Source organism: Dermacentor andersoni, chromosome 3 (assembly GCF_023375885.2).
Source record: "Dermacentor andersoni chromosome 3, qqDerAnde1_hic_scaffold, whole genome shotgun sequence".
In the NCBI taxonomy this organism is placed as follows: domain Eukaryota; kingdom Metazoa; phylum Arthropoda; class Arachnida; order Ixodida; family Ixodidae; genus Dermacentor; species Dermacentor andersoni.
Window position 1 is genome coordinate 73,964,756 of NC_092816.1, and position 72,089 is coordinate 74,036,844.

A 72,089-nucleotide genomic window follows, 5' to 3' on the forward strand; every position below is an offset into this window, starting at 1 on the left:
CCTGTCTAGGTGAGCCAGAAATAAGTCGCTCAAGAAGCGAGCGTTAGAGAACCCTATACATATCCCGGTTTTTTTGAAGGAAGAACTTTCCGTTCCATTGGGCGAACGACGAGGAACGGTAAAGCTGAAGCAATCTTATTAAATCTGAAAAAGAAACACCACACTTATTTTGGAACGCAGTAGGACTAAAATTAAATGTAGTTTTGTTTTCAATAACAAGCAAGAGTGCCTGATGCGAAGTAGAATAATATGTCTTTTATATCTATGAATATGTAGTTAAATGAAACGTCAGAATGTTCAGAAAGATAGTGTATAAGTATGTGCATCGTGTGTGTTAGGTAGTGTATAAGTGTAGTGTTAGCTGGGGGGGACTTAGAGGACAGGCCCTTGACAGTGGAGAAGATCTTGGGTCCATTGCCACGTGCATCTGACATCTGCAAGGCAACAAAGGCACTGGTGTGTTTCTTAAAATGCACCAATCTGCATGACCACCTATGAGTGTCTCAGCGATGAACGCTTGCGTGTGTAGCAGCGCAAACTGTGAGCTTGTTTCTTCCATCTCCTTTTTCAATCCTCTTTCTCTCTTCTCCAGTGCAGAGTAGCCGGCCGGGCTCAGCCTGGTCTCCCTGCCTTTCTCTTATGACTTCTCTCGTTCTCTCTTTGTCATTAAAGAGCGACATGTACCTAGTGACACTTACCCAGTGACCCAAGTTGGCGCCAGAGAGGCTCATCGAAGAGCTAGACAATGCTAATTACCCGATGGTAAACACCCTGTGACCCTGACGGCGCCCAGAGGTTCATTGAGGCGCGGCGCCTACACAAGGACACAAGTTGCTCCGACGGCTGGTTTCGAACCGGGTTCCCTTAGAACAGCAGCCTAATGCCCTATATTTTAGACAACGGACCAACAATAACCAAAGTTGACGGGAAAATGGTTGGAGATGCAGAGGGAATGTAAAGAGGCAGAACGACAGACAGCTAGATGGACGGTTACCGGGAAATGCTAGAAATATCCCAACACTAATCGCGTTAAAAAACCAAGCCGCAGCACGCCGTGGATAGTTATTTACGGCGTGCTTAGACAGGTTTACTCATTTTTCCTTTCAACGCCCCTTTAATTATTATTGTGCTACATTGTGAACCATTCCCAAGAGCAGGGACCATACAACAAAAGCGGCGCGTCGTTGACATTAATGTGCTTCAGAAATTCTCACCCAAAAAGAGATCTTTAACCGGCGCCATCCACAACCTACAGCTGGACTGTCTGTCGGGGACCACAAGGGAACAGAACCTACGGAAGTACACAGGTATAGCCACCATTTCTCTTGCATCAGTGCATTCGCTTCGTGAGAAACGCCCTGCTTGAACTACGCAGGAAGTAGGAAGCAGACGTACGAAGTAGGCCTCTTCGCGTGGTGGGCGCCTCTGTCTCGTCTGGGCTGGCCTGCTGTATGCGCGGTGATCATTTTACAGCTTTCCAGAGTTTTAAAGGTCGCCGTTTGCGGATAACCTAATTCTAGTCCTTGAGCTGGATTATTCAGAAAGCCGGACATTTACTTGCAGCAGACATTGAAATAAATATTCAAATACCAAAGTAAATTGGCTAATAACCTTTTTAATGATTTACTTCACGGCACATATTGCAATTTATGAACAGTAGCTGATGAGCGTGCAAGACGTATCGAGTTGGAACGAATTTCCAGGATGAGACCAGTTTGGAGATAAGCACCGTCAAAATCGCCGTAAGAATGCACTGTTGCTCCTCTTACTTTTCAAACAAAACGCTATTTTATGATTTTAAGCGCAAAAGTGACTGGAACGCCTGCGTTTTTTGTCCCACACTTTGGGAATTAATATCTCAAAATAGGTGTCCTCCTGGAGATTCATTTCAAGTGGTTGAGTCTTGCAAACTCACAGGCTACAATTCGTAAATTGTAATATGTGTTGCAAGGTAATTAATTAGGAGGTTAGTTAATGAATACCTGTTAATTAGCTGAGTATACGTTTCGGTTTCTCGCGCTAGCATTGTCGACCTCTTTGAATAATCCAGCTCAAAGCAAGAATTTGGTGCCTGCCAAAGGCGATGTCTAAAATTAGACAAAGACTCAAAAAGGATGACTTCGCATATGGAAGAGAGGGAAACACTCTTGGACAGCGGAGCTTGTATCTATAGCTGAGTGGAAGAATCGGTCTTATGGGCCAATGCAGCAACCCAACGACAATGACCTCCTTGTACAACTACACGAAAGTATACTCGCATATCCACAATCTCGGGCGATTCATGCGCTTATTATTCTCGGTGTTGGAGGTACCATGTTATGCACGCATTGCCTGCCGTATAGCACAATATATTCCGTCAACGGAGGTGTATGTCAGTGTGCATTCGTGCCGACTGTCTCGGCGCTTTCATTTTGCTGTGGACGCATGAGGAAGACAATAAAATGTGATTGCCAATTTTAGCCAGAATGTTCAGCCTAGCAAAAAAGTTGGGTTTATACAGTGTGTCCACATCTAGCGTTAGCCAACCTGCTAAAAAACCGGAAAGAAACAGATGCAAGGTGCGATTATTGCACCTAGCTACGGTGCTCACTCGTGAGTGCTCTTCCGCCACAAGAATAAGTTTTTGCGTACCAGTTAGCTGAGTAACACAACTAATTAACATTTTTACTTTTGAATTCTTTGCGAGACATTCAATGGTAAGGTTGTTATTGTGTTTGTACTGACTTTCTCCATCAAGACTCCTTGACTTGTTGGAGTCCTGTACAAGCCGACGTATTCTCCGAGCTAATCGCCGTTCTAACTACTCCACCAAGCCACGCCCGTTTCGACCCCGTTGCTCCTATACAGAAGTGTTTACGGACGCCATTGGCCATAGTTTCGGCGCAGTCCTGGCCCAACAGGAACGAGGAATGGACCACGTTAATGCGTATACGTTAGTCATCTGTTGCCAAAATCGGTATGCAACAAGTCTATTGCATAGCGGGAGTGCCTTTATCTCACCTGGGTGGTCGCAAAATTGCATCCCTACTGGTACGGCCGGCCTTTCCGTGTGGTTGCTGACCACCATACCCTATGTTGGTTTCGTTCACTGAGAGATCATTCACAGATACTGTCTTGCTAAGGCTGCGCGTGCACTTAGGCTGTTCTTAGCCAAAACGTCTAGAGTTCAATGATTAGGTTGGGAGTACAGAAGCGAATTACTGCTGAGTCGGCGTCCTTGATGTGTATTTTCCCGTTCTTGTATTCCTGTCTGCCCAACGCTGCCTTGGAAAGAAGGCTGGAGCCCCATCCCTACCAATTACTCTTTTATTGTTCAAGTATGTTCGACGAAGACAACTAGTACTTTCTCTTGCATATAATCCTCTCTCTGAGTCGTACACGTCATGCTATAGTGAATACAAGCCTTCGTCATTCTTCTGGAACTCTTAGCATTGCGTGAGCTTTGTACGCAATAATTGTGGCAATTACGTGATTTCTGTACGTACGGAGCACTTTGTGGAGCGCATCGGACACACAGATGTCCTGAAGTTTTTTATTTGTACCAAAGGCTTCCATGAATCGCCAAGCTTTTTTGACTTTTACTCTTCTTTTACGTAGATCTTGTTCATTCGTCCTGATGACTCTATTTCATATAGATTCATAAACATAGGCATGAACAAGCTGGGTTTGTTGGCAGGCCAACTCTATGAATCAAATAGTTCCTCATCGCACTAGCTAAGTAGCTACAGGATACGATTTCTGAAGAGCAAGCTCCGGTTAAGCTACGCAGAAATGTCCGAAGTAATGAACGCCACGGTAACTTATCTCAGCTTCTCTGCTATCAGGCTTTTTCTACAAGTGAACTGCAACCAAAAACAACCAAATGCGCTGAAACCGAGATCGTTCGATAAATACAAATTATAACAAAACGCACAGAGCAGATGGTAGAAGCCAGCAGAGTCTGTCCGGTTGTCGTTCGAAGCATCAATAGAACCATGGTGCCATACCGAGTTTTTCCAATCCAACATGTCCTCTGCGCAGGCAGATTTTTGCCACGTTCCCGCAGGCTGATTTCACCCTGGCTTACCATCATAATCAATCAGTAGCCATTACCCTCTTGTAAATTGGCCTTAGCCACTCCTCATTACGTGCCCAAACCATCGCAGCCTTCGCATTTTAATCTCCAACCTGTACTATATTTGCATTAGCAGGCCAAACACGTAACTATAAGATAACCTCTTCAATTAAGCAAAACCTTTCTCGTTTCAGTGTTACTTCTTGAATGATTTCGGTAATGTTCATGACAAATACTGTTGCCCGGACGCAGCTGGTAGGAGCTTCTATTCCTTACCATTTCAAAACCTCCATCTCAACATTTAGCGTTCAGCCACCTGTGTCTTCTGAACTGTAGAATGTTTATCGGGGCTGTTTTGTCGATCCAAACTAAGAGCGAGCAAACGAATAAAATAAAATAAGTAGTGCCATGGTCATGACAATATTTCAAAGCTCTGAGGAGCAAGAATTCGCTTCGAGAACGCGACAGATGCACACCCAAAAGTGGCTCCGCTCGTTTTTCTTTTCTTTTTTTCTCGTTTTTTTGTTTGTCTCTCTCAGCATCTGCTCTTCCGCGCTCTCAGCGGCGGCTTTGCGCATTTAGCAGTCCGTGCCGACCGGTCGCCTCTCACGTACACACCCTCTCCTCTCTCCGCCAAGGCTGCGTTTCGCAATCACGTGGCTTCGTCTGCCGCCGTACGGGGTGCGGAGTTTGAGAGGCCCCCTCCCCCGGATGCTGCAGCTGGCTTCGAGACGCAACACACTCCAACGCCGCCTTTAGTGCTCCGTAGCAGACCGAAAATCTCGGCTGAGACACTCCCAATACTTTAGTTGCGGCGTAGTCTCAGCGTTCGCGATACCTTTCCGCGAGTGAGTGAGTTTGTAACCTCGGTGACGACGAAGTGTGCTCATCTTCTTCGGCTTGCCACGAAGCTTTATTGTAGGGGCAATACAGTGTTGTCTGTTTCTTATTCCCGACGAACGCGGCTTCACCAGGGAGTGACGATGCTGCACGCATTCGTCACACTTCTTGTATTCTTGGCATCCCTCCTGTTTTGGTGAGTGTATTCTGCTTTTCATATTCAGCATTACTGCTTATTTTCCTTCATCCATTCGTACCGTCTATACGGCATCAAGCTCATGTTTTTGGTCAGTTCTTTGTATCCGGTATGTCAATAACAGGTGCCATTCCTCCAACAGTTTCGTCTCATGTCAGTTTTTTTTTTTTATAACGAAGTCGCGATTAGCAGAGGGCGCAGTGGTTTTAGTGACGCTACCAAGATTTGTAGTTGGTAATTTACAACTCCGTTTCTCTAAAGGCCTCTTCTCTTTCTTCGTTTCTCGTCCATTTCTAAGTTTTTACCTGTCGTGAGAAGAGGATGCGGAAGATTGGCGTGATCGGCGGCCTCCCAGCTCGTTAAATTTATGCCACATTTCCGGGCTCTAGCGATGGCGCCACTGCCAATGTGCAGGCCCTACGACTGATGAATCATACATACATGTGCCGGTAACATACAAGCCTTCATACATGTGCCGGTAAATAACTACGCCCTTTATTTAAAGACCTTAGCTCTCCTTCGCTTGCATATTTTCTTGCCGGTGTACAGTTCTGGCGCACCGCTTTGCAAAACGCGCTGACAGGCGTTTATGCTAGGGTAGACAGACTGTCCAATGCGGTGTATAGAGAGGCAACGTAGGCGTGAGAGAAAAAGGATGTATGTAGGGAGAGGGGAAGCGCGTGGGCTGAACTCTAACTAAAGGTGACGCATCAGGTTTAAGCGTCGATGCTGAGCAAACACCGACGTGGAATGCTCTCTTGCGAACAGTTCTAGCATAACAACTTCTTTTTTTCAAATAGTGGCCACGTTCTTTTTGTACGAAGCACGCACTTATCAAGGCGTTCACGAGTATCGTAGAAATAGTGACTTTACAACACACGTCGATGGATAAGGTGACGCTATGCAGGGCAGCAAACGGCAGCTGTCAATCTTGGTATTTTCTCCCGGCACGCGACCCGCCCACGTTACGGCGTCGTCTCATGAGAACGCCACGCCCGCGTGCTAGAAACGACGCCGCATGCAGATCTTTTCTGGATTTTTTTTTTATTTTCCGTAACCAGCATCTCCCTTTCCTGCAAACCGAACCGAGGTAAGAGCTGCATATATCAGGCGGGGGCGCGCAAGGTCGCGCGGCTTGAGAATGACTCAACCCGGGTATCGTCGGAGGCAGAAACGGAGCGTTGAAATTTCGCGCTATTTCCGTCGTACGGCTCTTCTTGTATTGCGGAATGGGGGCGTTGAGAGGCCATTGGTCGCGTATATTCGCCTACGTCACGCCCTGGTTGATCTTATAGCGGCCGAAGGAGATGCAGCTTCGTGCCTCACACCCAACAGCAGGGGAATGAAGGCCACGAGACCACTCGCGAGATTTGCGGAAAACTGAATCCGCCGGTCGTTAGAATAAAAACAACATAAGAGTGGTAGGCGTGATACCACACGTGAAACGCTGAAACTTTGGGCGGCCTCGTAAACGGTGTAGACAGGTGTGCATAAAACTTTGCGCTGGCTGGCCCTAATTTTGCTGCAATTCTGCAATGCAATCCATGACCCCCTAACCCGCGTCTTTTTGGCAGTGGGTGAGGAAAGGCGAAACAGGAGCTGTTTTTCACAGGTGGGGCCCTATTACGTAAATATATTCCAATATGTTTTTATTCCGATCTCCTGACGTCAAATTTGCGTAACCGCCGACGCAAGCATCGGGCGGTCACCCGCAAGAGACCAATCAACCGCGTCTCCTCGTTCATAGGAGGTCACTTTTGTTTGCTTGAAAAATGAATAACATTGCCTACACTGAGCGGCTTGTCTTATCTAATTGGCTCATAAGAGGCGAGGAGCACGCTCAAGTGGAGAGGGCTTCGATGAGGCCGAGCCACTGCACTGAAAATTGATAATCGGATGGAGAGGGTGGTGCCGGCGTCTGCGATTGGTCCGCTTTCCCTACATAGCTTGCGGTGGCTCGTCGACAGTCGTGGCTGCATGCAACGGAAGCTTAAGAATCACGCTAAAACGGACTCTCAGCAAAGAAGAGTTGACAGAACGAGGTCGTAAACGTGCCGAAAGTGCTCGAAAACGTTACACGGCCACGCAAAAAGATTTATTACACTCAAATAAACCGATGCTCTCCGGCAGGTCCGAGTAGCCAGTGCCTGGGCTATCGGCGGAAGCCATATTTTATTCCTTTCGGAACGGGGGCGCCTGCGCCTTTTCAGAAAAAAAAATTCAGTTTTGTTCGGCACATTAATGCATCTTTAACGCGTTATTGACGTGGTGAGCTTTTGCGGTTTTGTGACGTTGCGTGACAAGCAGGTGAAGTGGGTGCAGCCCGAAAACTATTGACCAATAGTCGAGGGCTAAAGGCGAAAAGGCATCGAATCAGAAATAAAAATGTTTCTTTTGTTCGGACAATTCATGCATAATCAGTGTTTACACGTCATATCAGATGGGGAGCTATCGTGGTTTTCGTGACGTCGCGTGACAGACAGGTGAAGTGGGCATGGTCCAAAAAAGTGGTTGACCAATCGCGGAGGGCTGATGGGAGAATTGAAATATAAAAGTTTCGAACAGTTGTACTTATAGCGCCCGTGATTTAGGAAAAAATAAAGGCTAGTCTAAAACATCCAGAAAATCGCGCTTTATGTATTTTTTTTTGTCGGAGACATTGTAGGTATTCATAGTGATGGTCAACGGCTAAGGACCTTCAAAGCAGAGCCCGTATTCACAAAAAGCATTCGCGCTAAAACTGTTCGAAAGAGAAAATTGCAGCCTATCCTGATGCTTGGCATATTACAGCGAAGGCGGCCAGATAATGGCAAAGTGCACTTACGATTGCGATGTTCTGTGAATCCGACCCCAGATAGATCATGGGGCCAAATATATACGCAGCATGGCTCGCCATATTTTTAGAATTTAGACCTAACAAATTTCTCGAAAATAGTGAGACTCGATGAGAGCTTCGATCAGGCCGTGCTTGGCGCCGTTTGTCAGAATCGCATTCTACGGCACCTATTAATGAAGGATAGTGAAAATAAGATTTTCTGCGATTTCTACATAAGTCTATATGAGACAAGACGCCCCAACAAATTTTACATAATCATCATCATCATCATCATCATCATCATCTTTTATGTCCACTGCCAGGACGAAGGCCTTTCGCCGCGATCTCCAATCATCCGTGTCTTGCTCTAGCTGATTCCAACTTGCGCTGCAAATTCCTTAATTTCTTTGCCCCACCTAATTCTCCCTCGTTTGCGCTTCCCTTCCCTTGAAACCTATCCTTTAACTCTAATGACTGACATGCTATCTGCCCTACCCATTACGTGTCCTGCCCAGCACCATATTCAACGCGACTCGGTTAAGGTGCCCGTCTCGCAAAAAAATCTGATGGCAGTGTCGGACGTCACTTAGTGAAAAATCATTCCGAGCCACAACCCCGAGAGCCATCTGAGTGGTGCAGAGGCATTAGTGAACTAATTGAATTCCTCAAGGTAACATGCGTCAGAAAAGTCGTAAAGTACAATCTAAGCACAATCTAACGGACTATGCGAGAAAACTTAATTCTATTACGCGAAAACTCAAAACACAAATCACCTTTCTGCCATTTCTACCATTCATATGGCGACCATGGCCTCATACATTTGCGCGATCCAGTCGGCGCGAGCACGCACGCCACTCTCGGAGGCCATGAGCGGCGCGCCAGTTTTCTTGCGACACCTCTAGATAGTGCTGGCCTCCACCGCAACGCCGCTTGCTGCGGCAAAGCTAGGGAAACGATGGAGTATGTTTTATAAGAATGTGAAGATACCTGCCCAGCCGTCAATTTAGGAATGACTGGCCTCCTTGAAGGCGTTGGCTTCAGCGAGAACGGGGGGAAAATAAAGATATCCGCAGTAGGGATTAGTAAGAGGCGATTGCAATATTGGTAGAAGAAAAGTAGGGAAACGACAAACAATGGAGGCGTACACAAAGTTCACTATAGGGGATCAGAAACTTTGGTTATGGGAATTCATGGTGTTTTTTTTTTTTCTTTTTTTCTTTTATAACATAGGTAGGACGTTAAGTAATGAAATAACATGAGCTTGGTGGCGCAACCCACCGCTCCGTTCCAAAAGGGACGCTCATAACATCCATCCATCCATCGCGTTCACTTTCTACCAGAAAGATCGCCTTCGTGCTAAGTATTTGGCGCCAGCGTTTCCCGCTAAATATTACGGTTACATAAGCAGCAGTTGCCGGGAAGTGTGAGGAGCAGACACGAATGTTTGAATGCTATCACATTCCACTCTTAAACGCGAAGCTCAAGCGTTCTCGCAATTTTTTGTTCATCTTAATGCCAACTAGAATATCGGTTATCTACATTTGCTCTCTGATCTATACCGCTCTTGTACTGCCTCTTTAAAACCGCTACGCCTAAGTTTTTCATTTCATTACCCTTTGCTTTCTCCTTACCTTTTTCCCGAGCTTTTTTGTTAACCTCCAAGTTTCGACCCCATATTTTAGCACCGGCAGAATGCAGTGATTGCACACATATCTTTTCGACGAAAGAAGTAAGCTCCTAGTCAGGAACTGGCAATGGCTACCGTATGCTCTCGAACGCGTATTTATTCTCCTGCAAACTTCCTTCTTGCGATCAGGGTCCCCAGAGAGTAATTGACCTAAATACACGTACTCATTCACATACTCTAGATGGCTGACTAGCGATCACGAATTCTTGTTTCTTTTCCAGGCTATTTTATATGTCGTTGTAACCTAGCTACCCGTCAAAAATAGCCGCCCAAACCCGTACGGAAACCACAAACATGGCTAAGCAAATAAAGAAAACTACCTTTTATGCCGCCACATATATTCTGAATAATTTCGTGTTCACTCCGAGACGCGTCAACTTCGTGATGATTTGATTCATTCAAGCCTAGAAGTTGCGATTCTGTTTCATCCTGGGCAATCAAATAGTTTCAATTCCTGAAGGCATACATAGCTGAGTCACAGAATATTTGGATCTGCTGTTTACAGAAATGTATACATAGCATTACATGTTTGCCTTTATTTTCAGGTGGGTCCGAAGGAAGTACACCTTCTGGAACGACAAAGGTGTTGCACACCTTACATTCTGGCAATATCTGCGGTTTTGCATCGATCTCTACACTAAGGTAGGTCGATAGGGCCACGATGCGTAGGAAAAATCTGGAAAAAAACAAAACAAGTTTAGTCTCGCAGTGCACTGAAAATGTGGATGCTTTCTTCTTGTCCCTAAGTACGCTTCTTATTCTGATCAAGTTCGTCCAAACGGCAGTCGTTGAAACCATGCAGCAGCTGTTTGAGTTGATGGCTACTGCACGTGCTCTAATGAACATGTCTACGTTGAACGGAAGGTTCATGTTGCGATAAGACGATGAGCAAAAAGTCTCTCTGAATGCTTTCTGAAAGCCTAGATTCGAGACATCAAAGAGCGATACGGAAGTTGGAGATACAAGAAAAAGAAAAAAAAAGAAACACGCCTATTTCTTCAATATTCTTGTGATATGTATTTCGGAGCTGGCAATTGTTCTAGAATATGAAAAAAAAAAAAAACATGAAGCAGCTCTCGATGGGCGTCGCCATTCAGTTTTGCAGAAATGTTACAACAATGTGTTACCTATATAGGGTATACCAGCTGACATTGGCCAGGCTGTGCAACGAAAAAAAAATATTTAAAAAATGGACCCACAATGTTCGGTCGTTAGAAGCGTGACAGCCCAAAAGTGTGGGTGTTATAATTTTATCGCACAGCGAGTATTCTTAACATTTTCTTTTTTTGGGGGGGGGGGGGTTGGAAAGCTTGGCTAACGTTAGCTGGGACACTCGGTATGCTACCAGTCGCGCTGTGTCATGCTAAGCAAGAGTTGGCTTTTCGAACTAGTTTACCTTTGTTTTCAGCCCATGAGCAGCGTGATAATTAGCAGCTACAAGCGGTATGGTCGACTCTATGGGTAAGTACTGATTTCTCCCATTTTCTGGTACAAGTTACCTTCTAAAAACACTCAGTAGTCCAATGAAACGTTCGGTTTTCAAGTATCCTCACGCGTATATAGGTAGAAACGATTGCTTTCACTTTCACTTTATAACATCAATAAAGCCTGTATAACAAGTGCCGCTCCCACACACTTTAAATTATCTCTGTCTTTTGTCAATCAATATTGCCATATGCGTTCAAATATATCGCTCTTATCACTTAATCTCAGCTTTAGTCACTACCAAGTCGACGTTTTTTATTCTATCACTAAATGAAGCAGCAGCTATGTGCCTTAAACAATGGACGACTTTGCCATTCCGATGTACCTTCATTAGTCACCGCTACGACATCGTATACGTGAGTTCAATCCGTAATAAAGGTGAGATTGTATTCCTTTTTTAAGAGTCAATATAAGTTAGCTCACAGCCAACAAACTTCTGTCTTTAACAAAACCGCACATGCATGCGCGCTCTAGAAGCAAGGAAATGAAACAATATCGCAAACGCACACGCAAATAGATGTTACGATGTAACTAAACTGAAGGGATGCACATGTGTGCAAAACATTTTCCGCAGTTCTTACCAGGGCGCTACGCCAACACTTGTCGTCGCCGAACCTGAGATTCTGCGCGAGATCTTGGTGTCCAAGTTCAAGAACTTTTCGGACAGATCGGTAAGCTGGCGCAAGTGCGATTAACCCTTCGAGTGCCGTTTTTTTTTCCTCTCAGTTATCATACAACGAGCACAGCGATTTATTTTTGAATGCGGAGAAATGAAAAAAAAAGAAACAAAAGAAAATGCCGCGGATAATGACAAGTGCTCTTTTGGTGTGGTCCTCACATTTCTATCTGACAAAAGCAATGCGAAAAGGAACATGGCAGGAAAGAAACGCGGAAGCGTAGTGGTACTTCAGTGACACTGAACGGGTTAAATATGCGAGCAAGTTCATTGGCGGGTTTTGTAATCCACTTAATGAAAGTGAAACATTAAAAAAATGCATTAAATCAGAATACAATACATTCAAGGGAGAAAATACGGTCGCAGCGGTGTGTGTTTAAGTTATGAAGTTATTTTGCCTCGCTTCCTTGTAACGCGGTCGAAACGTCACGGAACCTTACGTCACATGACAAAAGAGTACATATGCAGACAATATAAAACGACATGGCAAGTATTATAAAAACAATTCTTTCAAAATTGTGGGCACATCGTCATTCAGTATTAGATCGTGCGCGAGCGCTATTGCATCGAGCTACGTTAACCTGGATGTTGACTTTTCAAGTAGCTGCACTCCGCACTTATTAGTAATGCGAATAGAATTCTTGGCGTTGACAGACCAGATGTATCTCCGGTTATTTAACAATTTTCGTGGGCCGATTCCCTAAGGTAGTGCAATCTAAAATGTGCGTCTAACCCCGCTTCACGTCGCTGTTGAAAGAATGCAAAAAGGAGACGCTTTAAAACTTATCTAGTGCTGGGCAGAGTCGAACCCACGTTCCGCGACTTGACACGCTCACTCCGCTCTACAGGCGCTCGTGGAGTGACGTCAGGTTCTCCCGAAAACGGCTCGCTCTGGTAAACACATCTGGGAATAGAGCTGCACCGTCGGCGCGACTAGTTGACGTCACTCGCTCTATAAAACAGAGCAGCCTTCTGGACCGCCAAAGTCTGCCCTGGTTCCTGCGCGATTCCATGCCTCTCTAGGGTGCTTCTTCCCGCCAGAAGTTGCCGCCAATGCCGCGGCGAATAAATTGCTTTTTTATCTGAAAAGGTTGCTATTCGCTTACTTGGATAGCAAATGTGCATGTGTTCCGCCCCTAATTATTATTGTTATTATTATTATTATTACCTTCTTCGAAAAAAATTGTTTACATCTCTCTGTCTCTTATCACCTGAACATGCCACAGCGTTGTGCAATGACACAAGCAATTCGAACAGCTATCCTAATTTAGAGCGTGCAGAAAAAGTTCATGATTATGTAAAAACATGGTTTTGTGACCTCACGCACCAACAGCATTTCGAGTCTGAGTAATCATCCCACGCTACTTCCGTCACTTAGCTGCAGACGTGGTCATGCCAACGGTCTCATTTTTATACGAAATTGTTTATGTAATTATTACATATTGGTATCTACTAGGGTGCTGCACTGCGGTTTCCGCAGAAGTCTGCTAGGCGACTTAGGCCCATCCACGTTCCTGCCTCTTTCAGCAGGCACTCGTTTCTCCACAGGATGCAAAGTCATTACGACTGTCATTTACTTCCTTTCTGATAGCCTTCACAACGTGTTGTCTTCTTTCTGCTTCGAACTTCGCACTTGCTCTCGAGCCTTCTTTTCATAGCTGCGTTTCTCTGTTTTCCAGTTTCACTCTCCTTCCTTGTATATGTACACTGTGTCTCAATCTTGTGGATGGTTGCTCATTATGTGCCTGTTAATACTGTTATTTTTGCTTTTCATTCTATTTATATGTCATAACGTGTAGTTGCAGTTATGTTTTTTTAAGGAAGAGGTGGGGCGGAGGGAATTTAGTGATATAGAAAGGGAGAAATCTGTGTAGGAACACGGAAATCAGTACACAAGAAATTGAGGCGCCGCACGCCCCTTTCTCAGTCAATTTCTCAGGCCTCTACGCTAGAAGTGACGTAGCATTCTAGCTGCCTTTAGCACATACGTAAATCCGTTGTTGCCACTGTCCGATCGTTTGTTCTGATAGTGCCATTTGTACAGCATCTCTAGCGCAGCACACATAACTTGTCTGTCGGCACGATAGAGTGTGAAAGTCAACAGAATATGCGCAATTGTTTCATCACACCCACAAGCGTGGAAGTTAGAACTTCGGTTCATTACAAGAGACGAACATGCCTTGGTAAACGCGTCCTGAGCTTCGGGCGGCACTCGAATTTATTCAGAACGCTCTTCATCCCTGCACCTTTTTTTGCGACAGGAATGCAACGCGCCGAAGCATTCAAAGCTCAATGTTATGAACAACTTGGTATTGACGGGCACACACAGGAAATAATAAAATGTCCATTGAGAGGTGTGGGCACGAGACATGTGTTACCGGTCAGATTGCATAAATCTGTGCAGGAATCACAACGCGTCAGCAGCGAGGTATGGCGCAAGTCCATCATGAACTTGTCCGGTGAGGAGTGGAAGAAGGCCCGGAACCTCTTCACACCGGCACTGACCACTGCACGGCTCAAGACGGTAAGCAATACGTCTGCTTTCAGCTGTTGTTTTCTGTTATGTCTTAGGAGATTGCTGTGGGGAAACTGACGCTATAGTTATCTCCGACGCTCAGTTATTAAGGTGAAAGCATTATGTGACCCATTACGCGAAAATCAGTCGGCGTAGTCGGGGTGACCGAAATATGACACTAAAAGAAGGTGGCGCCACGTCACGAGTGTATAAGATTCGTGTATAAAATAAAAAGTGTCAGTCACTTTAGCTTAGTCCATAGAGAGTGAAGGCGAAAGCCTGCGCGCTCAAGAGACATTCACTAAATTACTTGACATTCTCATTGGAATGCGTTGTTACTTCTTATTACTTATTTCTCCCGCCAAAGGTCTTGCGTTAGAGTGACTTAATCAACTCTATAATAATCAAATGTGCCCTAAATAACTTCGCCTGAACACCAAAGGGTGTGGGTTCGGCTTCCTCATGAGATCGAGGGTTCGACTTCCACCGAAGGTCATGGGTTCGTGTGGCTGAATTATCTCTGTCTTAATTTGCCCCCCCCCCCCCGCTCCCCCCCCTTTTTTTTGGCATGGCGAACGGCATTGGAGCCAGCTGTAGAGGAAGACAACGACAAACGTGAGAGCAGTGGCACGAGCGCGCGTCTGCGCGAGGAGGGCTCACATGACTTTATGTACCCCACGCTGCGCTTTGCAGATCATCGGGTGTATGAGTAAGGCGTTCGCCTTAAAAAGCGTTAATGTCCAGTTTAACGGCGCTCAGTGGTCCTTCGGGTTATGATGAACTCCTCATGGGCAAGCGAACGCGTTGAGATGCTTGGCGCGTTTGAAGTTGACCTTACCGAAACGCAGTTTGAATGCAGACGAGAGCTCGCGCGGACAGGAACGCGCGAAAAAAAAAAAGCTTGTTTCCCGTCCCTCAATTTCAGAAAGCTATCATAAACATCGCGCCCACGACGGCCACGTGCGAGCCTTTCTGGCGGCGCCAACGCTGTACATCCTTCGCATGCAGCATCCCTCAGACAGACTACGAGCTCGGCGTGAGCCATTAGCGCACGCTTTCGGTTTTGATTTCTCCGGCATCGTTACACACTCCCCGTCAGAAATTTCAGAAGCAACGCCGCAGTAACTACAGCGATTTAGAGCTGTACTTGTAAATATTTTCTTTATTTGATTTCCTTCCTTTGTATAAGGCCTCCCACCGGCAGCTAGGACGTCAATTGGTGTAAGCCAATGACGGTGGTAAAAGAGAGAAAAAAGAAAATACAAAAGCGAAAACAATTTCTACGAAAGGCGGTCGATATGTGAGGCTATATGTCCTGTGGAATCAGCTCAATGATATAAAAAGCTCTACCTACACGGCAGTGTTCCAGATTGGAGTACGGGCCAAGGTGAGTTCTCTTGAGGGTGTGGCTGTATAACAACAAACAACGACCATTATTTCCCAAAATGAAGTAGAAAATTCCATGGCGTGCACTAGGATTGTAAACAAATCCACGCGCCCACATTAACAAAATAAAGAAAGAATGAACTGAACAGCTTTTATTTTGTTAGAACTGTTTGCCGTTAACCAACCGTCCTGAATAATGTTATCTTCGCTATCATGATTGGATGACGCCTTTTCATGCGAATCGCTCAAGCGCACGAATAACTTTGTTAAAGTAAGCCCACGTAATAACTAACAGTGGCTGCACTACAATTAGGCGCCACAGTTTTATACCCCAATTAAATGGGCTCATTGAAAGATCATTCAAAACAAACACCATTGAAATCCGTGTGCCCCATATTCGCTCCTTTTAGTGAGCGTGAGGAAGGGTCTTCATGGCTGGTGAATTCTAATGGTTTTGGTTTCAAGAATCTTTCAAAGTGTGCCTCTGATAAAAGTAGGTTAACCCGCCGTGGTTGCTTAGGGGCTACTGTGTATGGCTGCTACGCACCAGGTCGCGGGATCGAATCCCGGCCACGGCAGCCGCATTTCGATGGGCACGAAAAGCGAAAACACCCGTGTACTAAGGATTCGGTGCACGTCAAAGAACTCCAGGTGGTCCAAATTTCGGGAGCCCTCTACTACGGCGTGCCTCATAATCAGATCGTGGTTTTGGGAGGTAAAACGCCATAATTTAGGTTTTAATTTTAGCAAGGGTACAGCGAGCTTTTTATTCCAGAGTGCTCAAGTAGCAGCGTGGGAAAGGGAAAGGCTCGTCGAGTGGGAAAGGTGACAAAGATAGAAAAAAAAATGTGGTTACACAAAAACAGTCTGTAGGGGCGCTATAACGTAAAACTATTCCAAACTTTTCTATTCCAATTCTGCTATCAGCCCTCCACGATTGGTCAAAAACTTTTTTCGACCACCCCCACTTCACCTGTCTGTCACGCGACGTCACGAAAACCGCGGTAACTCTCCATCTGATATGATGTGAACACACTGATTATGCATGATTTGACAGAGAAAAGAAAAAGTTATTTCTGATTCGACCCCTTTTCACCATTAGCCCACGGCTATTGGTAAAAAGTTTTCGGGCTGCACCCACTTCACCTGCCTGTCACGTGACGCCACAGAACCGCCATTACTGACCGCGTCAAAGTGACGTGTACGCGATAAAGATACATTAATATGCCGAACAAAACTGAATTTTCTTCGGAATAGCCGCAGGCTGCCCCGTTTCGAAAGGAATAGAAGATGGCTGCCGCCGATCGCTCAGACGCTGGCTCCTCGCACCTGCCGGAGAGCATGAGTGTATTTGCGTATAATAAAACTTCTTTCGTGGCCGTGTAACGTTTTCGAGCACTTTCGGCACGTTTACCCCCTCATTCTGCCAGCTCTTCTTTGCTGAGGGTCCGTTTTAGCGTCATTCTTGAGCTTCCGTTGCATGCCGCCGCGATTTTCGACCAGCCACCTCAAGTTAAGTAAGGAAAAGCCGACCAATCGTAGACGCCGGCACCACCCTCTTCATCCGGTAATCGACTTTCAGTGCAGTGGCTCGGCCCCATCGAATCCCTCTCCACTTGAGCGTTCTCCTCGCCTCTTGTCAGCCAATTATATACGGCAAGCCGCTCAGTGTAGGCAATGTTATTCGTTTTCGAAGCAAACGAAAGTGACCTCCTATGAACGAGGAGAGCGTGTAAGATTTGGCAGACGTAGCTGTGGAGATGAACTTGGGACAACAGGGCTAGGCGCGCAGGATTTAATTGCAGGATTTACATTTAAAACAGGACATACATTGGCAGCCTAGCGCGACTCCCATATGGAGCCCGCAAGACTAACATACAGCGAACAGCTTACGAGCACACAGCTCACTAGTACATTTCTAGTATGACAGAGCACTCAGCTCCCGACAACGAGCACGACACGAGCACACACTAGCAGCCGGCAAACGCTGCTTATAAGCCCTTGCTCGACGTCATAGTTCGACGTCATCGTTCGGCGTGGACGGAGCAGGAATGGTCGGGAAGGTTCGTCCAATCATTGTAAACTTGCCGCCGCCCCGCACTGTGGCTCACACACACAAAGGCACACACGTTCCAAGGTCTGGAGCCGACGACAGAGGGGCGCCGTTCCGCAGTATCGTTTACGCCCACACACACAAAGGCTCCGGAGTCAACGACCGAGGGCTTCGTAGAACTGTGCTCCGTCTCGGGTGGCGCGGCGGAGTACCACATTCCTGAGCTGACCGCGCGCCACGTGGCTGCCGGTCATCCATAGTTCTCGGAAGGGCTCCCTGTCTGGTGGGCTTGGAACACGTGCAGCGGGCTGAAAGCTGGCACGTTGCCACCCCGTACGGCCATTCCTAACAAGCGTTTGATTGGTCTGTTAAGACAACCCTGCGGGTGCCCGCCTGGTGCTTGCGTTGGTGGTTACGCAAATTTGACGTCAGGAGATTGGAATAGAAACATATTGGAATAGTTTTACGTTATAGGGCCCCAGGTTACAAGATGTGCAGTAAGAGTCGGTTGTAGTACTTGGGTTAAACATGCTGGAGGTCATAACTACAGCTGCTATCACTACCATTCGGCCCGAAGGGTTCCTGCCCCATTTATGCTTATAGAACCTTTAAGCTATTTAGCAGGACCTGTTGCATGCAGCTCTATAAAACGAGGGAAAAAATATTTCTTGAGTTTTAGCGCATCTCAGATATTTAATGTTTTTATTTAACCACTCCTACGAAACGCGATGCCCACAGCTTTGAGATTAATTTTGCCTGAAGCACGATTTGCATAGCAGGTAAGTTGAAGAAGAACAAATAGTGAGCGGATGATCAATTCGATATCACCTCTTTTTTTTCAGATTGCATTGAAAATCAAATCCATAGCTGAAAGAACAGCGTCTCGGGTTTCGGAGGCGGCTGCAGAGGACAAACCTGTCAACATCTCTAAGTAAGTTTTCAAGATATATCAAAGGAAAATAATAAGTCAAGCTAGGACGATGGCTTATTCGTCTAGACGTCTACCATAGTGTTCTGTGTGTCAATGTATCCTTTTCTTGGGTAAAAAATTGCCGCCGAAGGTCACGCTGTTGCTTCTCTATGTGAACCGTCCGCGCCGAAACGGATGAGGTAACGTAATCGGCACGTGACATCCCTCTATACCGTTATTTGAGAAACAGCCATTGCCTACGTCACATGAGAGTTACCACAGTCCACAATAAGTGGAACCACTTCGATTTTCCATGTAGGCCATTTTCTGACTTACAAGATCTCCGTTATGACTACAAATAATGAATTCTTATTGGAAGCATAATCTTTAAATGTAAGTCGATTTAATATATTCCTTTAGCGTCACTTTAGAGACATAACAAGCACAGATAAAGGTGAGTGAGTAGCTTGATGCTATTATCTGGTAAAGGGAAAATATGGTCTGTTTTAGGAAAGTCGTATACAGTTCCTTTTTACGCTACGCTACTGCTGTGGCAGAATTCTCAACTGTGATTTCTCACAAACCAAAGTCGTTTGTATCTGTGGAGGACGAGTTTTAAATCTGCGCTTCTGAAAAACAAGAGACAAGTCGTTGCTCACAATAAAAATAATTTGAATAGGCTACATTTGGCCAGTTGAACGAAAACACACGTCTAATAACAATGAAATGATTTTCGCGACTATAGGTGCATAGTTGCGTAGTTGCATTTCGAGCTCTCAAACGGTTGGTGTTCAAAATTATGGGTTGCATCGGTTGGATTAAGTGTTTACTGCGCCGCCTTTGGTGTCACTGTTTCAATTGCTTTAAGATATCAATGATCTTGAGCTTAGTTTTCTTTATGAGTCCAATATCGGCATTTTACCGATTTCAGTGAGCTCCTCAGACCAAGTTTTAAGAGAACTTCATACAGGATTTCTATGATAGGATGCAGGGGCAGAACAAAGATGGCCACAATGTTTGTTTAGCGCGTATGCATATTTCTTCTATCTACCTGCTCTTCGCTGTCAGGAGCTACATTAGGTTGGCAAAATGTTATGGGGCTACTGTTATCTCGACAGTCGAATGGGCAGCGATGTATGTATGTAATGCATGAAGCAATTTTGCTTCATGCACTACATGGTCACCTACAGAGCCACTTACATAGCCACATTAGAAAGCCAAGAACACGGGATCAGTTCCGAAGTTGCACCTTGCGTGTGCGCGTCAAATTGCAACCACGTGGGACGAACTGCAACTGCGATGTTCTCAGGTCTAGTTTTTTGCCACATGATGCGCGCTGCGCGATTTGGGCTGCTTTCCGTGCCACGAAGTTTCAAGCTAAAGCGGTGATTTCATGGCGCGCACTTTAGCTCTAGATTGCACCATGGACATCGAGCAGCGGGAAGTGGACGCTCTGATGCCACGCCAGAAGTGCAGTGCAAAGGGACTGCATATGGTTGCGCTATAGATAGACATACCCCGAAATAAAAAAATAAAGGAAACGCAATTTGTTTTACGCAGGCTCATTGAGCACGCATCGCTGGACACCACGGCTGCTCTAAACTACAGCGTCGATCTTGACAGCGAGAACAACAAGGACCATCCGTTGATGAAGTGCCTGGGAGCTTTATTTAGCACCGTCGCCGGTTGGAAAATTGTGATGATGTGTAAGTGACTCATAGGACCTCTAATAATGCAAAGCAGATGACTTCTGAGGGCGAGCAACAAGTGAGAAACGTGAATGAAACTATCAGTGTCTGTCGTTTTTAGACGTATTGATGATATGCTGCAATCACGCGCTCGGTTGTTCCTGTTAGGATGAGCACATCTTAGAACATTCTTAGACAGCCGCTCAGCAATGCGACTCGAACATAATTTTGGGGGAGTGCGGTGTAGAAATAGTCTAGCGTGGATATTCTCCATCAGGCCTTGAAGGCCTTGAAGAAGACAAGTCTACTTGTCGAAACGTTGGCTCCTGCTTTCACCTTGTTCTCGTTTTGCTCATACCCTATCCCGTAGTATCACAAAATCATTTCAATATAACTTTACAGCAACGTTACTAAATACAAAAAATAATAAACAAGAAATAACAAAACTTGAATATGCAGACAAAAAGCATGCAATGAACGTAGAAGGAGCTCTCACATTGACCACATTTTGATGACAGCGAAATGCAAATACACTTGTGCGCTTAGATTTAGGTACACATCAACGAACCCCAGGTGGTCAAAATTCATAAGGAGCCTTCCACTACGGCACTTTTCCTAGCCTCAGTGTTGCTATAAATATTAGCTTTCGCAAGAAAATGGACGCGAACCACATCCACGTTTCTTTTTCAGTATTTTCTTCAATAATGTGGTGTCTTCTTTCCTCATTTTGTGATTGTGTGTTAAGTAGCGTTAACTTTTCGTTGCCTATTTTCTGACTTGCTTGCGCAGTCATGATGCCTGGTGTGTACAAGATGTTTCAGCCAAGCTACCCACCGAAGTCAAGCACCGATCTGTTTAAAGCCTTTGTTTCACACCTCATGGAAGAGCGGAAGGCCAACAATAAGGTAAATAATCTACATGGTGACGTAATAATTGTTTGTTTATAATATCAGCAGCCAAAATAGGGAATTGTGAATATTCTTTTTAATGTTATGCCACCTGAACGACTGACAGCAGACAAGGATGAGATCAACAGGAATTACCACATTATCATAAGCAACGGCCTCTGTTGCCACACTGATCCGCTGTTCAGTACGTAACTTCCAGACTAATTATCATGCCTCGGTGTCCACTACTCGAAATTTGTTACAATTTCAAGAACCCTGTACTTCATAGAAATTTGAGAAGCATGTTGCTTGACACGACTTCAAATAAATAGGAGTTATTAAGCACCGAATAACAGTGGTACAATGCTGTTGTTTCTGTTGCTGTTGCGTTTCTAGTAAATTAGATTTGTACTTACTTTATATCGCACTTTTCCATGATGCACATAGCCTCTGATAAAGTCGCTGATTGCATATAAATATATGCGCAGTCAGTGACCGATTAAGACCAGACTTAAAATTTTGGATAGATAAAGAATCCCAAGAATTGGCTCGAATTGTTATATTTGATCGAAAGTTTCGAGGAGCCATACCTGTACGTGTTCGGGAAAACCGGGCGGCTCTTTGCTTTGACATTCGTTGGTGAAACATCTGCATCTCTTGCGTGTTTGAGTTGTCGCGTCAGCATTTCATTTACCTGTTAAACTGTACTTTGTAATTTACAATCAATACCCATTTCGAGCACACCTCGAAGTTTTCATAAATTTTGGGTCACTAATTGGTCATGGTCTTTCTTCGCCCATGTTTATGACGCCAATCTGATAGAAAGAAGACGACTTCCTTCAGGTGTTTATGGATGCAGACTACGACTGGGATTTCAGCGCTGAGGGGAAAAAAGACGACGGAGAAAAGAAACGTGAGAAGGCTTGCTTTTCTTATAATACCACTTATGCCAAATGAACAGAAACAAGCAGGCGTGCTTGTGATTAGTATTTAAAAAAACGTTTGATCAAGTGAAATAGTCTTGCTCCATGTAAAGGAAAAATTCTTACCTCGGTTTATGTTGGCGCAATGTGTAATCATTCTGCTACGCAATGCGCTGTTCTGACGCACTCCCGGAAACATGCCTCATCCGCGCTCTCGCAGAGATGACACTAGACGAGATAACAGCCCAGGGAATACTGTTCTTCCTCGCCGGAGTGGAGAGTGTGTCGACGACTCTTATCTTCACTGCATACTACCTGGCACTTCACCCGGAATACCAGAACAGCGTCATCGCCGAAGTCGACAAGGCTGCAGGTCCGAAGGTAACTCAACTAGGCGCCACTGCCTCAGCAGGTTGGTGGTACCTACCGCGATAGTACCTACCTGGATATAACAGAAGAAAAGAATACAGCAAGAGCCCAAACTGCGTATAACAGAAACGAAACTATGATTAGGCTACATGAGATGGCTCGCCGAAGGAAAAAATATGCAGAAACCAAAGACGATCATGAGTGCCAATGTAAGCGAATAGTCCGAACGAACGAACCTATGAACAAGCGAGCGACAGCCATTCGCTGTTCCCCCCTCCCCTTACCGCAACGCGGTTGCCCGAGAGCACGTGCCCTTTCCGTCGGCGCGTTTCATCGCCCTCGCTCGCCGCAAGCCCGAACACTGATCATGAATCACCGACCACGCACGAGAACGGCCGAAAACACCAAGGAAAGCCATTCGCTTTAAAGAGAAGCACATGAAGTGAAACTTCACGCACCGCGGTGCCTTAGCGGCTACGATGTTGCGCTGCTAAGCCCGACGTCGCGGGATCAAATCCCGGTTGTGGCGGCCGCATTTCAATGGGGCAGAAATGCAAAAATGTCGTGCACGGGCATGTTAAAGATCCCCTAATCGTCAAAATTAATCTGGCGCCGCCCACTACGGCGTGCCGCATAATCAAATCGTGGCCCGCGACCCCTGGCGACCACTAAACCAAGAGTAGGTAGGGAGGGGTTCCTCAGGACTCAATAAAGTTATTTACTTCTCCTCAATTCAGGAACTTGTTCGTGCGCACATTGATAATCTTTTAACTCAGAATCACTGCTAGGTTCAATACTTCTGTTACGCGCAGTCAAATGGCGCTAAAAACACGGTATCGCTGCTTACTTGTATCATCTATGTTTAGTGTCATTTTTTATTAACCAAAACTATAGCGAATTCGCGCGGCAAGTAGCTTTATTCAGTGGACTCTTTCGTCAATGCTAGTGGGTGGACAGTCTAGACCAACTACTTTTGGCGTGCTTTAAGGCGAAAGCCTATCTAGGCTCATGGTAACGTTTGTCAGCAGACCTGACGGCCGGAGTGTCCGCCGAAGCGACATCGCGCCATACGAAGACAAATTAAAGACAAGTTAAAGAATGAAAAATGATTGATAGTGACAGGTTGTGAATGATAACGTTATAATAAAGATTGATATAGGTTAATAATGACTAGTAATGACTCATAATGACTACTAATGACTTGTAATGACTGCGAATGACTCCGAAATGACCAATATGTAGAACGACTCCTTGTAGTGACTACAATTGATTAGAGATGACTAGAAATGTCGAGTAATGAGTAGTAAGGACTAAAATTACTACTGATAACTAGGATATGACCAACATGTCTAACGACGGCTTGTAATGGCCGCAGTTGATTACAAATGACTAAATATGTCTAGTAATGAGTAGTAATGAGCAATAATGACTGAAATGGCTTGTAATGACTGCTGATGACTATGATATGACCAACATGTCTAACCACGGATTCTAATGACAATTGATTACTACTGACTAAAATGATTAGTAGGGAGCATTAATGAATAATAATGACTGAAATGACTACTAATGACTAGGATATGACCAACATATCTAACGACGGCTTGAAATGACCACAATTGATTACAAATGACTAAATATGCTTAATGACTAAACGAAAGAAGAGAATGAGAAGAGGCGAATGATAAGAGGAGGAAGAGTATAGCTTTCGCCGTTCACCTCTTAGGGGAGATGTTAACCCTTTGAAGGTTTTAGCCCTACATGTACGGCGGCGGTTTTCTGTCCCGCAAGGTCTTTGCCGTACGGGTACAGTTCCGACCCGCCGTTTGAAATTTCGCGCCATAATGACGATGAGCGCTCATCGGGAGGTGCTGCCACCTCTTAGAACTTACAAGATGCGTTTGAAATTGGTGCTACCTTCTTGGGGAGATAAACAGAGCTGATTGCTAGCTTCAGCGCGTCGCTCAGACTGCGGCAACGCCCCTTTGGCGGTTTCGGTTTCGCCGCGTGATCGCAACGGAGGCGCGCGAAACGTCATTTTTTTTCTTTGTCGGCACTCTCTTGCAGGGCGGTGGAAGTTGATTTCTATCTCGATTGGCGCTGCTCTTAGCTTGCTTATAGCGGCGTTCGCGAGGTATTCCCGCTCTCAGTGGCAACGCGCTTTCGCGGTTTCGGTTCCGCCGCGTGATCGCAACGGAGGCGCGCGAAACGTTGTTTTACTCTTTGTCGGCACGCTCTCGCAGGGGCGGTGGAAGTTGATTTCTATCTTGATTGGCACTTCTCTTAGCTTGGTTATCACCACTTGCTTATCAGCGCCGTTCGCGAGGTATTCTCGCTCTCCGCGGCAACGCGCTTACGCAAGAGGGTGCCTCAGACCTCTACCCAAGGCAGCCGCACGCAGAGATGGCATGTGTGCGCCAACACAACTCCTCGCTTCAAGAGAACAGACACGCATTTTAGGTGTGCAGACTGCGATTAAGCGCTGTGCGTAGACCCCTGTTACAAGGAGTACCACGCTCGGAAATACTATTGAACATATTGCAATTCTGAGTGATGCCGACACCAATATACCGTTCCTAATTATTTTTGACTATTCATTCCCGACTTAATACATTTTGGACATTCAAGATCCGCAAAAAAAATAATTTGACCACCTGGGAAAGTTTTTTTCAAAATAATTCGACCCTCAAAGGGTTAAGGGACCCTGTGATTTTTTAGCATCTGTCCACTCTTCATACACTTTTGTTCTGTTTTTTTTTATTACGATAGCAATGGTATGAACATTCTTGGCGCGTTACACCATCATTGTAGTGCCACAGGCGCCGACTTCGCCGTTGTGTTCCGTATCAAGTCCAAGTGTGATAAAACACTGGTCGCGCGCCGTATGCAGTGTGCGCGAGTGAAAGCGTGAGAGGATGAGCCGAGAATGGTGGCGTGATCTCGCGCGCGCGAGCGAGGAAGGCGGGAAGGAAGCGCCCCGTCTTCCATCGCGGGCAAGGCACCGAGGCGGAGTGGCGCACTACTCTGGCGGCCGCTGTGTATGGCGCGGCTGAGCCCGGCCACACGGGTTTTATATTGAGAGCTTTCTGCGAAGGGGACAAAGTCTAGGTGTGCCGGAGGCGAATGGCTTCATGTGCTCTGTGTTCTCGCCGCTTAGTTTGCATAGAAGCAAGAGGCACCACAGAGGTTACTTCGCTCGCTGCTGCTGCAGCACTTCTTCACGCCAGTGTTTTGACATCGAGTGTACGTGGCCATCGAGCGAGATGTGTTCATGTTTGCCTGAGCGCGCGTGACACCATGCTTGCTAATTTAGTAAGTACGCGAATTTTCGCAAGTTTATACTGCCGATAAAACTACTATCCTTACTTCGCGTGACTGTCTAAAAATTTGATATCGCAATCGGTTCTTCGCCTTTCGGGTGACATTGCGACTTTTTACTGTGAAAAGGCGCATTTTTCTCTGTTTATTACAGGGTGACCTTACATACGAGTCACTGCAGGAAATGCCCTGCCTCGAGGCATGCATCAAGGAGGCGTTGCGCCTCACCGCATCGGAATCAGTGTAAGTGTAACAGCAGCGCTGTGGTTCGTTTCTATTGAGTACAAGCAGAAATCCTGGTGCACCTCAGAAACATCGGTCATTATAAGCTAATAAAGTTGTAAACTGCATGCTGATCTGCTTTATTGGGGCAGAATATTTTGTTATTGCGCCTCACCAGAACTCACTGTTGGAGCCGTGGTGAGAGTGCTTCAAGAAGCATGCTCCATTTATGACTGGTTCTACAAAGTAAATTCTGGGCGTGAAAAACCTGGCCATAAAGAAGTACGCTGAGTTTTGTTCGCACTGGTAGCTAAGGTAGCGTAGCACCCAACACATAGGAGCAGTTTTATCCTTTTTACATTGAAATGCATGGTATAAGGAATCGTAGGACTGCATAACAGGCATCATCACGTTTATTTGGCGGTCAATGGCGCCATAAAACGGGCACTTTTTGGTTGAAATCGCGTGGAGAAATTTCGTTCCTTTGGTTGCGTATTGTACTATGTTAAAGAACTAAGGGGTCTGATTCACAACACTTTTATTTCGTAAGGGATGTTTGTCATTCGCCCGCCGCCTTACTATATGTCCATCATTCCGATGAGTGGGCATTAGCTGTCATGAATACATTTGTCACAGGAACTTCTGTTGTGAATACATGCCCAGAAGGCGTGAAGAGGGGGGGGGGGGGGGGTACTTGGCCCGCATGAGATAGCGATTCTTCTTGCTTAGCTGTATTTATGTCTTATCCTCAACCGTTTAAGATCACTCGATCGTAATGATAACGTAGGAGAGACGTTATTATCGGTAGCGAGACCGAAAAGAAAAATATTTGGAATAAAATTGTTACCTTATCCTAGCCCTAGATTCTAAATTCCTGCCACGATTCTGCCGGATAGGTAATGTGGCATTGACGTCTATGATTTGCACACCCCAGAAAATTTGTGATATCAGTTATTTAGCATTGTTCGCCACGGGAACTCATGTACGTTTTGCCCTATCTTCAGTGATAGTGATAATATTCATGTTGCCCTCAAGTACGCGGAAGTCATCGCATGCTTAAAATACATGCTTGGCGTGCAGTACTTTGCGTATGTTATGACAAAATGGAACACTACACCTGACATTACCTGCAGGGCGCAATTGCTGGCAGTGGATACGCCCGATATTGTGGCCAATTGTTTCCGGTCATCCTCTCCGCATGTCGTCTTTGTTACACAAGTTACTCTGCTTGCAAACACAAAAGGTACTCGGATGTGCCATTGTAACGTCAAAATTGGTTTATCAATGAATTCTATAAAAACTTAGTGTGTTTCCATAAGTGACGTAAGAATAAGTGAATTAATTTATTGAACTAGGGCATTTATACTGTCCGATGTAAGATTTTAATATATGACGGCGAATAAACATTGCGTTTACACCACACCCCATTTTCGTTTTACATATTTTTGTGCACAGAGTTTTGCGTCAGTGTACGGAAGAAACCACAGTCGCCAACATCAACTTCAAGCCGGGTATGTGCGTGGACATCCCTTCGGCTGGTATTCATCACGATCCTGAATATTTTCCTGAGCCGGACAAGTTCAATCCAGAAAGGTACATTGATGCGTGGATCTTTGTGAAGGGCTGCGTTAGCTGCTAATAAACACGAAAGTCTCTTTCAAACCGATAATATTACTGCCCTTGCACAGGCTCAAACGATTAATTTAACTGAAAAAAAGACGACTTGCCAGCATTGGAGTACATTAGGCTTATTTCAGTATTTCAGTCTCAGTAGTTATACAGGCTTCGAGTATTATATGATTAAATGTCAGTTACTTTAATCGCAATACACTTTTGGCGGTCGCGTAACATCAATGTTTGCTAGCGAGCTTACTATGGTAATACGTATAAATGGATCTTTTTGGCGTAGTCCTGAGCTGTGTGTATCACCGTTGGCCGGAGAGTTGTGGGCACAAACAATTCAACAGACGTCTCCGTCAATATAACAGCATACGCCTGTTGAGCGCGACCCCGGTTTTAGAGGAGCAATTGGAATATTCTTGGGGCAAAAATAATGACAAGTAACCGGTGATTTACTTGTATAGCGTTATATTTCATTTGCGTAAGTGCTCACTGCCCGCTCAAACATTGATGAGGTTGTGTCTCAGCCAGCACCGTTGTCTGTGTCGCCAGAATATAAGACGACGCTTGATTGAGGGTCCCTTCACCGTACCACGTTGATGTTGCTTAATCTTGCACAGTCAGTGTGCACTGGTTCAAATGCAAATATTCTCACATTCATTTGTTGCAACCCTCTTCTGTCAAACAGATTCCTACCGGAAAACAAGGACAGCGTAAAGCCGTTCACGTTCATGCCTTTCGGTCACGGACCGCGCAGCTGCGTAGCCATGCGGCTCGGCATGCTGCAGGTCAAGACAACTCTCGCCTGCCTCCTTCGGCGCGTGAAACTTGAAACTTGCTCCGAAACTATGGTGCGTACATGATTTTACAACAGATTAGGAATTGACAACATGTATTCGCTTCTGCTGTTAAAGCGAATCTTTGGTTGTTGTTTTTTTTTTTTTGCGGGATGGATTTATCATGGTGTTGTAGTGGTGCTGCGAGTAAGAGGACAAATTGTGAAGAGGATGTGTCTTTTAGAGTAGTATGACTGTGGAGAGGATGTTTTGAAAGGGGTGGAGTATGATGTACGAAGGTACCTAAAGGGTGTGGCGCCGATTGTTAACCCTTAGTAAGGTGCGCACAAAACACACAACTACTTACCCCTGCTCCCTTCGCCTGACCAAATCAAAATGGACCTCAGGCGTCGGAGACCTCATCGTCGGAGATACGGTCTAGGGCAGCCACCGGTAGCAAGCGCACAAGCTAACGCGCAAATTCTGCAAGCGCGTCCCCAAGCTGTCGGTGCACTGCAAGACGAAGTTTTGCGCAGATCGCATGCTGGAAATGTTTATTTCTGCGCCCTGCAATGTTTGATTCCGTATGGTTAGAAACGCCAAACTGGCTCTGAGCGGCCACGTAAGCCGTTCGCTTCGGCGAAGTCTTCAACTTTAATGTTGAGCTCCGTTGAAAACTCTCCGCCTGCCGCTACTCATCGCTTACCAGTCGAAACATTTAAAAGAAATCGCACACTAGGTCGAAAGGATGAGCGCACACAAGAATAGACAGCGACAGGAGAAAAAAATGCCGGCAAGCACACTTGGATATCGATATGGCTTGGGCTATGCATTCACCAATGTGCACACCATAGGTTGCCACACGACGAATCACATTATGCTGAAGACTGCTACGTATACGTCGAGGGGCGACATTAGCCTGCCTTTTTTTAAACAAAATATATCTGTTTATGCTGCGGTTTATATGATATTTGTTTCTTTTACATATGTCCATGCAGATTCCAAATCCAACCCGTTTAAGGTTTTAGTAAATAGCTCACATACATAACTTGGCGAGGCAAGCAGATAACGGTTTAAGCATAAACAGAGAAGCAAGCAAACAACTGGACCACTTAAAAGGTTAGGTCTAAAAACAGTACGTTTAAAAACGGACGCTCGCCGGATTTTCCTTTCCATAGGGCGCATAATGCTTCCACATTTATATCCGACGAGCGTCTCGCGTTAACATTCGATGGCACCAAAACTCACGTAGCCAAGTGATGACGTCACGTTGCCAGAGCTGGACCTGCGGCGGCGCGCAGTGCAAAATCCCATGGTGAACAACCACGGCGTCGGACAGAGGCCGTGGCCCACACCTAAAAACTTGACTTTGCCCAATTCGAAAAGTTCGTTGACCCACTTTCAAAACCGACCTGGCCAACTCCCAAAATTGACTTGGCCCATCCTTAATATTTCGGTGGTGCGCTTCCTAAACTGACATTGCCCAATTCGAAAATTGGGCTGACCCAAATTCAGAACCGACCTGGCCCACTCCCAAATTGACTTGGCCCACCCCCAAAATTTGGGTCACCCAAAAACGAGATTGTCTTTGCCCAATGCGAGCACATGACCAAGTGAAAAGTATCATTGGGAAGAGTCAGAATGCTTTCGTATTCAATGTACGTAAAGAGACTTAATGCTTTGGCATTATAGGAAGGTCTACATGTTTTGTTTTTGTATGCAGCATTGTTCAGCATCGACATCCTCAGTCAACCGCTCTCGAAGCTATTACATTTAGCGGACGCCGATTGCCTAGGCCAGCGGGCAGTTTTTTCTACTTCGCACTTAGGAACTAGTTTTATGTCAATGGAAACTGTATTCATCAATGAATATTGCTTGGCTTTTTTAATACTGTGCCTTGCAGTAATCCACCTCGAATTAAAAAAAAGAGGACAGGTAAATGCTCGTCGTTTAAGTTAGCGAAGGTATCTCCGAAAATGATCGAGCGACATTACGGACCTCAACTTTGGAAGCCACCGCCACGCAGTCGTGCAGCCCGGAATACATTATTCAAATCACGTAACTAACTGAACAGAACAAACTAATTAAATCTTTATTTATACGAATATTTAAGTGCTGCAGGTCAATGACCATTAGAAACATCTTATTTTTGATGGCGTCTGTTTCTCGCAATGTGAAACTTTCTCTTTGTTGCCTCCGTAGTCAAAGTGCAGCCTCTTCAAGACATAACAATAAATCACACCTATTTTGGCTGCACGGTCATGTACACTGCAGCCAACTTATTTGGGTGGATTCCTCTGGAGGAAATTTACAGAAGAGAGCATGCTACGAGCGTGAAGGTAGTAAGTTTCTGCTGAAAAAGCGAGCATGTAAATGCGTTCTTCACCTTAGTCATTGATGCGAAAGCGTCAACTGGCCCACTGAGCGAAAAATCCGGCGGCTTCTGTAGCAGCGAAACGGCACCTATATTCCCGTTGGCTGCGACGCCACGTCACGAGCACGCGAGCGCTGCACGCCTCCCGCACTCGTGACGCTGGCTCCCGCTTGCCAACTCGGGCCTCGATGGTGCAGAGCGGGCGAAAGGGAACACTTGCTGCCGCACTATTGCGATGCCACATCGCCCTCGCTCTCGGAAGCCTGTGTTATCTGCGCGTTCCTGTGTTATCTCGGTGGCTAGCAGCCGCGTTTACTGATCAAACTAGCCGCACCTTCTGACCTCTCCAGCGAAACCGCGTCAGTAGCGAGGAAGCCCAGCTCAAGTCAGTATACTTAAAAAGGAAGAAATATGTTTGAGAACCTGCTTTGCTTCTTAAATATACCACCCCCTCCTCCACCCTCTCAAGTGGGAGTACAAAAATGTTTAAGCAGATTTACGTCTGTGTCAGTTACGATGGCACTGAACTGCTACAGAGCGCCAGCATGTGACTACAACGTTGTCAATAACAGGTGTGTTTTAATCGCTTGTTTCTGTATTCATGTTCTCACAGAGCCCACTGAAGTTCAAGCCACGGCAGCTCCTTCAAGTCACCGACGGGCCGATTGTTCTCCGGGCCATTCCCCGGGACGCGCCGGCGAGCTGAGCTGCGCGCCAGCAGCGTAGAGGCTTCTTTTGGAATTGGAGATGGCAGCTTCGCACACTATAAGAAAAATAGAAGTGGCCACGGTTTTCAGAGTTCTTAAGCTAAGTATGCCCACTCCGCGAGGGCTCAAGCACAGTGAACATCGAATAGTCTATCGCGATGTATAGGAACTCTCGAGGTACAGGGTGCTCTTTTTTTTTTGCCTGCACCAAATTTTTAAATATTGCCTGTGGCAGATGACACAATTCTATATCCCTTGATTTAAATTACTCGATCAGGTGGTTATTACTACTACGAGAAATCAAAATAATTAATTAAATAAATAACATGATTACGTTAATTAACTTTTAGGTTATTAACATTACGGCCACTATATTTCAAACAACGAATTATAGCCGGTGAGTCCAGGAGGTGGATTTACATGAAACAAATTCTCAGGACTGCATAAGTTTCGAGATATTAGTTTTCAATGTGACCGAAGAAATGCATTGGTGTTCCAGTTGCTCTTGTACTTCTACGAATAAAACAGCGTTCTCTTATGCTAATTGAACGGCACTGCGTTTCGTCTGACACTTTGAAAATTAGTATCTCAAAACTGGTGCAGTGCAGAGAATTCGTTCCAAGTGAATACTCCTGGCGAACTCACCGACCATAATTTGTGGATTGAAGTAGTGGCCGCAATGTTATTGATTGACATTTTAATTGACACAATTATGTTAATCATTTAATGAACTATTTCGATTTGTCGTAGAAGTAGTGGCGGCCTGATAGAGTAATTTATATCAAGCATTAGAGATTCCCTATCTGCCTCAGGCAATTTTTAAAACATTGGTGAAGCTAATGAAAATAATACCCTGTATAACTGAATATAGGAGAAACAGAAACTTCTGCGAAAGGGCTCGCAGAAATGTATTTGATGTTATGATGCGCATGCGAAGGTTGGCAGAGCAGTGCTTCTATTGCAACGGTTTTGTTCTTTGTACACAAGGCCCTACAATGCCGTCGAAATAATGTTCAAATGCTGAAGGACACGCGGAATATTCCGGAATGTAAAAATTCAGTAACGAAATGTTCAACAAGGAAAGCGAAAATTGCCTAAGCGGAGGATCTATAATGTATATCATGTTGTTGGAGCCTCTTGTAGACCAGATTGCAATGAGCCTGAAAGCACGAAACGCTGCCTCGAAACGCGCAGCACAGCTTCTTCAAGATTTGAATGTATGTGTTTTCTGAGTGTAGCAATAAGAAAAATGTCTCGCTTACCTTTGCATGAAATGGCACTGTGCCACCATTCACTCAGGAACGGTTAAACTGCTTAAGACAGCACACGCACACAAAATGATTGTTCAGCCGAGCGTGAACGGACAGGTCCGACACGACACCATCGCAGAATTGATGGCAACCAGGTTCAGGGCTTGCAATAATGCTTGAAATATCCCTTAAAACATCGGTGAACTTAGGTGTGTCCATGACAAGGCTCAAATGATAACGCGGCTGTAAGCTCAATGAGAAAGCTCTATAAGTTTTCATCTTCTTATCACAGTAGTGTCGATGCATTGCAGACGGTTGCTTCGAACAGACTATGAGACGACGAGTCGCGTTAGTCACATCTTTTCTTTCGTTACGGCGAAAGAGCTACCAGTGAACTGCACGACGACAAAGCCTCAAAGCAAACAAGTAAAATTTTTGCTTGGGCTAGTTGGTTCTTGCTTGAATTTTGCTTCACAGGACCGGCGCCGGTCCTGCCGTGTGTGTTCTTGAGTCCTGTTCTTCTGCGTCTTGCCATTACTAATTAAAGCAAACAAGCGGTGCGATATTTGGACTTTTGAATGGCTCTTTCAAAAAACTAATGATCGCAAACCTGCAAGAATGACTAACGGTGATGCAGAATGAGCAGATCTTTGACGCTTTATATATAAAAATATATCGATGCTATCCTTTTCTTCGTTCGTGAGTATATGAGTAGTAAATGTGAAATTAACAATTCGCGTGTTCTTGAAAAAGCGAACTTTAAGAAGTTTTTATAAATGCTGCACTGTCAACAAATATCGTGGCACTGCACCGAAAAAACTGCGATAAATTAAGCATATTCTTCTTTTTTTACATAATAGCCCTATATTGAAGAATGGGCCTTCAATTTCGGACAGTACATCCTCTTGCAATATGAAAGGGAACGCTTCATTTGTGTTCGAACTGCGATTCTTGTAAACGTGCAAGTCAGAACTTCACTCCTATTTCTTACATAATTATCCCATTGAAGAATCCTGCAAATGCAACGTCTCCTCCTGACAAGCACAGAGAAGGAAAATTACCGACTTTGAGCTTGAATCCAGTGCTCCTTTTCACATTGGACAAGGGCCTGATTCTCGTCTAATGAATGACATCTTATAGTAAAGATGCACATTCAAGTGCGATACTTGCTTTATTCGTTCTTGATTTAGATAATACAACTCGTGATTCATCCCGCTCATAGAAAAATCGCGTTCCTGACGGCAATCATAGCGGCGAAACGCTTAGAATTATTGTTGTCACGATATTTATGTGAGGAAGAGTCATTTAGATTAAGATGAATTTCCGATATTGTGGAATTCCGCGCGTCTGGGTGATATGTTCGCATTCTTTGAGTCAATGCTACAAGCTACTTTCTAAGCACAGTAAATTTTAGAAAGGTCCACATATTCTGAATTCTAAATTACCGTTGATTTTTTGCGTTACCTAATGATAACAGACCCACCGGCTTGGATAATTTTATTATGTTATGCTAGTTATGAAGCCAGCGTCGATGCACGACTAATATGCATTTGTGTGCCAAACTAATATTGCTTTAACATGATACTTCGCAAGAGAGTTAAGTATTGTAAGAGTTAAATTTTGGCTTGACCAGTGGCCCTCGAGTTTACGCCTTACCCGAAATATTCGAAGACTCATCGTGATATTACGCACCTATATTTAATGCACAGAGTTCCGGTTATCCCTAAAATAAAAAAAAAAAATTTGAATTTCAATAATGATATCTGTGCTTTATGTGTATCAAGTGGATTGATATTCCAGTAGGTGACATGCAGCACCTCATTCTTAGCCCTTTATATGTTGTTCTGTTAAATTGTAAGCTCTCACATGTGTTCCCCCACTTCAGTACCTGTTTGAATTGCCAAGTTAATCTCATCATATACTGAAAACGTCTTGTGAGCATCTATTATGTGTAGGCTTTGCTCCGGCGCGGCTTGCTCGACTTTGTTTAGAGGGTTGCTTCCGTGTGTTTTAGGCGATAACAAGAAAAATGCTTGACTTGTAGATTTTCAACTTATCTTTGTTTTTGTATCTCATGAAAAACAACGTTCCATGTAATAAATTCGTCCTTCCACAGAAAGTGATTTCCGTCTTTCTGTTGCCGCTGCTTTCAAGGTAGAGTTAAAGATAAGATAACCAGTAACATCTTAAAAGGTCGTCGCCTCGTTGACGAAATTTTTTTCATATTAAGGTTCCAACGTTTCAAAATATTGTCTGAAGGACTATGACGGCACTCCACACAATTTGCATCATGCTGTGCACATATTCAAACGCACTTAATGAAACGCAGACCCTACGACGACTTACATAGCTGAGAGTGAATCTGGAAACAAATACGCAGTGTTTTTAACGCAGCAAAAAAACCTTTTTTTTAGCTTCAACCCAAAATTTCCATTCTGCAGCCCTCAAGGCAATCTCTGCTAGCGATATATCACAGTTATAGATGAAGAAACAACACATTTTTGCTTAACACCATACATTTTCATTTGCAACTCAGTTTGCGCAGATGGGGGCATGCGCGTTTCAGTTTACAAAACAATGGGTAGGATAACTGAACTGCGCTTCTTTAGAGCGCAGCTCTTAATTGCCCAATCCTGCGGTGAGCAGCGGCGGTGGCATAACCGAGCGAACGAGCACAACCGGGAAATATGAAAGAGCGAACGCGGGGCGCAGATGAAAGACGCGAGCCGCAAACGGCGGAGCCCAATGAGACCGGACCCTTCCGTGACGTGCGCGCTGGAAACTGGTTTAATGCAGACACAGCCGACCGCTCAATGAGTACTATCGTCTGTTTGGTTTGCTTGGTTTGGTCTCGTTCGCGCTTGTTCGCCTGTTTCAATTGTTATAGTTGGTTGCTTTGAGATCTGACTGTATGCGCGACGCGAATTGTGTAGCACTTTCTGGAAGCCCAGCGGCGCCAGCGATTACACTGGAACGTTCGAAGAGCCATGTATAAAAGCCAATGCGCTTGGCCCGCGGATGAAATTTTCGGTGATTGCCGACTGTGCTACATGCCTGTCTAAAATTCGTTGCCTCGCGAAATGAAAACACGTATAGAGCTGCGCTTAAATTTTCCATTTAGGAGGATCGTAATCGCCGGTGAATTTTTCGGCCTCCAAACTGTGTCCAGCCACATGGGCTCACCGCGACTGCACCATCTGCACAAGGGTACATTGTTCCCGTGAAACAGAATCGCCGTCACTCCCACCTTTTGAATTATTTTATTATACATCCAAGTCTACGACCCCCCCCCCCCCCCCTCCATTCTCCCAATTAGCGGTTCGCCCCCGAAGCTCCTGCTCTCACGCCTGATAACTTTGTTACTGAAGGCATTATTGCGGCCACACAGTGGTTGTTTGGCATACGTCTGGTGACTTCGTGTTTCCTGTTCATTTGTTTCCCTGAATGTGGTGCTGTTATCTATAAAAACAAATAACACTCACCTCCAAAACTGACTTGTACGCCATAATTCTTGCTCAAAGTGGGTGGCTCCTCGGGAGCGCAAGCTGTGCTGTACTTCACACTGCTCATACTTCTGTCGTCTGTTTTCTTCTGGTAAGTCCCCTGCGGGGTTCGTGTTAAATTTGAAAACGTGTTCGGCCGATTGAAAAGCAATATTATTCATGTCACACGTTTGTGGATATTGTCGACTTTCTGGCATTTCACAGCGCTGGCAGCCTAGCTATAGTTTTGTGCCAAAGTGAGCAACATGGCTCACTCAGAGTTCTTATTTCGTGCGCCACACACCAGAAAGAAATGCGTGGCAACCAAAGGTGACACAAAAGAAAACAAGGTATACCTATATATTGTATGTATTTACATGTACTGAAACTGGGGCAATAATGTTGATGCAATATGTTGCAGCATTGAAGGCTATTTTTGCATTTGCCTTAGTTTCTTCGTTTGATCGTCAGACTTTAGACATATTCTCGTACATTTTGTTTTATTCCAGTCGAGTTCTCTCATGCTCTTTTTTCTATACGCATGAACGTCGATGTTGTGTTCTTTTGCGTCTTCTTTGGTTGACACGCCTTTCGTTGTTTTTTTCTTTGACCAAAGGGCCAGGTAGGTCAGCCAAAGTGGTAGTGCAGTCTACGGTGCAATGTGCTTCTCTTTCGACTAGTTTGGCGATAGTTACGCGCGCAGCGTCAGCTGCAGCTATTCTGCGACAACTTCACGCTTCTTGTCCCGCTAAGACCTATACTTTGGTTCCTCTTGCGACTCGCTACGACGCTCTTGGAGGCACGAAAGTTCTTTTTATTCTAAGGGGCCAGATAGATTCCTAGATTCCACGTACACCAAAGCGATCTCAACTCAACCAAGAATACGATTTCTTAAAAGGCTAGTTTGGCAAAGTATCGTTTACTGCGATGACCGTGGTATAGTTATGAAATGTACGTTAGCTATCGCTGCTAAGCGATGTATAAGAGAAATTCGGCGAAAGAAAATGCAATTTAGACTAGTGGATTTCTGCATTCCAATGAAGACATTCTGTTGAGGCCTTCAGCGACAAGCGGAAAATTTAGTTTCGTTCTCAGTATATGCTGTACGTTAAAACACGTTAAAATGTATTTAACGCATAAAACGCGTTAAATACGTAGGATTACCAGTATAGTAGCAGCTGCATTGTTTCATACATGCAATTTTTCTGAACATTTCATTGTAGCAGGAGTGTTCTTCTCGTTGTGCATATGCATGTTTCTGTGCCATATACTTGGAGTGCGACCAAAAGCCGCTTGTTTACGAGGTGAGTAGCAAAATGCTTGGGCAAGAAGGCCATCGTTTTCCAAAAATGAAGAAGTAAAGAGGAACTTGAGCAATGTTTTCGTTAATCCTCGCCGCACTCTATGGGTCATGATTTGGTCTGTAACAACGCAATGCCGAGAAATTTTGACACAATAATTATACTGAGCTGACAATCGAAAGGTAATTGTTTGGCCTCATGCAGTGTAAAACGCCCTAACTATTGGTTACGAGGAACTCTGAACACAAATACCGGGTTATTTCTTACCCCATGGTGATAGTTAACTTGCACCGATAATTGTTTACATTCGTAGTTCTTTTAAATTTCATTTTGCTTTTATTAATATCATGAGAAGCCAACAAACAAGGACACCAAGAAAAACACAGAGGAAATAAATTATACTTACTGACTGAATTAAAGGAATGATAAATTTATGGCAATGAAAGTGGATGTAAAAACAACTTGCCGCAGGTAGGGGACAGGAATAGTATTGTGATGAGGTTCTTTCAATTAATTAATCCTGGCTGAGGCGCAGCCTCAGTGCATGAAGGGACGAAGTCGTTCGTTATTACACTGCAAGCCATTAATTCTAGAACATCCAGCAAAAAGAGGAGCATAAACTCTACGAACTAATCAAACACAGACACACACTGAAGTGCCCAAATGCCCACACTGAATGAAGTGCCCAAAGAAAGTGTCAAAGTCAAAAAGGGCGTACAGTTTCATGGTCTGCAGTGGAGTTGCGAGATGAACTCGAGGTGGCGACTGAGGCAGCCCTCGGAGTATAGAATCGGTGCTGAAGACAGATACTGTTGAAGAATAATTCTGGTCACCCTCAGGCTGACATATAGGATCCAGTGATGCAGGAGTAAGTCCGGCCGCGACATTCAGAACAAGGGCAGGTGGCCTTGGCACGGTAGAGGTCTCGCCGCCGGAAACCAAGTCAAATGGCTTTAGCTCTGCTCGGCGCATGGACTTCATTTTCTCGACGTCGCTCGGCACCTTCCTACGTGCGATCATGAGAACGCGGTTCGTGAGAACGCAGTGACACGCCCCTGGAAGGTCGCCCTGGTCCAGTAGAAGGCACGAAGCACGGGCCTGACGCCCGACGACTTCACTTCTGCCCCTGGAGCACTCGCGAACTTCTTCCTCCGTGCAGGTTTGGTTTGGTTTAGTTTGGTGCCTGTAGTTATAGCACAACCCACTACGGGGGATTGGCCATGAATCGGGCGGCAGTGGGTCGAAAAAGAATAAATATCTAAATATATATATATTTTTTTTGCTGAAAATGAGATATTAAATGAATTCTGCTTGTTGTCCCACGTCTCCCCGACTTCGTCCTCGTTTCTCTCTGCTCGCTTCTTGTTGCTGCTATTCGAGTAATTTCTTCGGCGCGCTCGTGCAACCGCTGCAAGGTATCGTCGTCGTTTTCGCATAGCTGACCCACTCCCATCACCGTACTCGCGCACATGACATATCACAAGTATATCGGTAATAGTTAGCGGTATTATAGTACATAAATAGACAGTAAATTCAAATACGTACCAAACAACGCCCACTGCTAATTGTTTTGTCTGAAAGAAATGTAATTGCGAATAAGCGCGGTGTAGCCGGATATATGTGGCTCCATGAGCGATCCACCGTGCTTTGTTACGTAACTTATTGTGCGTCCATTACCGGCCTAAATGAAATTTATCGCACTTGAGTGTCAGTTTCTTTTTTAAGGCGAAAGCCTTTCTAGGTTCATGGTAAAGTTTGTGTCAGCAGATCAGACCGCCGGAGTGTCCGACGAAGCTTCATCACGCCATATCAAGACAGATTAAAGAGAGATTTGGAGGGAAACTATTTTAAATCCGGCAGAGTTTCACGACCGGGGCTCAGGTCTCCCATGAGGGGACTTCGAGGCCTCGCCTCGTCGCCGCCTCTCGGGCCTGCTGGACAGCCCACTCTTGCGTCTTGAGGTTGGAGCTGCGCAGAGCGGCGGCCCACTTCGACGCAAGAACCTTCGCAGCTGCTGCCGTTGTAGCTGATATAACACGACACTCCCACAACATGTGTGGGAGATTAAATACAAATTAAAGAATTAAAAATGATGGATAGTGACAGTTGAAGACCAATAACGTTAAAATAGAGATTCGCAGATGTTAATAATGACTAGTAATGACTAATACTGGCTACTAATGACTTGTAATGACTACTAATGACTCCAAGATGACCAATATGTCTAACGGCGGCTTGTAATGACCACAACTGATTAGAAATGACTAGACATCGCTAGAAATGAGTAGTACTGAATAAAACGACTGCTAATGACTTGTAATGACTACTAATGACTCAGAAATGACCAATATGTCTAACGGCGGCTTGTAATGACCACAATTGATTAGAAATTACTAGAAATGTCTAGTAATGAGTAGTAATGAATAAATGATTACTAATGACTTGTAATGGCTGCTAATGACTACGAAATGAACAGTATGTCTAATGACGGCTTGTAATGACCACAACTGATTAGAAATCACTAGAAATGTCTAGTAATGAGTAGTAATAAATAAAACGACTACTAATGACTTGTAAAGACTACTAATGACTACGAAATGAACAGTACGTCTAACGACGGCTTGTAATGACCACAATTGCTTACAAATGACTAAAAATGCTTAGTAGTGAGCAGTATTGACTAATAATGACTGAAATGACATGCAATGATTAGTAATGACTATGAGAAGACCAATATGTCTAACGACAACTTGCAACGACTACAACTGATTACAACTGACTAAAAATTCTTAGTAGTGAACAGTAATGACTCATAATGACCGAAATGACTTGTAATGACTAGTAACGGCTACTAGTGACCAATATGTCTAAAGACGAATTTTAACGACTACAATTATTACAAATGACTGAAAATGCTTACTAATGAGGCGAATGAGAAGAGGAGGAAAGGCAGGCTTTCAACGTTCGCCTCTTGAGAGAAATCTTAAGATACCCTCTAATTTTTTTGCTATAAGTGGTGGCATGCCAGCGACTGCTGCAGCATAAAAGTCCGGGCACATAGTTTTGTTTTAATATATTCTGCCTTTTATAGTAAGCCTAGTTGCGAAAACATAGCATTTTCGATCAACTGTGCAGCTTTTTGCAACGGTGTTTCCCAGCATTATTTTGAAATATTTCCTGCTTCGAACCATAGCTCTAGAACCTTAACTGCTTGCACAAATGTTATATTGCCTAGGAAGGCTTCATTGATTTGGCCGAAAGAGAGGGCTTTGCTCTTCTTTTGGTTTATTCGAGCTGCAGATATAGCGGCATGTTGATTGAGAATTTGCAGAAATGTTGTGAAACTCTCTTCTTCTCTCAAGAAATGAGATTTGTCATCAGCGAAGGCCGAAATCTTCATTTGTAGTTTTCAGGGAAGGGGAAAGCCTCTCACGTTCTTGTGTTCATCCATTTTTTACAGGAGCGGTTCTAATGTCATTACAAATAGTCCTGGGGAAAGTGATATCCTTGTCTTACGCCTTTAGAGACTACAAAATTATTGGTGTATGTCTCGTTGATTTAGATGTTGCTTGTAATAATCTGGTATAGAACTTTTATGATTTCAATTAGGTCTTGCGGGAAACCAAACTGTATCATTGTCTTATGTTTGTATTCGTGTCTTACAATACCAAAGACTTTTTCTTGATCTACTGATATGAACACCCCGTTGACCTGTTTTTCTTTTGCATAGATAAACGTTTTCCTTGTTGCTGCTACTGGAGCGAAAATTGATATTCCTTGTATTGACGCTGTTTGTAGTTTAGAAGTTATTGGAGGGAGAATTGTTCCTAATCATAGAGTTAATATTGTTCCCGCTATTTTATAATTGCTCTTTAGTAATGTAATTGGTCTCCATGCATTCCCATCTAGCCGACCTCTATTGAGTTTAGGCAATAGCACGATTCTGCCTTGTGCAAATGAAAAGAGTTTCTTGTGATTTATAAGCTCATTTAGCATTTTAACTAGTCTTGATCCTATTATGTCAAATAACGTGTAATAAAAGCCTGTAACAGTGCCATATGGCCCAGGGGATGTTTCTTTCGTCATTTTTTTAACGCTTTCCGCCCATCTTCTTGCGTGGTGGGGGCGCATAATTGTTCGTTTTCTTCATCTTGTACTTGAGGCAAGTTTTAGAGAAGACTAGAGGCGTCGAATTTTGTGATTGGGTGATCCTCTTGCAAAATCTTTTTGAAGTGGTCGAGAAAAGTCTGTTATGCTATCTTAGCTTATGCTTTCGGTAGTTGTTTCTCCGTTAATTTTTCGAATTCCTTCAATTGTCTTTTTCGATTTCATACGTCATGTGAGTCTCGAGTGAGATTTGCTTGTGCGAATTCCTCTTTTACCGTTTGGTAGCTTATAGTCCGCGTTTACACTTTCAAACATTGAGTGTACTTATGCCGCAAGCCTTCCAAATACTCTTGCATGCAGGAGGTCAGGTTTCCTGCCCTCTCTGCAATGCGGATTCGTCTTGATATGTCATTCAATTGTTTCGTAAATCCTCTTTCCTTATGTTTTCCTGCATCTCTAAGAACACCTGTCCTCTTTATTTCAGATCACCCAGTTTAGGTTTCTATTAGATTCTTCTAAACTAGTTTTGCGTTTTTTTCCTAATGTCATCATCTTCTTGTTCGTAACGAAGGAGGGCCACATCCATGTGCCATAATTTTGGCAGTAGGACTAGTCCTTCTCTGCCTTTTAATATAAAACTTAGGTCTATGATCACTGAACGTTTTCATGCTATCTGGTCCATTCATTATTTGAATTGCTTCATTTTCTGTCAGCAGGCACGATGACGTATACACTCTATCCAATCTGCTCTCACTTCGTCCACATGATCGAGTGCTTTGAAATGCGTTCCCATAACTAAGTATCCATATGTGCGAGATGTTGAGATATATCAAGAGTTTTTTACCTCTTTTACATGATAATTTGATTTTTTTTTGACCCGGGCCATGAATATCCCTTTCACTGTCCATTACGCAATTGAAGTCTCCCACAGGTTTACACGGTTTTCACATGGGCATGCAGTCCCACAGAATATAAAAAGAAGCGTTAGCACTTTTTCGTGTTGCAGGGGCACACACATTAATTATACGTACTTTTTAACCACCAATGAATATGTCTATACATATTATTCGTCCATTAGTGTCGTATGTGCAGAAGGATCCTCTGCAGTAGCGGTTGTAAATGAGAATAACACCCGTACCACAGCATTTATTATCTGCAATTGAAAAGAACCAGTCAACTCCATTTGCTGCTTTAAATGCAACCACATTTTGTGGTGCGTGGAAGTTTGTTTCTTGCAGCAGCAGTATATGAACATTCTTATGTTTTGCAAAGCGAATTGATTGCTACTGCTTGTAAACGTCTCAAATTCCCCTAACGTTATAGAACATGCAATGCAAAATTTCCATGTGATCCAGCGAACGATAGGTAAAGGTGAAGTTGGAATGTATTTTCCCGGTAATAACCAACTGATTTTGTTATCCCGGGCAGGAACCTTCTACACAACACTTCCGGCTTACAGTGCATCGCTCAGTTTATCTCAAGTTGCATATGCTTTGTCATGTGTCCAGTAGCATCACCAAGCTATTACAAATCTATTAACTCCGTTACATACTCTCAAATCAGCAACTGGCACACTCATATGCTACTCTTAAAATAAATGTGACCATCATTAAAGTGAAGGCTTGCCCTCACTTTCTTGAATTTGTTGATATTGTCGAATACAATTCCTCATCCCTTGTTGATGCCATTTTATCATATACTGGGGAATATATTCCTAGGTTTTGTGGTTTTCCTTCTTTTCCTGGTTTCACTTTAACTGCATGTGAATAACAATTTCTCTCGCCTTTGCATGGTTGACTCATCTTGTTTATGTGCACTTTCACACCTTTCTGCTTTTCCATCTATCTTCATCTGTGACCTCGAGCAGTGCCTATGTTTTACTGATGGCTGAGAACCTCTAGGAACAGCAATTTCACCCACATCATCTTGTGCATCAGATGTGTCTATTTTTGATGTTGTTATTTTTTCTTTCGGAGGGATAATTTTCTTGTCAAACGACAACTCAGTAGTTACATACGGGCCACCCCTCATTATTGGCCTATTATTATATATAGTGGTATGGTTCTGTATCACACCCTGTTTCTTTTGAGACAGTTCTGATATGGAGGAAGAGGCTTTTGAGTCATCATGTTCCGTATCTGACTGGTTGCCTTGGTCAGGGTTTGCGCAATCAGATATTGATGACAGTTGTGAGCTACCAGTGACTGTCTAGAGGTGATGACAATTTTGGCGACTCTTTTCCAGCAGACACGTTACTCATGTCATTCACCTTGGGGTCATTGCTGCTCTCACTATCTGTGACAGAATCCCCGTTCCAATAGTTAGGCTTTTAAGACGATGCTGTCAAGCCTCTACATTTTAATATCTGCATGCCAGAGGTGTTAACTTCTTGCAGTGACGGGAAATCAGATCTCCATTTCCTTCTATTACCTCTTGTACTGGAGAAGTATCACTCCCTGTGGTTCCAGCGTACGACTGAACGTATGCTTTCCCACGGAAACAGGTCTTTGTGCAATCAGGTTCACCGCACCTTTTATATGCAGATTCACATCCTTCTATGTCATGCCCAAATGTTACACTTCTTTTGCAATATGAGGCCGTGCAGGCATTAGCCATACGGCTGTCACCTCCGCATCTTGCACATAATTTTCTTATACCTCGGTATTCCACCATAGCGCGGTGCCCCTGAACTGTCATGAAGTTAGGCAAATGCGTACTCAATTCAATTTGGCCAACGAGCACACCACTTATCTTATACCTATTTACTACAGCTGAACGCGTTACACCTTCGATTTCACCACAAGTTCGGAAGGCTGAATGACTGACCTGCAATGTTCCGCCAATGGAGCCAAGTATAATGCTGACTCCCAACATAGGATACCTAGAAAAGCCTCCGGACTTGCCATAGATAAACTGCAAGTTTTGTCTTTTTATCTAATTTATATGATAGACAACATGAATGCAGAAATGCAGCGCAAATCATTTTCATGGTTCCACCATATCCTTTAAAACAACGACTTTACAAGCAAGGACAATATTAGTGAAACCATATGTTTTGACGTAAAACGTTCAAACATCCCGGGATTTCTTCGCGTCGTAAATTCAACCAGGAGCTCTCATCATCTGTGGTTCGCAGCCCCTAATGCAATGGCTCATACCCCGTAAGGCAGAGACTACAAGCACTCAGCAAAGTGAAGCGAACAGTGCATACACTTTTGGAATCACGAATTCAACACACCGAACAGTATACGTTTGAATAAAGAACAATCTAAAAAAAATTGGCCGACTATTACGCGTCTTGCTACTGCGATCTCTGAGCGCAGCTGCTGCCTTATTAATCATGGGAAGCACATGGATTTGTCTGATCTTCGTCCTTGTGGGTTCAGACGTTCTTGTCGCTTTGTATTTTACGCTATATAAATGTTATTGTCGTAAATTTCAGAGCAATCTATACTCTTCGAAGTGCAGAAGACACCGCGAACACGCACAATTGCTACTAATTTGCAACGGCCGGGCCAAATCGAAACACGCCAAGCGTCTGAAGGCGTCGCATATGCCCGCGAAAAATTCATGAGGGCGTTTCACATCGCTTGTCGATACATGCGTCCGTGGCTTAATGGTCTCAATATTCGGCTTCTGTGCTAGAGGTCCTGTGTTGAAATCATGCCGTTGGTCAATATTAATAATGTTAATTTAATTACTTATTACACATTACATCGTTGAAAATGACGAGTTTACAAAGTCGTTTGAAGCCAGAAGGACGAAATTTAGGCAAATCCGTGTATTTCCAAGAATTGCCATGCTGGCACAACCGCCCCCATTACAGCTCCCATAGACACTTCGCGTAATTGTCTTTATACTTCTCTATCGCTATTACTGCTTCACCTTTCCGGCGAAACTGCAGCCTCTCTCTGTCTCTTTTTTTTTTTCTTTTTCTGCATGTCCGAGAATAAGCAATACTGCGCTTGACTGCTGTTGATTGTGATTTCGGGTGAATCCGGCTTGACCTGATTTCTGTTACTCAATGAATCATACAGGGTGACTCAACTATCCTCCACGAAGACATAAAGAAGAGAAGTTGCGTTACTCGAAGAAAACCTAGTGCATATTGTTTCAAGTACCATGGAGTATCCCCCAATTATTATTTCGTTCCTGAAATTTAATTCGACAATTGCAATTAATTATCTAATTCGAGAAGTACAGTCTTAAGTATAAAAGTGTCAATAAGGCATTTGTAGGCACCCCCAGGCACTCCGAAATGACATCTGACTCCTTTGTTTTCAGCGACGTACTAATCGCGGGCAATTTTTTCCCACTGGCGAACAAACCTCAGGAAACATAAGAAATACCACGTAACTGCGCTCCCACTCGCATCATAAAGAAGCGCCCTCAAATAAGCTGAATGAAAGCAACTGCAATGCCTCTCGCAAACCCGAAAAGGCAGCGCATCATCTTGATAATGATACGGACGGAGCATCAACAGCAGGTTTCGGGGCTTTGCAGCTTTTCCTTCCTCTCTACGTCACACTTATTATCGGTCTCTCAAGGCTGCATGATCACACTGATAACAAACGCCCTTTGATAGCGCCGTCGAAGCGCCGCTCTGACCACGCACGAAACTCGAAAAGCAATGATATAGGCATAGCATGTTTTGGAAATCGCGGCTTTGCTCGTACCGCATTGGACAGAGTGCGCGCGCAGCTATATTTTGCGCCAGAAACTTACTTCGAACCAAAGCCAAATTAAAGTTACGGGGTTAGTTTTCGTGAGAGTGTATACGTGCTGCAAAACTAGGTTCGAAAAATACATCAAATTTCAGTGCGCCTGTTTTGTTATCTATGAATTCCTAAGCACCGTTGAACACCAGCTTCTGCCTAGAGGACGTGTTCGGATAGGTCTCCTTCTGAACCTACGCAGTACTGAGTTCACTTTATCACAGCTTAAGTGGCTTTCTTCACCACCAACGCTCGAATTCTACGCCAAACATCCGTTATCCTTATCTTGAGCTAATCGGACGTCCGTCTCGATGATGTAAGCACGATCTCTCACATAGCCCCAAAGAAAGAAATCGAGTGGAGAGAAGTCAAGTGACCTAGCCGGCCAATTTACAGGCCCGTGCCTTTCAAGCTAATGCGCATGAAAAGTCGCATGCAGCCAGTTTCGTGCTCGGCTGCTCCTGTGTGATGGTGCTCCATCTTGCTCAATATAGCATTCGTCACTCCTCCTTACGTGGCGAAATCAGCGCTGTCTTCGCGCTTAATCTGCAACATGTACTATATTTACAATTAGCAGGCCTAACACATAACTATAAAATAACCTCTTCAATTAAGCAAAACCTTTCTCGTTTCAGTGTTATTTCTTGAATGATTTCGCTAATGTTTCTGAAAAATACTGTTGCCCGGATGCAGCTGGTAGGAGCTTCTATATTCCTTAGTATTTCAAACCCTCCATCTCAACATTTATTTTCCAGCCCCCTGTGTCTTCTGAACTGTAGAATTTTTATCGGCGCTATTTTGTCGATCGAAACCAAGAGCGAGAAAGCGAAGAAAATAAAATAAGTAGTGCCAAGGACATGACAATATTTCTAAGCTCTGAGGAGCAAGAATTCGCTTCGCGAACGCGACAGATGCACCCCCAAAAGTGGTTCCGCTCGTTCTTTTTTTTTTTTTTCTCAGCATCTGCTCTTCCGGCATCTCAGCCGCGGCTTTGTGCATTTCGCAGCCCGTGCCGACCGGTCGCCTCTCACGTACACACCCTCTCCTCTCTCCACTAAAGCTGCATATCGCAATCACGTGGCTTTGTCTGCCGCCGCACGGGGTGCGGAACTTGAGAGGCCCCGGATGCTGGAGCTGGCTTCGACACGCGACACACTCCAACGTCGCCTCTAGTGCTGCGTAGCATACCGAAAATCTCGGCTGAGACGCTCCCAACACTTTAGTTGTGGCGTAGTCTCAGCGGTCGCGTAACGTTTCCGCGAGTGAGTGAGTTTGTAACCTCGGTGACGACGAAGTGTGCTCATCTTCTTCGGCTTGCCACGAAGCTTTATTGTAGGGGCAATACAGTGTTGTCTGTTTCTTATTCCCGAGGAACGCGGCTTCACCAGAGTGACGATGCTGCACGCATTCGTCACACTTCTTGTATTCTTGGCATCCCTTCTGTTTTGGTGAGTGTATTCTGTTTTTCATATTCAGCATTACTGCTTATTTTCCTTCATCCATTCTTACAATCTATACGGCATCAAGTTCAGGTTTTGGTCAGTTCTTTGTATCAGGTTCGCCAATAACAAGTGCCATTCCTCCGATCGTTTCGTCTCATGTCAGTGGGTACTTTTATAACGAAGTCGCAATTACCAGAGGGCGCAGTGCTTTTAGTGACGCTACCAAGGTTTGTAGTCTTTAATTTACAACTCTATTTCACTAAAGGCTCCTCTCGTTTTTCGCTTCTTGTCCATTTCTAAGCTTTTAACTGTCGTGAGAAGAGGATGCGGAACATTAGCGTGATCGGTGCCCTCCCAACTCGTTCAACTTATGCTACATTTCCGGGCCCTAGGGATGGCAGCACTGCCAACGTGCTGGCCTTACGACTGATGAATCATGCAAGCCTTCATACACATGCCAGTAAAGATCTACGCCCTTCATTTAAAGACGTTAGCTCTTCTTCGCTTGCATCTTTTCTTGCCGATGTGCAGTTCTGGCCCACCGCTTTGCAAAACACGCTGACAGGCGTCTATGCTAGGGTCAACAGAGTGTCCAATGCGGTGTATATAGAGGCAACGTAGGCGTGAGAGAGAAAGGATGTATGTAGGGGGAGGGGAGGCGCGTGGGCTGAAAGCTAAGTGTCGAGGTGACGCATCAGGTTTAAGCATCGACGCTAAGCAAACATCGACGTGGAATTCTCGCTTGGGAACAATTTTAGCCTAACAACTTCTTTTTTTTCAAATACTGGCCACGTTCTTTTTGTACGAAGCATGCACTTCTCAAGGCATTCACGAGTATCGTAGAAATAGTGACTTTACAACACACGTCGATGGATAAGGTGACGCTATGCAGGGAAGCAAACAGCAGCTGTCAATCTTGGTATTTTCTCCCGGCACGCGACACGCCCACATTACGGCTTCGTCTCGTGAGAACGTCACGCCCGCGTGCTAGAAACGACGCCGCATGCAGATGTATGCTTTCTTTATTTTCTGGAACCAGCATCTCCCTCTCCTGCAAACGGAACCGAGGTAACAGCTGCATATATCAGGCGGGGGCGAGCAAGGTCGCGCGATTTGGAAATGACTCAACCCGGGTATCGTCGGAGGCAGAAACGGAGCGTTGAAATTTCGCGCTATTTCCATCCGGCTTTTTTTACAGTGCGGAATGGGGGTGTTGAGAGGCCAGTGGTCGCATATATTTGCGTACGTCACGCCCAGGTTGATCGCATAGCGGCAGAAGGAGACGCATCTCCGTGCCTGACACCCGACAGCAGGGGAATGAAGGCCACGAGACCACTCGCGAAATTTGCGAAAAGCTGAATCCGCTGGTCGTTAAAATAAAAACAACGTACGAGTGTTATGCGCTAAACCACACATGAAACGCAAAACTTTGGGCGGCCTCGTAAAAGGTGTAGACAGGTGTGCATAAACCTTTGCGCTGTCAGGGCCTAATGTTGCTTCATTTCTGCAATGCAATGTATGACGCTGCTTACCCTCGTTTTTTTGGGTAGTGGGCGAGGAAAGGCGGAACAGGAGCTGTTTTTCACAGGAAATTTAGGAAAAAGAGAAAGGCTAGTCTGAAACATCCAGAAAAGCGCGGCTTATGTATTTCTTTTTCGTCGGAAACACTGTATTCATATTTAGCGATGGTCAAGCGCTAAGGATATTCAAAGCAGAGCCCGTATTCACAAAAAAAGCATTTACGCTCAAATTGTTCGCAAGAGAAAATTTCAGCCAATCCTGATGCTGGGCATATTAGAGCGAAGGCCGCCAGGTAATTACAAAGTGCACTTACAATTGCACACTGTTTTGTGAATCCGACCCGAGATGGGTTCTGGGGCCAACGATATGCGCCGTATGGCTCGCCGTAGGTTTAGAAGTTAGACCTAGCAAATTTTTAGAAACGAGCGAGACTCGCCGTGCTTGGCGCCGTTTGTCAGAATTGCATTCTTCGGCACCTATTCACGAGGGTTAGTGAAAATAAATATTTCTGCGATTTCTACATAAGTCTGCTTTAAGCACAAGAAAGACAAGACGCGCCAGCAAATTTTCTCATCATCATCTTATTATTATTATTTTATGTCCACTGCAGGACGAAGGCCTCTCGCCGCGATCTCCAGCTATCCCTGTCCTGCGCCAATTGATTCCAACTAGCGCCCGCGAATTTCCTAATTTTATCGTTCCATCTAGCCTTTGGCGTCCTCGATTGCGTTTTCCTTCTCTTGCTACCCATCCTGTAACCCTAATGATCCAACGGTTGTCTGACCGGGGCATTACATGACCTGACCAGCTTCATTTCTTCCTCTTCATGTTAATTAGCATATCGTCTACACTCATTTGCTCTCTGATCCAAACCACTCTCTTTCTGCCTCTTAACGTTATGCCTAGCAATCTTCGTTCCATCGCTCTTTGCGCGGTCCAGAAGTTGTGCTTAAGCTTCTTTGCCAGTCTCCAAGTTTCTGCCCCATATGTCAGCACTGGTAAAATACACTGATTGTACACCTTCCTTTGCAATGATGATGGCAAGCTTCCAGTCAGGAACTGGCAGTGTCTGCCGTATGCGATCCAACCTATTTTTATTCTTCTGTGAATTTCCTTCTCATGATCTGGGTTCCCTGTGATTGATTGACCTAGGTAAATGTGCTCCTTCACAGGCTCTAGAGACAGACTGGCGATCCTGAATTCTTGTTCCTTTGCCCGGCTATTTATCAATACCTTTGTCTTCTGCACATTAATCTTCAACCGACTCTTACACTCTCTCTGTTAAGGTCCTCAATCATTTGTTGTAACTCCTCTGCATTGTTGCTGAATAGAACAATGTCATCGGCAAACCGAAGATTTCTGAGATATTCGCCGTCGATCTCTACTCCTAAGCCTTCCCAGTTTAATAGCTTGAATAGTTCTTCTAAGCACGCAGTGAATAGCATTGGAGAGATTGTGTTTTCCTGTCTGACCCCTTTCTTTATAGGTATCTTCCTGCTTTTCTTGTGTAGAATTAAGGTAGCTGTAGAACCTCTGTAGATGTTTTCCAAGGTATTTACGTAAGCATTCTGTACTTCTTGATTACGTAATGCCTCTATGACTGCTGGTATATCTACTGAATCAAATGCCTTTTCGTAATCTATGAAAGCCATATATAGAGGCTTATTGTACTCTGCCGTTTTCTCGATAACCTGATTGATGACATGGATGCGATCCATTGTAGAGTATCACTTCGTGAAGCCAGCCCGCTCCCTCGGTTGACTAAAGTCCCGTGTTCCCCTTATTCTATTGGATATTACTTTGGTATATATTTTATATAATACTGGGAGTAAGCTAAAGGGCCTATAATTTTTCATGTCTTTAACGTCTCCCTTTTTGTGGATTAGTATAACGCTTGCATTCTTCCAGTTTTCAGGGACCCTTGCGGTCGATAGACACTTCGTATAAAGAACCGCCAGTTTCTGAAGCATTATGTCTCCTCCATCTTTGATTAAATCGACTGTTATTCCATCTTCTCCTGCCACTCTTCATCGTTTCATGTCTTGCAGGGTCCTTCTGGCCTCATCGCTAGTTAGAGGAGGAGTTTCTGTATCCTGTTCATTACTGTTTCTAAGTGAGATATCCTGACTCCTCTGGGTACTGTACAGGTCAGCATAGAATTCTTCCGCTGCGTTCACTATATCTTCGAGATTGCTGATGATATTACCCTGCTTATGTTTTAGTGCATACATCTTGGTTTGTCGTATGCCAGGTTTATTTCTCACTGATTTCAGGCTGCGTTCATTTTTTACGGCTTCTTCAGTCTTTCTCATGTTATAGTTTTGAATATTACTTATTTTCGCCTTGTTGATCAGTTTTGAATTCCACCATATCTCTTGAGTTGGACACTCATTTTTTGTCGTTTCTTTATTGCGTCCTTTGTTACTTGGGAGAGCTTGCCTACTGTTGCTTTGGTGCCTTGCCTCCCACTTCAATTGCTGCCTCTGAAACCAACCTAGTTACGGTTTCATTCATTATCTCTACGTCATCATCATCTCTTTGTGCTAAGGCAGCATATTTGTTGGTAAGTACCAGCCTGAATTTGTCTGCTCTTACTCTTATTGCCTCAAGGTTGACCTGGTTCTTCATGACCAATTTTGCTTTTTTTTTCTTCTCTTTCAGATTCAGGTGAATCCTAGCCTTACTAGCATATTATCACTGCACTTTACCATACCTATCACTTCTATATCCTGTACTATGCTGGGATCAGCAGAAAATATGAAATCAATTTCATTTCTTGTTTCACAATTAGAGGTTTTCCAGGTCCGCTTTCTGTTGCCACGCTTCTTGAAAAAGGTGTTCATTATTCGAAGCTTATTCCTTGCTGCGAATTCTACCAGCATCTCTCCTCTAGCGTTCCTAGAGTCGACGCCGTAGTTGCCAATCGCTTGTTCCCCAGCCTGCTTTCCAACCCTTTTGCATTGAAGTCGCCCATTACTATAGTATACTGAGTTTGCACTTTTCTCATCGCTAACTCAACACCTTAATAAAACTGATCTACTTCCTCGTCATCGTGACTGGATGTTGAAGCATAGGCTTGTACTACCTTTAATCTATACCTTTTATTAGGTTGATTACGACTACAGCTACCCTCTCATTAGTGCTGTAGAATTCGTCAATGTTGCCCGCTATGTCTTTATGGATTAGAAATCCTACCCCGTATCGCTTCTTATCTAGGAGACCTCTATAGCAGAGGACATGTCCGTTATTCAGCAATGTATAAGCCTCACCAGTTCTTCTTATCTCACCAAGGCCGATGATATCCCAAACAATGTCTGATAATTTCTCAGAGTCCTGCTAAACTAGCCTGACTCGAGAGGGTTCGGGTGCAAACGTTGCAGGGGTCAGTTTCCATTGGCGACCTGTCCGGATCCAGAGATTCTTAGCACCCTGTGCTGCGTGACAGGTCTGACCGCCGCTTTGCTCAGGTGCTCCGCAGCTGCTGGGGACTGAGGGCCATTGGGCAATTGACTTAGCCATTTGGCAGGGGGTGGCCGAATACTGCACCAGGGAGGCCAATTCCTGATCTGGTGAGGAAGTGCATATATATATAAGTACTGCCCCGAGGGCCCTACATGCCTAAAAACTTATCTGATTTGTCCGCGATAGAAGTGTAAATCAATATAGAGTGATTTCTAAACGGTTCCGGCCTCGTAGTTCCTGAGTCACTCGTGCGCAGGCGACACAGCGTAGTATTGTTCAATGGTTCTAACATCGTGGTTTCGGGGCCACCGGTAGTCATGCGGCCATGAACGCGGCTAGATATACGATACATTTTCGGCGAACTTGAACAATACTTAGATGTAGTGTGGAAAAGAAAAGAAAATGAGAAGAAATAAAAAAACTTTCAGCGCTTACCCGGAATTCAGTAGTAGCGTGTTCAACGCGGTACACCAAACAACTCACGGCATCAGCTGCCTGTCGGAATGCCACAGCTAATTCTCCGCCGTTTGCGCTTCCCTCCCCTTGAAACCCATTCTGTGACTCTAATGACTGACATGTTATCTGCCCCGCCCACTACGTGTCCTGGCCAGAACCATTTTTCACGCGACTCGGTTAAGGTGCCCGTCTCGCAAAAAATCCGATGGCAGTGTGGGACGTCACTTAGTGAAAAATCATTCGAAACCACAACCGTGAGGGCCATCCAAGTGGCTCAGAGGCATTACTGTACTAATTGAGTTCCTCAAAGTAACATGCGTCAGAAAAATTGTAAAATACAATCTAAGCACAATCTAACACACTATACGAGAAAACACAATTCTGTTACGCGAAAACTCAAACACAAACCCCTTTCCCGGCATTTCTACCAATCATAGGGCGAACATGGCCTCCAAGATTATCGCGATCTAGTCGGCGCGCGCACTCGCGCCAATCTCGGAGGCCATAGAGTGGTGCGCCCGTTTCCTTGCAACACCTCTAGATAGCGCTGGCCTCCACCGCAACGCCGCTTGCTGCATGCGATAAAGCTAGGGAAACGATGGAGAATGTTTTATTAGAATGTGAAGAAATCTGCCCGGCCGTCAATTTAGGAATCACTTGCCTCCTTGAAGGCGTTTGATTCAGCGAGAGCGCGGGGGGGGGGGGGGGGAGGAAGTAAAGATAACCGCAGTAAGGATTAGTAAGATGCGATTAGAATATTGGTGAAAGAAAATTGGTGAAACGACACACAACGGAGGCGTACAAAGACAAAGTTCACAATAGAGGTTCAGAAACCTGGTTATGGGAACTCATCGTGTTTTTTTTTTCTTTTTTAACTTAGGTGGGACATTAATAATAAAATAACACGAGCTTGGTGGCGCAACCCACCGCTCCGTTCCAAAGGGGACGCTCACAACATCCATCCATCCATCCATCCATACATCGCGTGCAGTTTCTACCAGAAAGCATGCCTTCGTGCTAAGAGTTCGGCGCCAGTGTTTCCCGGTTAACATTACGGTTGCATAAGCTGCAGTTGCTGGGAAGTGTAAGAAGCAGACAGGGATCTTTGAATGCTACCGGAGGGGGGGGGGGGGGGTCTTTCCACTTTCAAAGGCGAAGCTTAAGCGACCTCTCAATTTTTTGTTTATCCCAATGTCAACTAGAATGTCGGTTATCTACATTTGCTGTCTGATCCATACCGCTCATTTACTGCATCTTAAAAATGCTACTCTAAATTTTTCGTTCCATCGCCCTTTGCTTTCTCCTTACTTCTTTCCGAAGCTTGTTCGTTAATCTCCAAGTTTCCGCCCCATATGTAAGCATCGGTAGAGTGCAGTGATTGCACACGAAAGAAGTAAGCTCCTCGTCAGGATTTGGCAATGCCTACCGCATGCTCTGAGCCCAGGACGCAGCCCGAGCTCAAGGCATTCTGGAATGTGGACGCCTCTCCAAAGCTGCACTCACACAATAAATATGTTTATTCTCTCTCTCTTTATCTTGAACCCATTTTTATTCTCCTGTAAACTTCCTTCTTGTGATGAGGGTCCCGAGAGAGTAATTGACCTAAATAAACGTACTCCTTCACATACTCTAGATGGCTGACTGGCGATCACGAATTCTTGTTTCCTTTCCAGGCTATTTTACATGTCGTTAAAGGTTAGCTGGTCGTCAAAAATAGCCGCCCAAACCCGGACAGAAAACCCAAACATGGCTAAGCAAATAAGAAAACTACCTTTTATGCCGCCACATATGTTTGAATAATTTCGTGTTTACTCCGAGACGCGTCAACTTCGTGATGATTTGTATCACTCAAGTGTAGAAGTTGCGATTTTATTTGATGCTGGACAATGAAAAAGTTGCAATTCATTAAGGCATACATAGCTGAGTCACAAAATATTTGGATCTGCTATTCACAAAAATGTATACATAGCATGACGTGTTTACTTTTATTTTCAGGTGGGTCCGAAGGAAGTACACATTCTGGAACGACAAAGGCATTGCATACCTTACATTCTGGCAGTATCTGCGGTTTTGCATCGACCTCTACACTAAGGTAGATCGATAGCGTCATGATGCGTAGGAAAAATCTGGAAAAAAACAAAATAAGTTTAATGAGAGCAGCATTCCGGGCAAGTTAATAATCCATTACTTAAATGATATTGAGCGACAAAAAAAAAAAAAGAACGACATGGACGTGAGAGAAGACGACACACCTAGCGCAACAAGTTTAGTCTCGTAGTGCACTGAAAATGTGGATGCTTTCTTCTTGTCCCTAATTATGCTTCTTATTCTGATCAATTTCGTTCGAACGCCAGCCGTCGAAACCACGCAGCAGCTGTTTGAGTTGACAGCTAGTGCACGTGCTCTAATGAACATGCCTACGTTGAACGGAAGGTTCATGTAACGATAAGATGATGAGCAAAAAGGCTCTCTGAATGCTTTCTGAAAGACTAGATTCAAGACATCAAAGAGCAATACGGAAGTTGGAGATCCAAGAAAAAAAAAAAAAAAGAAACACGCTCATTTCTTCAATATTCTTGTGATATGTGTTTCGGAGCTGGCAATCGTTCTAGAACATGAAAAAAAAAATGAAGTAGCTCTCGATGGGCGTCGCCATTCAGTTTTGCAGAAATGTTACAACAATGTGTTACCTATATAGGGTATACCAGCTGACATTGGCCAAGCTGTGCAACGAAAAAAAATATTAAAAAAAATACGCGGTGCAAAATATAATTCTAGGACCCACAATGTTCGGTCGTTAGAAGTGTGACAGCCCAAAACTGAGGGTGTTATAATTTTATCGCACAGCGAGTATTCTTAATATTTTCTTTTTTGGGGCGTTGGACAGCTTGGCTAACGTTAGCTGGGACACTCGGTATGCTACCAGTCGCGCTGTGCCATGCTAAGCAAGAGTTAAACGAGAAGAAAGGGGGTTAACTGAGGGGATCGATTTTTATTAGTCATATTATAAGAAGCCAACATACACTGACACCAAGGGCAACAAAGCGGAAATTACTTGCGTTTAATAAATGAAATAAAGAAACGATAAATTAATGGAAAATAAAGCGGATGAAAAGACAACTTGCCACAGGTGGGAACCGAACACACAACCTTCGCATTTCGCGTGCGATGCTCTACCAACTGAGCTACCACGGCACCGTTTCCCCATGCACTTTCTTGTGTATTTATGTGTCCTAGTAGAGGTTGTGGGTTCGGTTCCTACCTGCGGCAAGTTGTTTTTTCATCCAATTCAATTTCCATTAATTTATCGTTTCCTTATTTCATTTATTAAGCCCAAGTAATTTCCCGTATGTTGCCTTTGGTGTCAGTGTTTGTTGGCTTCTTATGATATGGCTAAGCAAGAGTTGTCCTTTCTAACTAGTTTACCATTGTTTTCAGCCCATGAGCAGTGTGATAATTAGCAGCTACAAACGGTATGGTCGACTGTATGGGCAAGTACTGATTTCTGCCATTTTCTCCTGTAAGTTGTCTTCTAAGAACACCCATTAGTCCAATGAAACGTTCGGTTTTGAAGTATGCTCACGCGTATATGGGTACAAACGACTGCTTTCACTTGATAACATCAATCAAGCCTGCATGACAAGTGCCGCCGCCACACACTATCAAATATCTCTGTCTTTTGTCAGTCAATATTGCCATATAGGTTCAAGTATACAGATCATATCACCTAAGCTAGTTCTATATTTTTTTATTCTATTACTATAATCAACAAGCGTAAGACAGCGGACATCAGGAACTATAATATGGATAGAATTGAACAGGCTCTCAGGAACGGAGGAAGCCTAAAAACAGTGAAGAAGAAACTAGGAATAGGCAAGAATCAGATGTGTGCGCTAAGAGACAAAGCCGGCAATATCGTTACTAATATGGATGAGATAGTTCAAGTGGCTGAGGAGTTCTACAGAGATTTATACAGTACCAGTGGCACCCACGACGATAGTGGAAGAGAAAATAGCCTAGAGGAATTCGAAATCCCACAGGTAACGCCAGAAGAAGTAAAGAAAGCCTTAGGAGCTATGCAAAGGGGGAAGGCAGCTGGGGAGGATCAGGTAACAGCAGATTTGTTGAAGGATGGTGGTCAGATTGTTCTAGAGAAACTGGCCACCCTGTATACGCAATGCCTCATAACCTCGAGCGTACCGGAATCTTGGAAGAACGCTAACATAATCCTAATCCATAAGAAAGGGGACGCCAAAGACTTGAAAAATTATAGACCGATCAGCTTACTGTCCGTTGCCTACAAAGTATTTACTAAGGTAATCGCAAATAGAATCAGGAACACCTTAGACTTCTGTCAACCAAAGGACCAGGCAGGATTCCGTAAAGGCTACTCAACAATAGACCATATTCACACTATCAATCAAGTGATAGAGAAATGTGCAGAATATAACCAACCCTTATATATAGCTTTCATTGATTACGAGAAAGCGTTTGATTCAGTCGAAACCACAGCAGTCATGGAGGCATTACGGAATCAGGGTGTAGATGAGCCATATGTAAAAATACTGGAAGATATCTATAGCGGCTCCACAGCCACCGTAGTCCTCCACAAAGAAAGCAACAAAATCCCTATAAAGAAAGGCGTCAGACAGGGAGATACGATATCTCCAATGCTATTCACAGCATGTTTACAGGAGGTATTCAGAGGCCTGGAGTGGGAAGAATTGGGGATAAAAGTTGATGGAGAATACCTTAGCAACTTGCGATTCGCTGATGATATTGCCTTGCTTAGTAACTCAGGAGACCAATTGCAATGCATGCTCACTGACCTAGAGAGGCAAAGCAGAAGGGTGGGTCTGAAAATTAATCTGCAGAAAACTAAAGTACTGTTTAACAGTCTCGGAAGAGAACAGCAGTTTACGATAGGTAGCGAAACACTGGAAGTGGTAAGGGAATACATCTACTTAGGGCAGGTAGTGACCACGGATCCGGATCATGAGACTGAAATAACCAGAAGAATAAGAATGGGTTGGGGTGCGTTTGGCAGGCATTCTCAAATCATGAACAGTAGGTTGCCACTATCCCTCAAAAGGAAAGTGTACAACAGCTGTGTGTTACCAGTACTCACATATGGGGCAGAAACCTGGAGGCTTACGAAAAGGGTTCTGCTGAAATTGAGGACGACGCAACGAGCTATGGAAAGAAGAATGATGGGTGTAACGCTAAGGGATAAGAAAAGAGCAGATTGGGTGAGGCAACAAACGCGGGTAAACGACATCTTAGTTGAAATCAAGAAAAAGAAATGGGCATGGGCCGGACATGTAATGAGGAGGGAAGATAACCGATGGTCACTAAGAGCTACGGACTGGATTCCAAGGGAAGGGAAGCGTAGCAGGGGGCGGCAGAAAGTTAGGTGGGCAGATGACATTAAGAAGTTTGCAGGGACAACATGGCCACAATTAGTACATGACCGGGGCAGTTGGAGAAGTATGGGAGAGGCCTTTGCCCTGCAGTGGGCGTAACTAGGCTGGTGATGATGATGATGATGATATTGAAGCACCGGTTGTGTGCCTTAAGCAATAGACAGCCTTGCCATTCCCATTTAACTTCATTAGTCAGCGCTACGACATCATATACGCGGGTTCAATTCGTAATAAAGGTGAGATTGTACTCCTTATTTAAGAGTTATTATAACTTAGGCCACAGCCAACAAACTTCTGTCTTTAACAAAACCGCGCATGCATGCGCGCGCTAGAAGCAAGAAAATGAAACAATATTGCAAACGCACACGCAAATAAATGTTACGATGTAACTAAAATGAAGGGATGCACATATGTACAAAAAATTTTCCGCAGTTCTTACCAGGGCGCTACGCCAACACTAGTCGTCGCCGAACCTGAGATTCTACGCGAGATCCTGGTGTCCAAGTTCAAGAACTTTTCGGACAGATCGGTAAGCCGTCGCAAGTGCGATTAGCCCTTTGAGGGCCCGTTTTTTTTACAATGATTTATTTTTGAATGCGCAAAAATGAAGAAGAAAAGAAAATGCCATGGATAATGACAAGTGCTGTTTTGGTGTGGTCCTCACATTTCTATCTGACAAAAGGAATGCTAAAAGGAACATGGCGGTACGAAAACGCGGAAGCGTAGGTGTACTTAAGTGACGCTGAAAGGGTTAAATATGCAGCAAGTTCAATGGCGGGTTTTGTAATCTACCTAATGAAGGTTGAATATTAAAAAATACATTAAATAACAGTAAAACACATTCAAGGGAGAAAATACGCACGCAGCGGTGCAGGTTTGAGTTACAAACTTTTATTTGCCTCGCTTCCTCGTAACGCGGTCTGAATGTCGCGGAACCTTACGTCACAAGACACAAGAGGACATTTGAAGACAATATTAAGCGACTTGGGAAGTATTACAAAAACAATTCGTTCAAAATTGTAGGCACAATGTCATTCAATGTTAGATCGTGCGCGAGTGCCATTGCATCGAGCTACGGTAGCCTGGAGGTTGACCTTTCAAGTAGCTGCACTCCACGCTTATTAATATGCGAGTAGAATTCTTGGCGCTGCCAGACCAGATTTACCTCGCGTTATTTAACCGTTTCCGTGGGCCGATTCCCTGAGGTAGCGCGGTCTGAAATGTGCGTCTAACCCCATTTCACGTCGCTCTCGAACGAGTGCGAAAAGAAGACGCTTTACGAAAAGAAGCGATTCGAACGACTATCTTAATGAGCGTGTAAAGAAAAAGTTCATGACTGTGTATAAACATCGTTTTGTGACCTCACGCACCAACTTCATTTCAAGTCTGAGTAATCATCCCACGCTACTTCCGTCACTTAGCTGGAGACGTGGTGATGCCGACGGTATTATTTTTATACGAAATTGTTTATGTAATTAATACATGTTCGCATCTAGGGTGCTTCACTGCGGTTTCCGCGAAAGTCTACTAGGTAACTTAGGCCCATCCACGTTCCTGCCTCTTTCAGCAGGCACTCGTTTCTCAACAGGATACAAAGTCCTTACGACTGTCAGTTTCTCCATGTGGGTGGCTTTGAAAACGTGTTGTCTTTGTTCTGTACCGAACTTCGCACTTGCTCTTCAGTCTTCTTTCCATAGCTGCGCTCCTCTCTTGTCCTCTCCCAGTTTCACTCTCCTTCCTCGTATACGTACACTGTGTCTAAATTTCGTTGATGGTTGCTCATTGTGTACCTGTTAGTACTGCTGTTCTTGATTTTCATTCTATTTCCTTATGTTACAAATTGTAGTTGTTGTTTATGTTGTCATTTGTTTTGTTTCTTGTCTGTGCGCAAGCATTTAGACTTTCGGTTATACACGGGCTCATAAAATAAAATTATATTGATTATTATACGTCACCTGCACTCTATCTAGGGTGCAGGCGAGGTGTAACGCCCATTTAGAGTGCCTGGATATCTTCATGCCTAATTTTAATATTTTCCTGAGAAGAATTTCAGAGGAATTTCAATACCTGAGCAAGAGCTCTCATATCCGTATCATGTTCCGTCATTCTTTAATTCTTTTTTTCTGTTTCACCACTTTTGCTTTGTCTTCTCTTCTTCTATGCATTTCATGCTCTGTTGAAATCTGTCCTATCGTTTGTTCTGATAGTGTCATTTGTACAGTATCTCTAGCGCAGCACACACAACTTGTCTCTCTGTACTATAGCGTGCGACAGCCAACAGTATGTGCGCGATTGTTTCATCCGATCCACAAGCGTCAGAGGTAGGACTTCGGTCCATTCCAAGACATGAACATTCCTTGGTGAACGCGTTCTGAGCTTCGAGTGGCACTATAATTTATGCTTCAGAGGGCTCTTCATGTTTGCACCATATCTTACGAATCGAAAGCAGCTCGCCGAAGCATTCAAAGCTCAATGTTATCAACAATTTGGTGTTGACGAAGACACACAGGAAATAATAACATGTCCATTGAGAAGCGTGGGCACGGGTCATCTGTTATCGGTCAGCTTGCTTGAATCTGTGCAGGAATCACAACGCGTCAGCAGCGAAGTATGGCGCAAGTCCATCATGAACTTGTCCGGCGAGGAGTGGAAGAAAGCCCGGAACATCTTCACACCGTCACTGACCACTGCACGGCTCAAGACGGTAGGCAACACGTGTGCTTTCGGCTTTTCTTTTCTGTTATACCTTAGGAGATTGCTGGGGAGGAGTGCACGCTATAATTATCTCCAACACTGTATTAATAATGCGAAAGCAATATATGTCCCATTACGCGTAAATCCATCGGCGTGGTCGACGGGACCTAAACATGGCAACAAAAATGGCCGACGGCGGAAAACGTAAAAACACGTCACAGAATGCTCGGAAAGACGCCAGATTTCTCAGGGAGGTTCCTGCAGATACGGTAAATGAATGGCTTTGAAAAAGGAAATTTCCGTCTGGGTGGGAGTCCAACGCGGGCCTTCGGGGTGCGAGATGAGCTCGCTTCCCGACGCCACAGTGGTTGAAAGTGTGACCCATGCGTGCGTCAGTGCACACGGGGCGGTGCGACCAATGGGGAGGAGGTGGCACCACGTCATGCGTATATAAAATAAAAAGTGTCAATTCCTTTAGCTTAGGTCATAGAGGGTGAAGGCGAAAGCCTGCGCAGCTCAAGAGACATTTATTAAATTACTAGACATTCTCCTTCGGGATCATTGTTACATATTATGTCTTGTTTCTCCCACCAAAGGTCGTCAGCTCGAGTGCCTTAATTGACGCTACCTTAATTAACTGTGCTTAATTAACTTCGCCCTAATTAACATCAGACGTCGCGAGTTCGACGCCCACTAAAGGTCTTGGCTTCGAGTGACTTAACTCTGTATTAGTCAGTTGTGCCTTAAATAACCTCGCTTTAACACCAAAGGTCCTGGGTTTGGATTCCACATAAGCTCGAGGATTCGACTCCCACCGAAGGTCGTGGGTTCGTGTGTCTGAATTAACCCTGTCTGAATTCGTCCCCCCTCCCCCTTTTTATTTTGGCGTGGTGAGCGGTATCGGAGCCAGCTATGGAAGAAGACGACGACGAACGCGAGAGCAGTGGTACGAGCTGGTGACTGCGCGAGGCGGCCTCACGGTTGTTTATGTACCGCACGCCGCGTTTTCCAGACCATCGGGTGTATGAGCCAAGTAGGGCTTTCGCCTTAAAAAGCTTTAATGTCCAGTTGAACGGCGCTGAGCGGTCCTTGGAGTTACGATGAACCCCTCGCGGGCAAGCGAACGCGTCGAAATGCTTGGCGCGTTTGGATTTGACCTTACCGAAACGCAGTTTGAACGCAGACGAGAGCTCGCGCGGACCAAAGGGACTATTATCCGTTTGCATTACCACACGTAAGCAGTCTTATGTGTCTCTGCCTGCATCGTTGCACCGGCTTGTTTCCCGACGCTCAATTTCAGAAAGCTATCATAGACATCGCGCCCACGACGGCCATGTGCGAGCCTTTATGGCGGCGCCAACGCTGTACTTCCTACGTATGCAGCACCACTCAGACAAACGGCGAGCTCGGCGTGAGTCCCAACCGCCGTGGTTGCTCAGTGGCTGTGATGTTGGGCGCTGAGCATGAGGTCGCGAGATCGAATCCCGGCCATGGCGGCCGCTTTTCGACAGAGGCGAAATGCGAAACACCCGGGTACTTAGATTTAGGTGCACGTTAAAGAACCCCAGGTGGTCGAAATTTCCGGAGTCCTCCACTACGGCGTGCCTCATAATCAGAAAGTGGTTTTGGCACGTCAAACCCCATAATATAATTATTTTTTCGGCGTTAGTCATTAGCGCACGCTTTCGGCTTAGATTTCTCCCGTATCGATAAACTCCCCCCGTCAGAAATTTTACAAACAACGCCGCAGTAATTATACCGATTTAGAGCTGTACTCGTAAGTATTTTCTTGATTTGATTTTCTTCCTTTTGATGAAGCCTCCCACCGACAGCAAAGACGTCAATTGGTGTGAGCCAATGACGGTGGTATAAGAGAGAAAAAAAAAAAGAAAATCCAAAAGCAAAAACAATTCCTTCGATGGACTGTCAATATGTGAGGCTTTATGTCCTGTGGATTTAGCTCAATGATATAAAACGCTCTACCTACGCGGCAGTGTTCCAGGTTGGAGTACGGGCCAAGGTGAGTTCTCTTGAGGGTGTGGCTGCATAACAACAAACAACGATCTTTATTTCCCATAGCGAAGTAGAAAATTCAATGGCGTGCGCTAGGATTCTGAACGAATACACGAAATCACATTAAAAAGAACCATGAAATGAATAGCTTTTTTTTTGTTAAATCTGTTTGCCATTAACCGACCGTCATGAATAATGTTGCCTTCGCTATCATGATTGGATGACGCCATTTCTTGCGAACCGCTCAAGCGCACGAATAACTTTCTGAAAATATGCCCACGTAATAACTACCAGTGGCAGCATTACAATTAGGCCCTACAGTTTTATACCTCTATTAAATGGGTTCATTGAAAGATCATTCAAAACAAACACTATTGAAATCCTCGTGCCCCATATTCGCTCCTTTTCGCGAGCTTGAGGAAGGCAATCTTCATGGCTGGCGAATTATATTGGTCTTTGGTTTCAAGAATCTTTCAAAAGTGTGCCTATGTCAAAGTTCAGGCGTGCAGACAGGACACAAGAGAAGAGAAGTGGACAACACGAACAACATCTCTTGTGTCCTTTCTGCACACCTCACCTTTGTTGCGAATAATGAACCCTTACCAACTAGCTCAGCTTTCTATCGTTCTATGACAAAGGTAGGTTAACCCGCCAAGGTTACTTAGTGGCTACGGTGTTGGGCTGCTACCCACGAAGTTGCGGGATCGAATCCTGGCCACGGGGGCCGCACTTTGATGAGCACGATATGCGAAAACACCCGTGTACTAATATTTCGGTGTACGTTAAAGAACTCGAGGTGCTCCGAATTTCAGGAGCCCCACCCCTCCCCCACTATGACTTGCCTCATAATCAGGGGCCCTATAACGTAAAACTATATCAATGTGTTTTTATTCCAATCTCCTGACGTCAGATGTGGGTAACCGCCGACGGAAGCATCGGGTGGTGACCCGCAGGGTTGTCTCAACAAACCTATCAAACGCTCTCATCGTTTATAGGCGGTCACTTTTGTTTGCTTTAACAACAAATAACGTTGCCTACAGTCAGCGGCTTGTCTTATCTAATTGGCTAACAAGAGGCGAGGAGCACGCTCAAGAGGAGAGGGATTCGATGGAGCCGAGCCAGTGCACTGAAAATCGTTAACCGGATGTAGAGGGTGGTGCCGGCGTCTGCGATTGGTCCGCTTTCCCATACTTGGCTTGCGGTGGCTGGTTGAAAATCGCGGCCGCATGCAACGGAAGGTTAAGAATGCCGCTAAAACGTATCGTCAGCAAAGGAGAGTTAGCAGAGCGAGGTCGTAAACGGGCCGAAAGCGCTCGAAAACGTTACCCTGCCATGCAAAAAGTTTTAATGTACTCAAATAAACCGAAGCTCTAAGGCAGTTGCGAGTAGCCAGTGCCTGAGCGATCAGCGGCAGCCATCTTTTATTCCTTTCGGAAGGGGGCAGCCTGCCGCTATTCAGAAAAAAAGATCAGTTTTCTTCGGCGTATTAATGCATCTTTACGCGTACACGTTACTTTGACGCGGTGAGTTTTCGCGGTTTTGTGACGTCGCGTGAGGCAGGTGAAGTGGGTGCAGCCCGAAAACTTTTGACCAATAGCCTAGGGTTATTGGCTAAAGGCGTCGAATGAGAAATAACTATATTTTTTTTGTTCCGACCAATGACGCATAATCAGTGTGTACGCGTCATGTCAGATGAGGAGCTATCGCGGTTTTCGTGATGTCGCGTGACAGGCAGGCAAAGTGGCGGTGGTTAAAAAAAAGTTGTTCACCAATCGCGTAAGGCTGATTGCAGAATTGGAATAGAAAAGTTTGGAATAGCTTTACGTTATCGTACCCCAGATTGTGCTTTTGGCACGTAAAACCCCATACCATAAGTTTTAATTTTAACAAGGGTGCAGCCAGCATTTGTTCCAGAGCGCTGAATTAGCAGCCGCTTGTCGCGTGGGAAAGGGGACAAATGCGAAAAAAAAAAGTGGTTGCGCAAAAACAGTCTGTAGGTTACAAGATGTGTAGTAAGAGTCGGCTGTAGTACTTGGGTTAAACATGCTCGAGGTCATAACTACCACTGCTATCACTACCATTCGGCCCGAAAGGTTCTTGGCCCACTTATGCTTATAAAACTTTTAAGGTATTCAGCAGGACGTGTTGCATACACTTCTATAAAACGGCGGGAAAGAAAGACTTCTTTTTAGCGCATCTTAGATATTTAATGTCTTTATTTAACCGCTCCTACGAAACGTGATGCCCACAGCTTTGAGATTAATTTGGCCTGAAGCACAATTTGCATAGCAAGTAAGCTGGATCAAAACAAATCATGAGCAGGGGATCAACTCGATACCACTTTTTTTTTTTCAGCTTTCGCTGAAAATCAAAACCATAGCTGAAAGAACGGCGTCTCGGGTTGCAGAGGCGGCTGCGCAGGACAAACTTGTCAACATCTCTGAGTAAGTTTTCAAGATATATTAAAGGAAATTATTAAGTCAAGCTAGGACTATAGTTTATTCGTTTAGACGTCTATCGTCGTGTTCTGTGTGCCACTGTATCCTTTTCTTGGGTAGAAAGTTGCAGCCGAAGGTCACGCTGCTGCTTCTCTGTGTGCACCGTCAGCGCCGAAACGGATGAGGTAACGTGTCATAGTCCGCATTAGATGGAATCACTCCGATTTTCCATGCTGGCCATTTTCTGACTTACAAGATCTGCGTTCTCACTACAAATAACGAATTCGTTATTACAGAAGCCTAATCTTTAAACCTAGCTTGATTTATTATCTTCCTTTAGCGTCTCTTTAGGGACATAAGATGCGCAGGTAAAGATGAGTGAGTAGCTTGACGCTCTTATCTCGTAAAGAGAAAATATGGTCTGTTTTAGAAAAGTCGTATACAGTTCCTGTTCATGCCACTGCTTTCGCAAAATTCGTTTCTGTGGTTTCTCACTAACCAAAGCCGTTTTTATCTGTGGAGGATGAGTTCTAAACTTGCGCCTCTTGAAAAGAGGAAAAACACGGGCAAGGCGAGAGATGGAAATTCAAGAGGATGACCAAACGAGAACAAGGTGAAAGCAGGAGCCAACATTTCGACAAGTGGATTCGTCTTCTTCGTGAGAAGACAAGTGAAACGTGAGAAATAGTGGCAGGACATTGCTCACAATAAAAATAATTTTAATAGGCTACATTTGGTTAGACGAAGGAAAACACACGGCCAATGATAATGAAATTATTTTGGCTACAATAGTTGGATAGTTGCGCAGTTGCATTTCGAGCTCTGCAACAGTTGGTGTTAAAAAATTATGGGTTGCATCGGTTGGATGAAGTGTTCATTGCGGCTCCTATTGTGTCACTGTTTCAATTGCTTTAAGATGTCAAGGATCTTGAGCTTAGTTCTCTCGGTGAGTCCGATATCGGCATTTTACCGATTTCCGTGAGCTCCTCAGACGAAGCTTTAACAGTATTTCATGCGGGCTTATTATGATGGGATGCAGAGGCAGAACAAAGATGGCCACAATGTTTATTTATTGCTTATGCATATTTTTTCTATCTACCTGCTCTTCGCTGTCCGGAGCTACGTTACGTTTGCAAAATGTTGTGGGACTACTGTTATCGCGTAAGTGGAATAGGCAGCGATGTGTGTATGTAATGCGTGAAGAAATTTCGCTTCATGCACTGCATGGCCACATGCAGAGCCACTTACATAGCCACATTACAGAGCCAAGAACACGGGATCAGTTTCGTAGCTGCACCTTGTGTGTGTGCGTCAAAAGGCAGCTACGTGGGTCAAATTGCAACTGAGATGTTCTGAAGTTCAGTTTTTTTGCCACGTGATTGGCGCTGCGCCATCTGGGCTGCTGTCCATGCCACGAAGTTTTAAGGCAAAGCGGTAATCTCATGGCGTGTACTTTAGCTCTAGATTGCACCACGGACATCGAGCAGTGGGAAGTAGACGCTCTGATGCCGCGCCAGAAGTGCAGTGAAAGAGACTGTATATGGTTGCGCTGTAGATACACGTACCCCGAAAGAAAAAAAAAAAAGGAAACTCAATCTGTTCTCCGCAGGCTCATTGACCACGCATGTCTCGACACCACGGCTGCTCTGAACTACAGCGTTGACCTTGACAGCGAGAACAACAAGGACCACCCGTTGATGAAGTGCCTGGGAGCCTTATTTGCCAACGCGGCAGGTTGGAAATACTTGATGATGTGTAAGTGACTCATATAGGACCTCTTCTTATCCAAAGTAGACGGATTCTCAGGGTGAGCAACATGCGAGGCACTTGAATAAAACTATCAGTGTCTGTCGTTGACAGGCGCATTGGTAATATGGTGCAATCATGCACTCGGTCGCTCTTGTTAGGATGAGCACATCATGGTCTCGTCTGTTTACAGATTCAATACGCCGATACGGTCAATGCTGTGTCACGAAACACCCCAACAGGCCCGAACCGATGTCGGATGCTTACGAGAACTTTCTTAGGCAGCCGCTGAGGAATGCGACTGGAACATAATTTTGGGGGAGTGCGATGTAGAAATGGTTTAGCGGAGATATTCTCTATCAAGTGTTACGACATATTAGCGCTCGCTAAAAAATGGACGCGACCCATATCCGAGCTTTTTTCAGTAACTACCAGTGCAAATAATTTTAGTGACTTCTTTCCTTATTTTATGATTATGTTAAGCGGCATTAACATTTCGTTGCCTATTTTCTGACTTGCTCGCGCAGTCATGATGCCTGGTGTGTACAAGATGTTGGAGCCAAACTACCCACCGAAGTCAAGCACCGATCTGTTTAAAGCCTTCGTTTCACACCTCATGGAAAAGCGGAAGGCCAACAATATGGTAAATAATCTAAATAGAGACGTAATAATTTTTCTATTTACGAAATGCGCAGCCAAAATAGCAATTATGAATATTTTTTTTTAGTTGAACGACTGAACGGCTGACAACAGAGAAGGATGAGATCAACAGGAATTACCGCATTATCATAAGCAACGGCCCCTGTTGCCATACAGATCCGCTGTTCAGTACGTAGCCTACAGACTAATTAACATGCCTTGGTGTCCCCTACTCGAAATATGTTACCATTTCAAGAACCCTGTAGTTCGTAGAAATTTGAGAAGCATGTTGCTTGACACGACTTCATATAAATAGCTGTTATTAAGCACCGAATAACAGTGGTACAACGGTGTTGTTTTTGCTGCTGTTGCGTTTCGAGCAAATCAGACTCGCAGTTACTTTATATCGCACATTTTATTATGCACATAGCCTCTGATGAAGTCGCTTATTGCATACAAAGATATGTGCAGTCAGCGACCAATTAAAACCAAATTAAAAACTTCCTTTAGATAAAGAAACCAAGAATTGGCTCGACTTGTTTTATTTGATCGAAAGTTTCGAGTAGCGATACCTGTACGTGTTCGGGAAAACCAGGCGGCTCCTTGCTTTTACATTCGTTGATGAAACATCGGCCTCTCTTGCGTGTTTGAGTTGTGGCGTCAGTGTGTCATTTCGCTATTAAAGTATACTTTTTAATTCATAGTCAATACGTATTTCGAGCACACCTCGAAGTTTTCATAAATTTTCGGTCACTCATTGGTCATGGTCTTTCTTCGCCCACGTTTATGACACCAATATGATAGAAAGAAGACGACTTCCTTCAGGTGTTTATGGATGCAGACTATGACTGGGACGGCAGCGCTGACGGAAAGAAAGACGATGGAGAAAAGAAACGTGAGAACGCTTGCTTTTCTTACAATATCACTTATGCCAAATGGACAACAACAATCAGGCGTGATTGCGATATGGGAGCATCAACGTATCATTATTGGCAAGGCTTTTGATAACGTAAAATAGACTTGTTCCGGGTATGGCAGAAGTTCTTACCTCAGTTCATGTTGACGCAATGCGTAATAACTGCTACGCAATGCGCTACTCCGACGCACTCCTGGACGTCGTGCCTCATCCGCGCGCTCGCAGAGATGACACTAGACGAGATAACAGCCCAGGGAATACTGTTCTTCCTCGCCGGAGCGGAGAGTGTGGCGACGGCTCTTATCTTCACTGTATACTACCTGGCACTTCACCCGGAGTACCAGAACAGCGTCATCGCCGAAGTCGACAAGGCTGCAGGTCCGAAGGTAAATAAAGTGGGCCCCACCACCTGAGCAGGTTGATGGTACCTACCGCGATAGTACCTACCTGGTTATAACAGAAAAAGAAAGATACAGCAAGATAAAAAAAAACTGCGTACAACAGAAACGAAACTATGATTAGTCTACATGAGATGGCTCTCCGAACGAAAAAGATATGCAGAAAGCAAAGATAATCATGGGGCCAATGTAAGCGAACAGACCGAGCGAACGAACGGAAGAACAAGCGAGCGACAGTCCTTCCCTGTTCCCCCCTCCCCTCACCGCAATTCGGTTGCCCGAGAACGCGTACCCTTTCCCTCGGCGCGTTTCATCGCCTTCCCTCGCCGCAAGCCCGAAGACCGATCATGAACCACCGACCAACCACGAAAACGGCCGAAAACACAAAAGAAAGAAAGCCGTTCGCTTTAAATAAAAGCACGTAAAGAGAAACTTGTTTACCCACGCGCTGGCTTAGCGGCTATGGCGTTGCGCTGCTACACCATAGCCGTCGTGGGATCAAATCCCGGCTGCGGCGGCCGCATTTCAATGGGGGTAAAATGCAAAATGTCTGTGTACCGTGCATCGTAGGCACGTTAAAGAACTCCGGGTTGTCAAATTTAATCTGCAGCCGCTCACTACGACCTGACTCATAATAAAATCGTGGTTTTGGTATGGAAAACCCAGAATTCCATTCAGGAGCTTGTTCGGGAGCACATTCATAATCTCTTAACTCAGAATCACTGTTAGGTTCAATACATCTGTTACGCGCACTCGATTGGCGTTAACACGGAATAGCTACTTACTTGTGTCATCTACGTTTAGTGTCTTGTTTTATTGATCAAAACGATAACGAATTCGCGCAGCAAGAAAGTTTATACAGCGGGGCGTTTCGTCAGTGTTAGTTCGCGGACAGTCAAAACCAACCACTGATGGCGTGTTTTTAGCATCTGTCCACTCTGTATCCACTTTTGTTGTCTTTTTATTACGATAGAAATTATATGAACATTCTAGGCGCGTTCCACCATCATTGTAGCGCCACCACCGTCGCCGTCGCCGTGATGTTCCGCATCAAGTCTAAGTGTGATAACAGACTGGCCGCACGCCGTATACAGAGTGCGCGAGTGAAAATGTGCGAGGGTGAGCCGAGGATGGTGGCTCGATCTGGTGCGCTAAAGCGAGGAAGGCGGGAAGGAAGCGCCGCGTCTTCCATCGCGCACCAAGCACCGAGAGGGTGGGGCGCACAACTCTGGCTTTATATTGAAACGCGGGCTTTATATTGAAAGCGTTCTGCGATGGGGACAAAGTCTAGGTGTAGTGGGGTTAATAGCTTAGTGTGCGCTCTGTTCTCGCCGCTTAGGTTGCGTTGAAGCGAAATGCAGCACAAAGTTCACTTCGGTCGATGCGGCTGCGCTTCCTCACGCCAGTGTTTTGACAGAAAGTGCACGCGGTCTTCGAGTGAGACATGTTCAGTTTGCCTGAGCGCGCATGCCAACACCCTTGTTTATTTAGTAAGCACATTTTGGCAAGCTTATAGATCCCATCAAAATACTGTCTAATAATTTGCTATCGAAATTGATACTTCGCCTTTCGAACGACGCTGCGACTTTTTTACTGCGCATTTTTTACTTTTTTTTTACTTTTTTACAGCGAAAAATGGGCATTTCTCTCTGTTTATTTCAGGGTGACCTTACATACGAGTCACTGCAAGAAATGCCCTTCCTCGAGGCATGCATCAAGGAGGCGATGCGCCTCACCGCAACGGAATCAGTGTAAGTGTAGCAGTTGCGGTGTGGTTCATTTTAATTTTATACAAGCTGAAAGCTTGCTGCGCCTACACAAACAGCAGTCATTAAGTAAAGCCAATAATGTTGTAAACCGCATGATCTTCCGCTTTTTTGGGGCAGAGCATTTCATTATTCAGTCTCGCCAAAGCTCGCTCCTGGAGCGGCGGTGAATATTGCTTCAAAAAGCATGCTCTGTTTATGTCTGGTTCGAGAAAATAAGTTCTTGGCCTGAAAAACCTGGCCATGAATAACTACGGTGAGCTTTGTTCGCACTGCTAACTAAGGTAACGTAGCACGAACTACGCCCCTTACAAAAAATTTTATAGACAGTCTATAGACAGTCTGCCTATGAAGTCTATGAAGTCTTCGAAATCTATAGACATTTCTTTAAACGTCTATAGAGAGTCTATAGACTTATGGCCAGACACTTCTTTTAGACTTGTCTACAGGAAGTCTGGGTCTATAGACTGTCTATTGACAGTCTACAGACCCAGACTATCTATAGACAGTCTATAGGCTTATGGCCATGCAATTTTTATAGACCCAGACTGTCTATAGACAGTCTATAGACTTATGACTATAAACCTTTATAGACTAGTCTATAAAATGTCTAGGTCTATAGACTGTCTATACATTAATAAAAACACGTTTGCAGACAATCTGCACAATGTCTATAGACAGAAGTGTATAGGCTTATATAGTTCCTCTTTTGTAGACTGAAGTCAGTGGAATGCATTAGACAAACGTCTATAGACTATCTGTAAACATATGGGCTTCCACTTTTTACAGATTGTCTATACAATGCCAGTGTCTATAGAC

At 44.6% G+C, this 72,089-nt stretch overlaps 2 protein-coding genes across 6 annotated transcripts in view; both read left to right on the top strand.

Moving 5' to 3' along the window:
• Positions 1–4,517: 4,517 nt before the first annotated feature.
• Positions 4,518–31,797, top strand: LOC126545069 (cytochrome P450 3A11-like). Its single transcript, XM_050192759.3, has 14 exons — positions 4,518–5,090; positions 10,138–10,234; positions 11,001–11,053; positions 11,652–11,748; positions 14,158–14,277; positions 18,550–18,638; positions 20,178–20,323; positions 21,095–21,210; positions 22,015–22,105; positions 22,336–22,496; positions 25,957–26,045; positions 27,480–27,617; positions 28,333–28,495; positions 31,408–31,797. Exons 1-14 carry the CDS (start codon positions 5,038–5,040, stop codon positions 31,498–31,500), a joined length of 1,506 nt encoding a protein of 501 aa, XP_050048716.1. The 5' UTR covers positions 4,518–5,037; the 3' UTR covers positions 31,501–31,797.
• Positions 31,798–47,181: 15,384 nt separating this feature from the next.
• The window catches only part of LOC129380551 (lithocholate 6-beta-hydroxylase-like), a 32,288-nt gene continuing 7,380 nt past the window's right edge, over positions 47,182–72,089 (top strand). Inside the window, exons 1-11 of one of the 5 annotated variants that reach the window (XM_072287209.1) lie at positions 47,182–47,804; positions 55,233–55,329; positions 56,676–56,728; positions 59,093–59,189; positions 61,245–61,364; positions 65,723–65,811; positions 67,415–67,560; positions 68,079–68,194; positions 68,995–69,085; positions 69,332–69,492; positions 71,167–71,255. In XM_072287209.1, coding sequence (XP_072143310.1) covers positions 47,752–47,804; positions 55,233–55,329; positions 56,676–56,728; positions 59,093–59,189; positions 61,245–61,364; positions 65,723–65,811; positions 67,415–67,560; positions 68,079–68,194; positions 68,995–69,085; positions 69,332–69,492; positions 71,167–71,255 — 1,112 coding nt within the window. In that variant the 5' untranslated portion in view covers positions 47,182–47,751. Of the gene's footprint in view, positions 47,805–52,761; positions 52,889–54,743; positions 55,330–56,675; positions 56,729–59,092; positions 59,190–61,244; positions 61,365–65,722; positions 65,812–67,414; positions 67,561–68,078; positions 68,195–68,994; positions 69,086–69,331; positions 69,493–71,166; positions 71,256–72,089 lie in introns of those variants that run through there. The other 4 variants (XM_072287211.1, XM_072287210.1, XM_055061865.2 and 1 more) reach the window with 4 other exon arrangements.

Coding starts and splice junctions, on each gene's coding strand:
- LOC126545069 (XM_050192759.3), top strand. CDS start 5,038: ATGCTGCACGCATTCGTCACACTTCTTGTATTCTTGGCATCCCTCCTG. Junction 14,278..18,549: donor CCACTGCACGGCTCAAGACG/GTAAGCAATACG, acceptor CTTTTTTTTCAG/ATTGCATTGAAAATCAAATC. Junction 22,497..25,956: donor ACAAGGCTGCAGGTCCGAAG/GTAACTCAACTA, acceptor TGTTTATTACAG/GGTGACCTTACATACGAGTC.